Source organism: Eumetopias jubatus, unplaced genomic scaffold (genome assembly GCF_037043125.1).
Source record: "Eumetopias jubatus isolate StellerSeaLion01/CBP00866 unplaced genomic scaffold, mEumJub1_p1.0 scaffold_6, whole genome shotgun sequence".
Taxonomy (NCBI): Eukaryota; Metazoa; Chordata; class Mammalia; order Carnivora; family Otariidae; genus Eumetopias; species Eumetopias jubatus.
In genome coordinates, this window is record NW_028274812.1 from 120,609,634 (window position 1) to 120,679,680 (window position 70,047).

The 70,047-nt window shown below is 49.3% G+C and overlaps 3 protein-coding genes and 2 pseudogenes across 3 annotated transcripts; 2 read left to right on the top strand and 3 right to left on the bottom strand.

Annotated features, from left to right (window-relative positions):
* Positions 1–4,132: 4,132 nt before the first annotated feature.
* On the bottom strand, positions 4,133–7,592 carry LOC148164146 (class I histocompatibility antigen, Gogo-B*0101 alpha chain-like). The gene is made up of 8 exons (XM_088024082.1): positions 7,476–7,592; positions 6,922–7,191; positions 6,443–6,718; positions 5,564–5,839; positions 5,334–5,444; positions 4,871–4,903; positions 4,686–4,733; positions 4,133–4,555 (listed from the first exon to the last, which is right to left on the bottom strand). Exons 1-8 carry the CDS (start codon positions 7,546–7,548, stop codon positions 4,551–4,553), a joined length of 1,092 nt encoding a protein of 363 aa, XP_087880208.1. The 5' UTR covers positions 7,549–7,592; the 3' UTR covers positions 4,133–4,550.
* Positions 7,593–16,933: 9,341 nt separating this feature from the next.
* On the top strand, positions 16,934–18,131 carry LOC148164147 (G/T mismatch-specific thymine DNA glycosylase pseudogene; annotated as a pseudogene).
* Positions 18,132–33,766: 15,635 nt separating this feature from the next.
* On the top strand, positions 33,767–45,739 carry LOC148164148 (mamu class I histocompatibility antigen, alpha chain F-like). Its single transcript, XM_088023772.1, has 5 exons — positions 33,767–33,815; positions 43,768–44,043; positions 44,156–44,266; positions 44,894–44,948; positions 45,664–45,739. The coding sequence occupies exons 1-5, from the start codon at positions 33,767–33,769 to the stop codon at positions 45,737–45,739; spliced, it is 567 nt and encodes a 188-aa protein (XP_087879898.1).
* A 6,800-nt stretch (positions 45,740–52,539) lies between these two features.
* On the bottom strand, positions 52,540–53,518 carry LOC148164149 (twinfilin-1 pseudogene; annotated as a pseudogene).
* An 8,668-nt stretch (positions 53,519–62,186) lies between these two features.
* On the bottom strand, positions 62,187–65,660 carry LOC148164150 (class I histocompatibility antigen, Gogo-B*0201 alpha chain-like). Its single transcript, XM_088024083.1, has 8 exons — positions 65,542–65,660; positions 64,988–65,257; positions 64,509–64,784; positions 63,625–63,900; positions 63,395–63,505; positions 62,928–62,960; positions 62,743–62,790; positions 62,187–62,611 (listed from the first exon to the last, which is right to left on the bottom strand). The coding sequence occupies exons 1-8, from the start codon at positions 65,612–65,614 to the stop codon at positions 62,607–62,609; spliced, it is 1,092 nt and encodes a 363-aa protein (XP_087880209.1). The 5' UTR covers positions 65,615–65,660; the 3' UTR covers positions 62,187–62,606.
* Between the last annotated feature and the right edge of the window lie 4,387 nt (positions 65,661–70,047).

Consider the following 70,047-nt stretch of genomic DNA (forward strand, 5'->3'; position numbering starts at 1 on the left):
TGAAGTGATACAGATCTGGGTTTTAATCCCAGGAAGAGACCAAGGCCGGGAGAAGACAAGTTGAGCAATCACTGCATCACCCAACAATGCCTCTCCACTGATGTGTGAGTAGGAACTGGAGTAAACGCTGGGCCCACAACAACCATCAAGGGAATAAGTTGAAAGATGCCCTTTATGAGTCACTCCATCCGAGGAGACTTGAGAGCCTACAGTGTCCAGATCAAGTTCTAGTCTCAAATCACGGCTCCAAATGCTGAAATCTGTCATTCTTTTCCATTCCTGGTCCCCAACGTCCGTTCCCAGAACTCATACCTCTCTGCCCACATAAAGGAATTCCACACTTAAAGAATCTTGTTGGGGACAGAGACCACCTCCATCCATACAGAGGAGAACGCACTTTGCCAGTCTTGCAGTTGGACGTGACATGAAGCGTCAACAGTCACGTGACCCCCTGCCAGACTGCGACTCAGGGCACGTGACAGACACGCTGGGACAGCGTCCACGCACTGGGCACAGGGGGTCCGAGCAGTGTCACCACGGGGTCATGCAGCGGTCAGGGCAGCAGCGAGAGCAGTCCCAGCCTCAGGGCCCAGTGTCCTCCCTCAGGGGAGTCAGTGGTGTGGACAGTGCCATCGACGCCCAGTAGCAGGGGGCTGGCTGTATGTGGACCTCCACCGAGGGTCCAGTGTGGATTCTGCTCCCGGCTGGGTAGCCTCAGGCTGCTCAGTGGCTTTCTTTGAAATAAAACAAGGTCTCAGACATTCTCTGGCGTCCCTAAGTCTCTCTGTAACTGTACGTACGTATCCCAAGGAGTCAGAAACCCACGGAGGGAAGAGATTCCAAGAGCAAGATTTCAGACATTTTTTACCAGCTTTGTAGAGATATGACTGACATTCACCATTGCGTGAGTTTAGGGGTACAACCAGCTGACTGACACTTTCCTGTACTGATAACAATTACAACCATAGCATGGCTAACATGTGCATCATGTCACATAGTTACCATTTCCTTTTGTGTGGTGCAGACATTTCAGATCCACACTCTCAGTAACTCTGAGATTTTATATTGACCTTAAAACTACTTACTCAATCTGCCACCTGGCTGTGCCCCACAAGAGAGAAAATATGTTTCTCTGAGTATGTCTTACATTTTTTTCCTACAAAAAAAATTTAAAGATTTTATTTATTTATTTATTTGAGAGAGAAGGAGAAAGTGTGTGCATGACAAAGAGGAGAGGGGTAGAGGAAGAGGGAGAACATTTCAAGCAGACTGTGCACTGGGTGCAGAGCCTGATGTGGGCAAGTTCTCCTGACCTGAGCTGAAACCAAGTGTCAGATGTCACTCTGGTGCCCCCCCAAAACCATTTAAATGTGTATGTAAAACCCCTTTCCATGATGAGGGCTCTCATCAATGACTTCAGTGCTTCTATATCTGGGGGAGCCCCAGGATTGCTGGTGGATTCGTTACAAAATACTCAGGCCTCTCCCCAGACCTAACACTTTAGAATGTTGGGCGTGGGCGCAGGAATCACTTATTTAGTAAGCCCTACAGGAGAGGCTGATGCACGGCCATGTGGGGATCCTGCTTCATGTGCTTGCTACTCAGTGTGGGATCTGAAGACCAGCAGCAGCAGCACCAACCTTGTTATCAACCCAGAATCTCATGCTCTACTCCAGACTGTCAGTTCCTGTGCACACTCAAGGGTGGGCCTCCCTGGTGTATGTGCCTTCTAGACGCAGAACCAGACTGTGCAGTCCACTCTGGGTGTGCACTCTGATCAGCCTGCTTAGCCCTGAGGAGTGCAGGGTTTGGTCCTGTTCCTTTCTCTTCTATGGCCCTCACCTCCTTGGTGACCTCATCTCTGCTGAAGCTTTAAACATCATTTGGTGGCATCACCCCACAAATCTATCTCTCCGACGTAGGTATTTCTCCTACCCTGCACTCTGGATCCAACTGCCAACTTCACTTGGGTTTCTAATAGACATCCCAGATTCCACATTCCTAAACTGGATGCATGTGATGCTGCTTCCCCAAATTATCCTACTTCCAGAGTCTTTCCCGTTTCCAAGAAAGCATCCCACATTCCTACCTGCAATCTGAAACGCCGGATGCCCTCCTTGATTCCTCCTTCTCACCACCCAGAATGAATCCATTAGAAAATGCTGCAAAGTCCATCTGTGAATATCTCCGGCATTCAATCACTTCTCAGTATCTTCCCTCCTCACACCCCATACGTACAGCCCACATCCCCCTCCTGGGACACAGCACTGGTTTTCTACAGGTTTCCTACTGGTCGCTCGCCCTGCACCTCCCGATTCTGCAGAGCAGCAAATAGATGCTGCTCGAGAAAATCATTCCCATCGATCTGTTCATTCCTGTAAGTCCACGCCTCACTCAGAGAAAACTCAAACCCTTCTAATAACCTCAGGCCTCCGTGACGAGGCTGACATCCGACCTCAAGTCACCTGCTCTCTGCTCCAGCCCCAGTGGCCTCCTCGCCCTTCCATGAACACAGGACGCGCTCCTGCCCTAGTGCGTGTGCACTGGGGGTTCCCTGCCCGGAAAGAGCCCCCCCCCCAGACCTCGTCTTATGCAATTCCTTCATGACCTTCAAACCTCTCAAAGGCACCTTGGTGAGGCTCCCTCTGATCGCTGTAGTGAAGTAGCCATCGTCCCCATGCCAGCTCGGTGCTCTGGGTCACCTTCCTCCAAGCTCCTGCCCACTTCCATGTAAACACTTCCCTTCTTACTGCGCTTACACAATACACAGTTCACCTCTGAATGACACTGGTTTGCACGGGGCGTGTGCACCTGCATGCGGACTTTTCTACAGTAAGTACTGGCCACGCACTTTCTCTTCCTTATGATTTCTACTATTTTCTCTACCTTCATTCATTGTAAGAACACAGTATATAGTACATGTAACATGCAAATGTGTGAAGCGACAGTTCATGTTATCAGTAAGGCTTCCAGTCACCAGAAGGCTATGAGTTCTTATGTTTTGAGGAATCAAAAGCTGTACTTGGATTTCTGACGGCACGAGGGGGTCACTGCCCCAATCCCCGCATTGCCCGAGGGTCAAGTGCCGTGTGCCCCTTACACTAGAACTAGTCTCCGCAAGAGCAGCAAGTTTTCCCTCTTCTTAGTCTCACTGAGCTGTCCCAGATGTAAACATAGCGTGTCCTGTATGTGGCACGCGACAATTGTCAGGTGAATGAATAAGCAGCTAGAGGACCTCCCTCTTCTAGATGCGCCTCAGGCTCAGCTGATCCCTCGCAGCTCCCACCCCCCGTGCGCCCCCCGTGCGCCCACCTCGCCATCCGGGCTGCCTCTAGCTTCTCACAGGGCTGCCCTCCCCTCCCTCTCTCTGCTCAGCCCCTCCTCCCCCACACCATGTCTCCTGCACGCACAGCACACAGAGTCCTCTCTTCAGAAACACTGTACTTAGGCTTTTTGGGGCCTTTTCTCCAACCACACAGAAAACTAGTTAGACTCTGCTTTATAAATCCAAGAACTTGGGATCGGAGCCGGCACTAGGATCAATGAACTAAGGGTGGGGAGAGAGGACAGAGCAGTAGGGAAGGTAACTGAAATTAATAAGGATGAGAAACTCCGATTCGTCCTCTCTCTACCTCCAGAATCTAAAGAATTATCTAGGAAACAGCTCTAGAGGGAGGGGAAGATGAATGAATCTGAAAGTTCATCCCTCCATACCACAGAACTCGTGTGTGACTCGTGGGGTCACCCAGGGCAGAATGGATAAGAACTCGTGCACAAGAGCAAGAACAGGCCTGATGCTCCAGAGAAACATTGAAAAAAAAAAAACACCCCAAAATGGGGGCTATGGCATGATCCAGGCCTGTGCTTAGCCTGACCCAGTCACAGTAAGCTCTTGCTGCACAAGGTCCTGGTGACAGGTGACATCCACATCCCTGTGATCACAGGTCCTGGGGAGACACGGTTCCACAGAAGAGGCAAGGACACCGAGCAGAGAGATGACCCAGCTGAGGGGTGAGCACGGCACAGCCGTGATGCACTGAGCACCAACTGGGCACAGGCCCTGTCCCCACTCGGCTCCTCACAGCCTTCTCCTGCCCCCACCTGTAATACACTCAGCACAGTAACACAGGGGTTCTGGAAGGTTCTCAGTGCTTCATTTATTTGCTGTCTCAACTTTACAAATTTTCTCTTTTATTACCTCATCAGCCCCACATGCCAAGAATTAGGAAAGAAAACTTATATCTGGATTCTAATTTTCGTAGGGAAATAAGTCATTAGTACTCAGCACAACGTGAAATAAAGACAGGGATGGAGATGGTCCAGCCCCGCCTCTGCTGGAACAGGAAAGCACATCAGAGAAGAGAATGCAAATCAGCATAGGGAGGGGTCGTGGTGGGTAGGTGGGCAAATCTCATGTCCTCACATTATGCTCATAGGAACACAGACACATCTGACACCTTTTGCGGAAAGAGAAGTCAGGGGTTTTTGATGTCACCAAGTGGGGGTGTGAACACATCTTGCATCACTCAGTCCCCGCAAGGCAGCTGGTCTCACACTGAAAAAAAATCATGCACCCATTTAGGTCAGTCACATTAAGTGCGGACATTCTGGACAGCACCCCCCACCATGCTCACACTGTCCCTAGTGCCCTAACCCTCCCGCACTCGGGGTCTCCAGGGTCTCACCTTGAGGAGCCGTGAGAGACACATCAGAGCCCTGGGCACTGTCATCACCTGGGGGAGAACAAACAGGCCGCGGTCAGAGCCCACTGGAGAGGAGACTAAAGGAGGAGCTACGGGGTGGGCGGGCTCCCCGTCGGGCTCTGTCTACACTATCTCAGGGTCTCAGGGATCACTCCCTCCACACTTACCTGCAGCATGAGAGTAGCCTGGTCCTTTCCCTCCTGTGGGAAGAAAATATCATGTCAGAGGCCAGAACAGGGCTGGGCCATGAGATCCTAGAGGAAGCTCCTAGTCCTGGTCCTAAATGAAGTTTGCAGAGTTGTGACTGAAGACCCAGGACACGATCAAGAAACATGAAGATAGAGGGGTGGGGTCACTGGACCACCTGACTGGCTGGAGGTCTGACCTCAGCAGGGCCCTTTCTCTGTCCTGTGACTGCTCGGAATCAGGTCCCTATCACCAGAGATCAGATGAAAATGTGTCCTTCATTTTCACAAGTGTTGCTACAGAGTGAGCGTTAGTGGTCAGCTCCAGCGTGGGCAAGTCCATGTGTGTGGATGGGACTTCCCAGTAACAAGGCAGGATAGTCTCCTGTGTAGGAAACCCCCCAGAGGGACAAGAAAACTCAGATCCCCCCACTCCATTCCCTACCTGAGCGCTTCTTCTTCCAGATCACAGCTCCAATCAGGGCCACAGTGACCGCAAGGAGAACCACACCAGCAATGATCCAGGTGATGGGGATGGTGGCCTGAGGCGGCGGCTCTGGAAAGGGAAGGGAAGGTGAGGGGCCCGGAACACTGCAGGAGTCCTGACCCTGCTGAAATTCTCCAGAAGGCCTTCTGCTTTCCCTGAGTAGAGGCTGTACCCCAAACCCTCCTTACGCCATCTCAAGGTGAGGGGCTCGGACAGCCCCTCATGCTGCACATGGCACGTGTATCTCTGCTCCCGTCCAGAAGGCACCACCACGGCCGCCCACTTCTGGAAGGTCCCGTCTCCTGCAGGCCGGGTCTCCACAAGCTCTGTGTCCTGGGTCAGGTCCTCCCCATCCCGCTGCCAGGTCAGAGTGATCTCCGCAGGGTAGAAGCCCAGGGCCCAACACCTCAGGGTGACTCTTTGGTCAGAGATGGGGTGGTGCGTCACATCTGTTTTGGGGGGTTCTGAGGAAAAAGAATCAGGAAATCCACAGAGGTTTACCTTTATGGGCCCCTGAAACGTCCACGACCATCCTGAGGTGGGCCCAGCAATTGGTTTGGATGGAAGAAGCACAACGCCCAGGTACCAACCTAGCCTTTGGGATCTCCTAACCCTGGAAAGTTCTAGATTCAGGGTGAGAGTCCAGGGTAGGAGGCAGCAGGTCTAAGTGAGTGAGCACACTAACGGTCCTGACTGTGGTGGAGGGTGAATCAGTCAGAAAACCCGGGGTCAGACCTACAAAGTTGTTGTCATTGGAGAACAAGGCCTTGAGAGGGAAAGTCATGGTTCCCAAGGTGGCTGCCAGGGTTAAAGGGAACCGCTGATGGGTTATTTCAGGCACGGTCTCCACCTGCCCCCTGGGAGAGACTGGGTTCCTCCACTGCCCTTTAGCGAGAAGCGGCCCTCTGGGTGAGGCCCTCTCTAGTAGGGACATGAACACGCGGGCGGATCTCCGTCTCCCCACCCGTGGGAGGGCCGCTGTTCTGACACTGAGTCCATTCTCCCTTCCTGGTGGGAAGCCAGCCCCAGTGGAGGGGAGATCGGGGAGGCCCCGCGGCCCCTGGTACCTGCGCGCTGCAGCGTCTCCTTCCCGTGCTCCAGGTACCTGCCGAGCCACTCCACGCAGGTGCCCTCCAGGTAGTTCCTGTCCTGCTCCGCCGCACCGGCCGCCTCCCACTTGCGGCGGGTGATCTGCGCCGCCGTGTCCGCCGCGGTCCAGGAGCGCAGGTCCTCGTTCAGGGCGATGTAATCCCTGCCGTCGTAGGCGTCCTGACTGTACCCGCGGAGGAGCTTCCCGTCGGGGCCCACGTCACAGCCGTACATCCGCTGGATGGTGTGAGAGCCTGGCCCCGCCCGACAGGCAGGGGATTAAGTCCAAACAGAAAGTAAAACCGCCTGAAAGTTCCCGCGGGTTCGTCGGGGTCAGGGGTCGGGGCCGGGGGTTCCCTCAGACTCGGGGTGGCGCTCGGCCCCGGACACTCGGGGCGACCCCGGCCCGTCCGTGGGGATGGGGGTCGTGAGCGGGACCCGGGCCCGCGTCGCTCACCGGCCTCGCTCTGGTTGTAGTAGCCGCGCAGGGTGTTCAGGCTCACTCGGGAACTCTGTGCGTTGTCCTTGGCGGTCCGCGTCTCCCGGTCCCAGTACTCCGGCCCCTCCCGCTCGATCCACGGCGCCCGCGGCTCCATCCTCGGGCTGACAGGGTCGCTGTCGAACCGCACGAACTGCGTGTCGTCCACGTAGCCGACGATGATGAAGCGGGGCTCCCCGCGGCCGGGCCGGGACACGGCGGTGTCGAAATACCTCAGGGAGTGGGAGCCTGCGGGCGCGGAGGGGCTGAGACCCCGCGCGACCCTCCTCGCGGCGCGGGGCCGGCGCCCAGGGAGAGGCGGCCGGGAGGGCGGGGGAGGGGCACCGAGGGCGGGGGAGCAGGGCGGAGGCGGGGAGGGGCGGGGGAGCACAGGCCGTGGCGGGGCCGGGGGCGGCTGGGGGGCTGGGGCGGCGGCGGCGGAGAGGCGCCTTCCCCGGGGGTCCCGCGTCCCCGCCCCGCGGTCCCCTCGCTCCCGCCCCGCAGAGGCCCTTTCCTCCCGCCGCCGCACTCACCCGCCCAGGTCTCGGTCACGGCCAGGGCCCCCGACAGCAGCAGGACGAGGGTTCGGGGCATCACGACCTGCATGTTCGCGGTCTGGGGACACTGTGAGTCGCAGCTGGGCTCGGGGTGCGGAGACTTTATAAGCCGGAACCGCGGTGCCGCTGATTGGCTTTTCCAGAAACCCGACACCCAATGGGAATGCGAACCGGCGCCTTGTCAGGAGTCCCCAGGCAGGAGGACCTGACACAGGTTGTGAGACGGGGAAGTGAAACCGGGGAGATGGGGACTCCCCGGCCCTGGCCTTCCCCACCCCAGACACCGCCCTGGGGCCTGAGACCCTGAGAGGCAGGCCCAGGGACCTGGGACTTTGCCCCGACCCCTCACCTACTGCACGACGCCCTCTTTGTCACAGTCTCCCCGAGTCGTGGCCCAGGAGCTGTGTGAGTCAGTGATTCTCAAACATCGTGTTCTCAGGATGTCTATACAGTCTCACAGATTACTGAGGATCCCAAGGATATTTTGGGTCTGTGGGTTTATATCTCTCGGTATTTACCAGAGTAGGAATAAAACAGCGTTTAAAAATTCATTAATTTCATTTAGAATCATATTAATAGCCCATGGCATGAAAACAGAAATATTGTTTTTATGAAAAATAAGTATTTCTTAAATAAACAGCATAGTGAGAAGAGTGATGTCGTTGCATTTCACATTTTTGCAAGTCTCTTTCTTGTCTGTCCCCTTAGAAGACCCCTGGATGTTCAGATTTGCTTCTGCATTTATTGCGTTGTTCTGGTTGATGTGTATGAAATAATTTACAACCTTGCACAAATACTGGAGAATAGTACGTTTCATAACCTTCTCAAAGAATTATAGATATTTATCCTAGGTACTATTTGAAAAATACACAAGTTGTACTTTCTCTGAGGTTATGGGCAAAGGGGAACCTGAAACAGTAGCATTGACTCTGTCCTTCTCTGTTACATTAAAATCCACAGGCCCAGCTTGCACACTGAATGGATCTTGTTTTAATGCAGGACATTTTTTTTAAAGTAATGTGTTGTGTAATTATGTTATATAGGGGTTCTCTATATAATCCCTGGAATTGAATTATCAAAAAGTCATATTTGTTTTACTATTACCACAGATCGCAACAGAAAAGTTTGTCAGGAATGAGAAGCTGTCAAGTTTCTCGGTGGATCACAAGTTTTCCAAAATTCTGATTTTCTCTTGAGAGCTTACATGTGATCAAGGCAACACGTACTCTCAGCTGTCATATGTGAGTTGATGTTCATGAAAGGGTAGGTTCCTGTTCATTTTCCAGAAACTGTCTGCCAAATCACTTAGTCTAAATATTCCAAGTTTCTGTGTCATTCATGTCTTCAGGAAAAAGGGATTCTGTGGGGCGCCTGGGTGACTCAGTTGGTTAAGTGGCTGCCTTCGGCTCAGGTCATGATCCCAGGGTTCTGGGATCGAGCCCCACATTGGGCTCCTGTCTGAGCCGGGAGCCGGTTTCTCCCTCTCCCTCTGCCTGCCACTTGCCTACCTGTGTTCTCTCTCTATCTCTCTGTCAATTAAAAAATAAAATCTTTTAAAAAGTGGATTCTGTAAAAAAAAGAAAAAAGAGGCCAGTTAATTCCACACAAATTATTTTCCTTGGGGCTTCTGCAAGTAGTGCAAGTGTGGGACAACCCATGTCATCATATATGATATGTTTAAATGTGGATTTGAGAATAATTAATAAAGATAATTTTAATGCTTCGATCGGGATGTTTTAATGTAATATTAGCTTATTTTTATTTTTGTTTTTGTTGAGGCATTTTATTTGCATGCATATATTACATCCTTAGAAAAAGACTCCCAGAAAAAAAAAGAACAAAAAGAAAAAGACTCCCAGGATTTTCCCTCCTGTGTGTTTTCATCTTGCTTCTCCATGGTCCACGAGGCCAGCTGAGGTTGTCAGGACAATGAAACCAAACTAGAGGGATGGGAGCAGATTCTTCTGCCATTTTTCTAGATCTTTCGCTTGTACATCAAACCTGGGGCTGCTCACTTCACACGTGATTAACCTGCCCCGGGGGTTCCCAACAATGCTCCCAGCTCTGTGATCAGCAATGATTTCAAATTCAACCATGTAACCGAGCTTCGTCCTCACAGTTAGAAACGGGACGATGACTTTGGAGCACGGCTGATACGACCTGCCTTTCGCTTCTCTCTCAGGCATTGTTACCGCTCTTGAGAGCATCCGCCAAGATATTCATGTGACCATATGGCGGCACGGAAAGATGGCGGAAAGAGTGTTTCTGGTTTTTTATGGGAGTAAGTAGTGGTGAAGAATGGCAACTATTGCAGTTTGCATCCATCACCTCCGTTCTTGCTAAGTTTTACCTCAGTGTGAACGTCAACATGGCGAAAAGGCAAATAATGTCTAAGTAATGTTAGGAAAATAGATTTAACCTCATGGACTCCGTGAAAGGGCCTCAGTGATGTCAGGTGTTCCCCAGACCACACTTTGAGAACGGCTCTTCTGATAACCCTGGGAGAGTCTCCCTGCTGGTCCTGCCCTGGCCTCTCCTCACTCAGCAGAATCCCTTTCCCTGAGCTTCACTTCCTGCCTCTGAAAACTCAGCTCTGACTTTAGCCCCCCAGTGCAACTAGAAGAGAACCCACCTCCTGGAAATGTGATGGTGGAGAGGGTCCCCCGTCTGGGAAGGGAGGTGGGGGGGACAGGGGTTTCCCTTTTGTAATTGAGAACAGTTTGCAACTGAAGGCACCAGACCCACGCATATGCGACTTTGATTTTGTGACCCACCAGCTTCATATGTATTCACATCCCAGATGGAATCTGATGTCGTCTGTAAGAGAAATCATGTTGGTCTTTTCACTTTCCCTGTGTCTGATGCATCTCACTCGCGGCTCGCAAAGCACGCAGAGCAGTACCGTCCAATACGATATTCTGTGTGGAAGGAATTGTTCTATATCTGTGCTGTCCGGTATGGTGGCCACGAGATGCATGTGGTTCTAGAGATTCAGGTGGCACTTGAAATGAGGCCGTTGTGCTGAGCCGTTGCATTTTGAACTGTTTTATTTATTTTTTTTAAGATTTTATTTATTTATTTGACAGAGAGAGAGAGACAGCGAGAGAGGGAACACAAGCAGGGGGAGTGGGAGAGGGAGAAGCAAGCTTCCCGCAGAGCAGGGAGCTCAATGGGGGCTAGATCCCAGGACCCTGGGATCATGAACTGAGCCGAAGGCTGATGCTTAATGACTGAGCCACCCAGGCGTCCCTGAATTATTTTAAATGGATATGAACTTAAGCACCCATAGGTGGCTCGTAGCTATTATTCAGACAGTATATATCTAGAATGTTGTTAGTTTTCTAGATCCTCCTCAAAGAAGATACTGTATGACTCGTAGGTATATGTATATTAAATTTACCTTCAGATGGGAAGTCATGGATATGTCTATGTCAGTCTGAGACATATCCTTAAAATACAGCATGAAAGTCTAATTATCATGCGTTATAACAGCTGAAGTGTACCGACATTGGCCAAAATATGGTGTATCACATCTAGGTCATAAGTGTTCAAAAATGCCCATCCCTGGAGCTCATTGTTATCTCTATTACTTTGGATGTCTTGGTCTTGTTTGCATTCACCTGGTAAACAGAAGCAGCCTCATAAGTCTTCACCGAGCCCAAGTGAGAGGATATATTGAATACAGCGTGTACCTTGTAGGCTCTGTACATACTTGTAAACGTCATAAATCAGAAGATGTACATCTTAGATTCCATGAGCTTATTATCTTTTACCTCTTCCTTCTCTCCATACATTTCCCAAATTCAGACAATTCTCTGTGTTTCCTGTCACCCTTGAAACCTGTGCTTTTCATTTCTACCCAGGGGAAAATATACGTGAAATGTTACAATTGGGGGATGAAGAATTCTCTAAGCATGGCCTAATGATGAAAAGCCATAAAGAAAAACATGAAATATCTGCATGTCAACCACACTCACAAAGATAGAAACACATGTCCATGATCAAATTAAAGACACACAGAAAAATTTTTCACAGACAGAAGGGTAAGGTACTTCAATGTTCTTCAGCCAAGACCATGAGGAGCACCTGTGGGTATTCAAGTTGGATCTATTACTTGTTGCAGTGAGAGAGAAGACACCCCTTTGGGGGCCATGGGGCATCCTAATATGAAGGTGTTGGAACCTATAAGGACATGGCCTTTGGATGAGTGTTTTGGAGAGGATCTGTGGAAGCTGGGGCCCACTCCCGACTGCATGTTGTTAGGACGTGTGGGCGATTCCATGGTTGAGCATCTCAGTGAATCCCCTCTCTAGGCAGGCCAGACCAGAGCGAGGATAGAGCAGTCATGGTAAAGGAGCCCCGATTGCTCACACTGGCTGACACAGGGAGATGTGTGTTATTCTGTGGGTTGTGCAGTGCCTTGTTTTTGTCTGTAATGACACAGAGTGATGTCATGGTTTCAGAGTGTCCTTGTCGGATGCTGATGTTCTGTGAGGTGACTGGCTTATGTCCCACAGGAGAAGAATATGGCCAAGGGCTGGACATTAGCCAGCTTCTGACCACACTGAGCCCAGCTGTCAGTGTCAGACCAGCTCCCAATATTGGGACTGATGTTTCTTCCCTGTTAAAGTCCATATTTTAAGAGAGCTGCAACCCATTCAAAATACAACCACAGAATTGGTGTTGCCATCTTCTTTGGGTAAATACCCAAGAGTAGAACTGTTGGTTTATATGGCTAATCATTACGTTGTAGACCTGAAAGGAATGGAACATTGTATGTCAAATGCACGCAAATATTAAAAAAAGAAAAAGAAAGAAACAAGAATTGGAAATCTTAAAAAACAATTTTGGAAGGAGGAAATGAAATGTCAAATAATTACGTAAAAAAATAAAAAATGTATTTGTAATAAGTAAATAAATATGAGAATGTGGAATAAGTAACAGGAATAAAACTGAGAATTGATGAACTTGGCAAAGATGAAAGTAAGGCAAGAGAGTGTCCATCAGAGGGTCGTGAAAACACTGTCATAAAGGTTGATGGGAGTGAACACTGGGATACAATTTTTAATGGGTGCTTTAGAAAAATGTCTCCACGGGGCACCTGAGTGTCTCAGTCGTTAAGCTTCTGCCTTCGGCTCAGGGCATGATCCCAGGGTCCTAGGATCGAGCCCCGCATCGGGTTCCCTGCTCAGCGGAGAGCCTGCTTCTCCCTTTCCCACTCCCTCTGCTTGTGGTCCCTCTCTAGCTGTCTCTCTCTGTGTCAAATAAATAAATAAAATATTTTTAAAAAAAAGAAAAATGTCTCCACAAATGAAATGTGCTTATATTGTGACACAGACATTTTCTTTGAAGAGTTTATCCTAGGTAGATAATCACACATGTTCTCAAGGATGTTTCTTGAATTGTGCTTTATAAAAACAAAGAACAGGGGCGCCTGGGTGGCTCAGTTGGTTAAGCGCCTTCCTTCGGCTCAGGTCATGATCCCAGGGTCCTGGGATCGAGCCACCATGGGCTCCATGCTCAGCAGGGAGCCTGCTTTTCCCTCTCCCTCTGTCTACCTGCCTGCCTGCCTGTCTGCCTACTTGTGATCTCTCTCTCTCTTAAAAATAAATAAAATCTTAAAAAATATAAAAAATAAAAACAAAGAACAGAAATTCCGTGAGGACTATAATCAATATGACGATGGTAACTATAAATAGTGGAACACTTAACATGTGTCAGGGATTATCACCATGTGATTTACACAGAGAGTCACAGTTAATCATGAAAGCAAACCCAGGAGGCACCCCATAGGGGATCCCTTTGTACAGACAGGGAAAGGGAGACTCGGAGAAGGGGGTGGTGGAGCCAGGGTTCAACCCAGAAGGTTTGTTCTCAGCGGCCTGGTTGACTTGTCGTTCATTGTTCCCTGTCCATTAGGGGGTGGGTATGATGTGCACTCCATGCAAGTGAATTGTTGCAGTGTTCCAGAATGTTCTGCAATGGGAGGCTGTGAGGCTCAGAGCCTAGGAGGACATTAAGGGGCAATGTGACTCACCTGCTCAAATCACACTAAAGTCCATCATCCAGTGGCCATCTGGAGGCCTCCAGGATCAGCTGGACTCCGGAGCTACAACACGGAGCAAGGGTGACACCCTGGTAATGAGACACTGGTAGTGTCATATGAGAGATGGGCATGGAGCAGAAATGACAGAGGGAAATGTAAGTCGCTCCTGAGCTGAGTGCTGCATGGAGAAAGGTCATGATATCACGAAAGCAGAAACCAGGAGAGACAGCAGGTCCCCTACCGCTAGGATCAGTCATACCTACAGGATGCAACAGCCATATGGATATGAAACAAAAACACAACTACACACAGTGCTGTGCAATCACAGACAGGAAACAGCTCTGGGAAATGAACAATATGACCATAGAAATGAATAATTGAGTGGACACACTGGATGATTAAAGTTGTCCCTCCCTGAAGTGGTACAATCGGGAGGGTGATGGCAACAGGAGAGAAGACCTATTTGTTTCTCAGTCAAGTGATTCCAACAAGTTAATAACGATTGTTTTAAAAAGAATGTCGAGTAGGAAATGATGAAAACAATTTCAAGAATATTTCTCTGAGTTCACAGGGACAAACACACATATTGAAAGACCCACCCAAATTCTGACCTAGAGCAGATGAGAGGAGACCCACACCAGGACACATCACAATGAAATGTCCGAAGGAGAGCAGAAGGGCAGACACCCTGAAAACTCCAAGAGGCAACAACACAGGACTGGGGACCGGAAGACATGAGGCGAAGCCCCCAAATCCCGAGGACAACTCTGTCCAGCACGGAGTCTCTGTCTCGTCACCGTGTGACTCAGGGCGAGGGCAGCCTGAGGGCTCCTCAGATGTGAGAGTTTCTGTTCTACTTTCCATGTTTCCTTCCCCAGGACACCAGTAGACAAAGTGGGAAAATGATGGAGAAAACCGACCAGGGGGAGCTCATGGGATCCCAGCCACAGGGAGCCAGCAGGAGAGAGGCCAAGGGCCCCCAGGAGGAGCTGCAGGGGGTCGGACGTCAGCCCTGCCCCAGGGGTGCAGGCATCCCATCCCTATGGACCAAGACGGAGGGCTGCAGGTCAGGCGGCTGCACGGGCAAGAAGAAGGGAGAAGAGGGATGGGCTTGAATGTGCTCATGAAGACTTAACCAGGGGGAGCAGGGAAGGATTAAACTGAGCTCAACAGAAACTAAGAAATGAAGGGAAAAGATAGTTATTTACTCCGGGGAAAATAAAAAGTTGATTCAGGGGGGGCACATAATCATAGTCTGCTGAATGCTCAGTTGTGACTAGCATTTCACGGTCATAATAATGCAAACACTGCACATTGAGCTTGTCAAAATTATCAAATAATTATAAGGGGAAGATGGGAGTGTGTGAAAGAAGAGCCAGTTCATTCAAGTTGATGCGTAAACCTGAAGACCAGAGAACGGGTGTGAGAAGCAGGTTACTTAGAGACACAGAAGCAATAATCAGGGAATCAGCTAGAAGAACGAATGCAGGTGGTCTCAGAGATTTAGGAAATGAGGGAATGGAAGCTTGGGGACATCTGTCTTGATATCAAGTACTGTGGAAGGATTTGACTTGTGCAACTCTGTGCCTCTATCCATTGGCTGCAAGGACGACATGGTGGGTGACATGGGTCAGGAAGAGTTCTGCACGGAGGCCACAGAGATGGGGCAGGAGTTGCAGGAGTCCTGGGAGCAAGCACTGGGTTTTTATAGGATGATTTTGTTTGGGTTTATTTAGTTTTGCTTCATGTTGTTGAACGGGAGTCATGGCAGCATGTTTGTAGGAGGGATGGCTGAGCCAGGAGACAGGGGGAAGTGCAGGCTGCAGGTGAGTGAGGGGCCATGTGTGCCAGTGGAGGGGCAGCCTGAGACAGGAGGGCTCTCCCCCAACACTGCTTAGAAGCTGAGGACACAGGTGCAGACCTGGGGTTGGGCATGGGGGGTGCACAGTTCTCCCCTGAGTCCTTCTTTTCTGAGTGAGGAACACATGAGCTCATCACCTCAGAGAGGGGAGCAGGGGGGGAGTGCAGGAGGCTGAGCAGGGGGGAGGAAGTCAGAGGCAGGCCTCTCAGGAGGGGGACAGGGAGCTGACTGGGGAAATGGCATCTGGAGAGAGCAGGGCTGGAGCCCCTGGGTCTGTGCTCATCACCTTAGAGAGAGAGACTTCCAGCAGCAGGAGGGTATAGAAGAGACTAGAAGCAAATGCAACAAAACAGCTCAGGGGTGAGGATTACATCCTTTTTACTTTGTCATGTATCACTTTTCCCATTTTATAATTTTTCTTCAGTGAATAGACATGACATCATATATATTGTTCATCTCACGTACACATCAGAATCAGAAGGTAAATGCTTTATTTATACTTTAAAAAAGAAGGAGATGGTGGGGAAGTCAGCAGCTCAGGGCTGGAAGGGCTGGGCCGCCCGGCTGCACTCTGAGCAGGGGACTCACAGAGCCTTTGCTCTGTGTCTCAGGACCCTGCTTTCTGCGGGGCAAGGCAGGGTCTTTCCCTTTGTTTTGGGGGGGTGCTCATTGTTTCATTTAGTACTATCATGTCAGGTTTAATGCTCTCAAGCTGATGGTTTTTCTACATTTCAAGCTATTTCAGTGGGAGAATTTGTCCCTCCGGCCCACCTGTTTCACAAATAGAAATTCAAAGGCCAAATAGTTCAGTGAAAAGATAATTGGCCCTAAAGTAGAAGTTCAGAACCTGAGTCTTCATTCATGGTCTGAGGATGATCTGTCAGGGGTTAGGGATTTTAAAGTACTGTATTTTTTGAAAACTTTATTCATGCACATACAAGAGAATTCAATAGATACTCACAAATATACAAAAATAAAGAAGTCGCATGGTAACCCCTCATTCCCCCAGTCACCCAAGTTCTCTACCCCAAATCCAGCACAGCCATGTGTCTTATCAGAAAAATACATCTGTGCCCTAATGTCTATTATTGCATCAAGAAACACACTCAGGACACAGACTGGGAGAAAATACTTGCAAATCACATATCTGATAAAGGACTTGCTGTAGAATACTCATAAAACCCTTAAAAAAGGACCAATAAGAAAAGAACTCATTTTTTCTTTTTTTATTATGTTCAGGTAGCCACTGTATAGTACATCATTAGTTTTTGATGTAGTGTTCAACGATTCATTAGTTACATATAAAAGAACTCATTAAAAAAATGAGCAAAAATGGGGGTCGGGGCTGGGAGGTGTGGGGGATGGGACTAGAAACTCGGGGGAGGAGCTTGAGCGCCAGCCCCTAGCTGGGTTCTGCCAACATTCCTGTCTGGGCTCTGGGCTCTCGTTATTGTGGTGTGGGGTGGGGGGCGGTTCCCGGGCGAACCCGGAGACCAGCACTCGCTTGCCCTGGAGCCGCACTGGGGGATGGAAGCGGAGAATGCGGGCAGCCCTTCCCTTCAGCGAGCTCGAGCTTCCCCATGCCCATGAATGATGGCTGGGGCTCCTGATGGGGCAGTGGTGAGGGAAGAGCAAATGCGGCACAAGTTCCAGACCCCGTTCCTGCTCGCGAACCTGCACACGAGACCCCCAAAAGGAAGGAAAAAGAAAACCCAGGGCAACAGAACCAAAACATCCAGTAGAACCCCAAAAGCCTGCTGAGGCCAAAAAATCTGACAAGTCCACAAAATCAAAAGAAAAGCAAGAAAAAAAATTACAGACACATTTAAAGTGAAAAGAAAGGTAGACCGTCTTAACGGTGTTTCCGAAGCTGAACCTCTAAGACCCTCCCGGACATTTTGGCCTTCAATCTGAACATTGTGATTCTTGGCATAAACCCAGGACTAATGGCAGCTTACAAAGGGCATCATTACCCTGGACCTGGAAACCATTTCTGGAAGTGTCTGTTTATGTCAGGCCATAGTGAGGTGCAGCTGAACCCAGTGGATGATCACGCTCTACCGGGAAAGTATGGTATTGGATTTACCAATGTGGTGGGAAGGACACCAGGCAGCAAAGCTCTTTCCAGTAAAGAATGTTGTGAAGGAGAACGTCTTCCCGTGCAGAAATCACAGCAATATCAGCCACGGATAGCAGTGTTTAATGGAAAAGGTCTTTATGAAATTTTTAGTAAAGAAGTTTTTGGAGTTAAGGTTAAAAACTTCGAACTTGGACTTCGGCCCCATAAGATCGCAGGCACAGAAACTCCCTGCCCTGCTATGCCCTCATCCAGTGCGAGATGTGCTCAGTTTCCTGGAGTCCAGCACAAAGCACATTAAGCTGAGAGACTTGAGAGATCAGTTGAAAGGCGTTGAACCAAACACAGACGTTCAAGAAGTGAATGCACGTTTGATCTACAGCTAGCCCAAGAGGATGCAAAGAAGATGGCTCTTAAGGAAGAGAAATATGACCCAGGTTATGAAGCAGCGTATGGCAGTGCTTATGCAGAAAATCCATGCAACGGCGACCCTTGCAGCTTCCCTTCCACGGGGCTAACTCACAGCGGAGAATGAACTTTTGGGGACATTCCAAATGGGCAGTGGATGACCCAGTCCTTTACAGACCAGATTCCTTCCTTTAATGATCATTGTGGGACACAAAACAGGAAGAAGGAAACCACGCTTAAGAGTGGTGATTCTCAGCTCTACCTAAATGCTGCAGTTTTAATGCAGTTGTCAAGAAGTGGCCCTCAGTTTGTTAACTGAGGCATTTTGTTAGTATTTTACTCTGTGATAGAACGATAGTACATTTGTGTGGTAGAATCAACTGGATGAACCTAAGCAAGTTGGGAAGGGAAAAGGAGGACTTTTTGTGTATGAGTTTTTGTATTTGAATTAACCATCATTCCAGCTTTTTATAAACTATATTTCCTTTATGAAGAAATTGATCTTCTTTTGGGAGTCACTTTTAATCTGTAATTTTAAAATGAAACAGTCTGAATATTTATACTTGATTATGAACTGTGCATAAACCCAGATACACCATTATTCCTTTTATGCCTAAGAACGGCATGCTAATCATAATTACCACTGGAAAAGGGGCCAATGTGTTTGTTTTCATATATGAAGTTAATCCACAGTGCAGCCTATTTTGGTGTTGTTAGTGGGGTTTGATGGGCTCCCTGAGTCGTTTTCACACTCACACCTCTTTGCCTCACCAATGGGGAGATTTGTGAGAGGTGCAGCGGAAATGTAAAGTGTGGCCTTCCAGCAGTAAGGCTAGCCTGGCCTTCTCTGATGGGGCACCAAGGCCTGGCTTTGGCCTCCTCACCCCAGGCATTAATCCTCTAGTAGAGGCACAAATTGTTCTGGGATGGAAAGCTCCAGAGAACGCAGTAGACCTTCTTAAGTTTGTTGCTTCCTCTGTGTTTTACTTGAGAGATAGACATTTGATAGGGAAGGAATTGAATTTTTCTTACACTAGCTCTCACCATTCTATTTTTATCTTCCTTGGCTTTCGGGGTATAAGGGGCAAAGTGGTGAGAAATGAACTCTAGGGCTGAGCAACAATATGCTGGAGGTGTTTGATAATCTTCCTGAAACTGGTGCTTGATATACACGAGATGGATTAACATAACAGATTTTTTCTTGCCAGGTATATCTAATCAATAATTGACAAAACCTTCTCTGCATCATTGCTGTCCTTAGTTGCGAACTAAGTGAGCCTTGTGTCAGGGTGAGTTTGCAGTCACGTAACTTTGTGATTTTCTAATGCCTTTTCCATGGTGCTACAAAGGGTCCAGACCTCTAGGCCTGGGGGATAGTTAAGCTGGGTGTCCAGATATGCCATTTGCTATTCCTGCTGGTCACTTCTGAATATGCTGATTTCATTCAAACGCAGGGAGCATGCCGCTTTTCAATATGAAAATATTTATGAGGTTTTCTTTTTTTCTTTCTTTTTTGAGGTTTTCTTTTTTCCTAAGGGATCATACACCCTGTTCTTCTCTATATAATGAGAGAAACAAATTCTTGTGAATCTTAACATACTTTATAGCTGTGGCTATGATGGATTTTATGTTTCCCTTAGTCTAGGTCAAACCGTGTAAAAATTATTCAGCTCATGTTATCTCACTCACGTACTGCACTGCTGTTTACACCGACGTTTTATTTGGGGGCTTTGAAATGCCTTGCATCAGGGTTTAGGAACAATGAGTTCTTTTTTCATGGGACTATGTAAAACATGTAAGTGGGAATTGCTTTGCCATATAATGATTGTAGCCTTGTAACAAAAGATTTTTTTTATTTGAGTGGAGAAAATACTCTTTAAATTATGATGCATACTCACTAGAGAATGGGTTTGAGGATTTTCCAAGCATATAATAATGGTGTTTTTCATGACATATGAAAGATGAAGAGTAAATGTTGATATATGACAATATGAGAATTTTTCATTAAAATATTGAAAAAGGTTTTTAATTCGTTTGAAAGACTGATGGGTTTCACAATAAAAATATTAAGAATGATTATTAAAAATGTGCAAAAATTTGGAGAGCTGAAGAAGATACACTCATGGGTAACAAGCATATGAAAAGATGTTCAACAAAAAGTGTCACCACGGAAATGCAAAAGACAGCAACAGTGATCTGCCATCACACACCTGTTAGATGGCGGGATTCCAAGCGCTGATAGCGTCACCTGCTGCCCAGGACAGGGAGCCACAGAAAGCCTCAGTCCCTAAGGGCAGGAATACAAAATAGCACAGCCGCTGTGGGAGACGGTCAGCAGTTTCTTATAGAGTCAAACATGGACTAAGCATACAAGCTGCTGATCCCCCTGTAAGGTATTTACCCAACTCATTTGAGAACTCCCGTTTGCACAACAACCTGCACGCAAATTGTCACCGCGGGACAGCCCTCACCTGTGGGCTGCACGTCCTGACTGCCTTCCAAAGACTACTTTATGGAAAGGAACAAAGCAAGAGAAGGAACTTCACAGGGAGCATCTGGGTAAGACGACCTTAGCCAGGGGGTGAGGGTGAACTTCATCCGTGACAAGCAGGGGATCGCTGTATGTTTTTGCTATGGCATGTGGAGAACGGCCCAGCCAGGTGTGGTCTTCCCAAACCCCACAGCCTCACTCAGCCTGATTCACGGTGAGAGACAGTCTACAATGTCCCCGAAACATCTCCTCAAACACTTCAGGGCCGTGAAAAATGAGGACATTCTGAGACACGGTCACAGCTAGGGGAGCCTGAAGGAGACATGATGGGACTCAATGCGGTAACTTGGATGGGGTCTTGGGAGAGAAAACAAAACCATGACAGCAAATCTTGTGTGGAGATCCGTAGTAACGTATGAATGTGGGGTCGTTAGCTGTGACAAATGCATGACGGTGAGATTGGTGTTAACGACAGGACAACTGAGTGTGGGGTACACACGGACTCTGCACTACCTCTGTCACTTCTCTGTGAATCTCCAACGGTTCTAAGATAAAGGAGTGTCTTTTGTAAAATAGCCCTCAGGGAGGGAATCAGTCCAGGAGGAACACGGATCTACTCTTCAATTTTCCTGGGCTTGTCATCCAGGGGCTGGAGAGGGCTTGTGGGGAGGACAGATGGAAACTCAAACACGGGACAGGGCTCCAGAGCGCTCCTCTCCTCAGATCCCCTCCCCACCCCTGCACCTGCCCCCAGGGCTGCTCAGAAGGCCCCTTCCTCTGCCCCGCCCCGCCCCGCCCAGCCCATGCCCAGCGTGCAGGTCAGCCCTCTGGGCCTGACTCAGCTCAGCCCAGTGCTCCCCCTGGCGGTGTGGGACCGGAGCGCCGCAGCGCCCCCGTGTGGCCACAGGGCTGAGGGCAGGAGACCTGAGAGCCCTTTGGACTTCTCCGCAGGGACCTCCCCAGGGTCTCCCTGGGTTCACAGCAGGGGCACAGGGCTGTGCACACAGGGGAAGCCCCCATCCGGTGTCAAGTCCTCAGTCTGAATCGTCTCCAAAACTACATGCTGACATAGGTGGTTTCTCCCCGTTGAAGGACCATGGAGTCTGGCCTCAGGGAGGAACAGACTTCAGGCCATCACGGCTGGTTCCCAGGTCCGCCGTGGACCCCACACACATTCTGGGTGCCCTCAGTCTCCTAATGAGACCTTGACCCTGGAGTCGCTGTCCCTTGTTCCTGCTGCTGCTTCAGGGCGAACGGGTCCTCCTCCAGGGAACCAGCTCTGGATTCTCAGTTCCTAAGGTCAGGTAGAAGGAGGGGAGGAGGGGGGAGGGGCTCCGCTGGGGGATGGCCTGGAACCTGGGGCGGCTCCTGGAGGAGTGAGCAGAGGGAGGAAGTAGTGACATTAGGGGGTGGGGGCCGACAAGAGTGCAGGTGGAGGAAGCCGGGACGAGAGTCAGGGGAAGGGGTCATCTTAGGGACCGTTGTGGGGGAGGATGGGTTCTGTCTGGAAGAGGAGCAGGGACTTCTGGCTGGGGCCCTGGTGGAGGTCTCTGGTTGTCACCTGATGGTCATCACACAGGGGTGAGCTCTGTCATCGGTCAGGAAACTGTACTTAAGTTCAGGCATTTTCCACACTGACACTATGAATAGTTCAAACATTCCGGAAAGAAGGGAAAAACAGAGAGGGGGAGGTGGTTAAGGGGCTTCCCCTCCTCCAGAGCAAGACCCCCTCATGCTGGGGAGGCAGGGGCATCAAGGAACTGAGAGGAAGGGGAGCAAGTCCCGTGTACCCTGAAGGGCCAGCCCTGCTTTCTGATTCTGGAGTTTTCAGATTCCCACTCCCTGGGCTACGGTTTCTCAGCCACTTGCCGTCCACCCCGGTTTCACACCCTCTGCCACCTAGAAACCATCTCTACCTGTGAAGTCAGTGGAACCCCTGCTCCGCGAAGAGCAGCCGCAGGGCCTCTAACAGGGGGGGTCCCAGCAGCTGGAGCCATGGAGATGCCATCCTGGAGCTTGGAGGCTGGACACCGCAGTGGTACAATGACATCAAACAGGACTCAGGGCCCAGGCTTCTGCCTCACATTTCCTCCTGGACCCGCATATGTCCCCTCCCCTATCCCCAGGCCTGCAGAACCCGAGCGTCTGAACACCATGCCCCAGATGACCAAGGGGGGAAGCTCCTGTGCAGGGGTCAGACCCCACCTTTTGGAACCTGGAGGGTGGTTCTCCTCCCCTGCCTGGAGAGCCCAGGACCCTGGCCTGCTGCCTCTTCCCTCCCTTGGTGCAGAGAAGGAACACCTCTGTGTTTCTTTGTTGGCAAGCTGAGAGGGACGAACCTAGAAAGGGCTAAAACTAGAGCTTGTACGGGTGATTGGTCTGAAAAATGATCCAGTACAGAGAAAAGAGGAAATAAGAGATGGGGAGGTTTTAGCTGCATTCCACACCCTGGTTCCAGTCACACGAGGACAGTGGCATCCTTGCTAGTTTTGTTTGTTCACTAAGACAACAACCCCCCCCCCCATTCTGACAGCCTGCGTTGCATTTCTGCCACTTTCAGCCAAAGCATATCTGTGGAATGTATAAGGAGTCTCTTCTCCTTTATAAGTCTAAAGTCAGTAATAGCATAAGCCACGAAAGCTCTGTCCCAAATTTAGACAAGACGGCATACGATTCCCTGCCTCCTAAGACCTGGCCTCTTCCTCCTTCTGCGGCACCGAGTGGCCTTTTGCTCTATGAGATGCTGCAAACCACACACAGGAATGCGGTCCTCCCGGCAATAGCAAAAGGCCCTTTCCTTGTGCTGCGCACAGAAGCTCACTGAAACCACGCTCCAGAGCATTCCTGAGGTTGGAACTAGCAGGCAATGTAAAGCTGGCTTTTCAGAGAACTGCTTCTCCCCGGTGAGCTATTGTTTCTTTGCAGACCCCACTCACACATACACCGGCTGTCCCTGCAGAAGCCTGGGCTCCAGGTCCATTGATAGGTTCCAGCCTATGCACAAGCCAGGTCCTGCATTCCTCATGGGGACAAGGAGCCCAAGACCCCATCTCGTTTATACCTGCTCTCGGAGCTCAGAGCCCCTTCTCCTTGTCCGAAGAGCATCTTGGGAGATCAGGGGCTACATTTTGCCTCCTTCTGAGGTTATCTCCACCGCAAAGTGAACTCCGGAGGCACGTTACACACATTTGTTCAATGTGCACGTTCGATGTGTGGGGCGGGAAGCTCGCTGGGCATGAGCGACGGGAGGATGGACCTCAGATGTCTGATGTCTTGACAGAGAGCCCCCACCGAGGAGCACTCCCTTCCAGCTATCTGGCCGTCAGTTTGTGGTTACAGCATCCCCCAGCAGAGAAAGTCAAGTTTGTTGTGCCTGCAGAATGCAGGGCCTTGTCCTTGTCGACCTCTGTCCCTAGAACGGAAGCAATGTTGTGGTTTGCGACCCCTGCAGGCATGTCGATGCATCTTGGGAAAGGACATGGTTGTTGGCTAATTATTATACAATCCAGGCCTGTCACTCCAATGCTGCGACCCCAGGTTGCACCCAAAAGAAGACATTGGTATGAGCCAAAACCTTGGAGTTACCGGGGCCTTAGTGTCTGTTGACGCCCTTGCTTCCCCTGGAGCGACTTTAATAAAACCCTGCTCTGCTCTGCTCTCCTTTCCTGTCCTGTGATTCTACCGTGGCAGCAAAAAGAACTGCGGCTTCTTTCCTTCTCCGGGTAACTCTCTCCAACACACCTGTCCTCATGAAGACTCCTAAGTGAGCTCAGTATTTCTTGTCATCTCAGGTTGACCTGTGACGGGAGGACGATGTGGTGAGGAGTGTGAAAAGAACTGGAGATGGCAGAGGGGTCGTTCAGGAGGGAGAGGGCGGACAGAGGCCACAAGTGCAGCACCCCTGCCGGGGCCTCCTGACCCGTCCCCGCACGGACTCTCCTCCGGTCCCGTCTCCTGTCCACACGGCGCCCCAGCGGCCTCCTCCACATGGACGCCCACGCCAGGCCACCTGCTCCTCTCCCTCCCACCTATTTCCTTCCAGCCACGAGAGGAAGCAGTGGTCCAGCCGCAGCCCCGTGCCCGGCACCGTTCTGAGCACGTCACAGGGGTCAGCTCATCCCTGCAGCATCGGCCACGGGTCAGGGGAGGAGGCTGAGGCGTCCATGGATAAGGAGTGTGTTTGGTCCCGCAGCTCAGGGGGTGATGGAGAACATTCTGGAATCCGGTTGGTCCGGGCCCAGGCCTGCCCGCTTCAGCTCCATGCTGCCGCTGCCGCCGCTGCCGGCCACTTCCCTGCACCCGGTCCATCCTGAGAACCGGCCCCACTGTCCCGGAGCCAGGACTTCTCCCCAGCTGCTGGCCTCCACCCACCATCCCTCCTCTGTCAGCTACCTGTCCGTCCTGGGGGCTCGGGTCACGTGGCCCCTGCTCAGGGAGGATGTCCTGAGCTGCTCCCAGGATGGGGTCCTTGCTCTAGATTCCAGATGCCTGTCTCCTCAGGCCGAACGTTGCATAGATTAACACACCAAGCCTGTTTTACCCGCTTGCGGCTGCATCCCCACTGCCTGGCGGATAGCAGGTCCCAAATGCAGATCATCAGAGTCAGTAAATTACTCGGCCTCATCAGAAAGGCCTCCCGGAGAACCTCACGCTTCGGGTGACGCTGGGCCGGATTAATCACATCAACATTGTACTGAAAACAGCCATCTTGTGTTTGCTTTTAGCCTGATGCAATCACCTCGCTCACGACAAGAGTTCAGATGTTTGAAGGGTGCTGTGTGAAGACTTGTACTTATTGTTTGACTCTAAGGGATCAGAAACGGGTCATTTCCCTAGAAGCTTCAGGGAGACAGAATGGGGCATCATCAGAAGGTTCGTGTGTTTGGGGTTTAGTTTTTTTTCTTTTCATTTTCAAATTAGACTTCTCACAGGAGTGACCCTCCTTCTCAGGTGGTGAGTCCTCCATCACTGAGAGATTCCACTCCGTGGGGTTGATGCTGCCCAGGGAACTGTGGTGTCATGAGGGACCCACCGCACGCCCTCTGACCCCCGCTCCTCCCTGGAGTTGCTGCAGGAGATGGGGCGCTGGGGCGGGGGGTCACACGCTTGGGCTCCACTAGCTGTGTCATCAGGCACTTCTGGTCGCCTTCCTCACACGGGACAGTTACGCTGTGAGAGGAAGAGCGGGCTGACGTCACAGAGTCAAACGTGGCTTAAACTCCGTCTCACATGGGAATTCTTGTTTGTTTCTTATTTTCTTTTCATGTCTCTTTGCCTTATGAGAACCTATGTCAATTCTTTCCTTCTCCCATTTCCCATTTATTTTTTTTTAAGATTTTAGTTATTTTGAGAGACAAAGAAAGAGAGAGCACGTGCAAGCCGGGGACGGGCAGAAGGTGAGAGAGAATCTCAAGTGGACTCGGAGCCCGAGGCAGGGCTAGATCCTAGGACAGAAGCAGAAAACAAAAGTCAGGTGCTCAACGGACTGAGCCACCTAGGTGCCCCGCCCATTTCCCATTTCTGATTGCACCATATTGTGTAGCAGCACAGGGAAGAATTTTAAAATGGAAAAAACCAAAACCTCCCCTGCAATCCCTCTACCTAATGGTGTTCTAGGTTAATTGGACACTTAGGTAGTCAGGGCCAGGGTCCCCAACAAGAAAACGGGGAGCACGACAGCTACGACAAACCCGCCCTAGCATCCTGTTTTACACCTTCAACGGGACCACGATAGCATCCTGTCTAGCAGCCTCTACAGAGGGATCTTTGCAAAACATCCTGACACGAAACAATTAATCATAAAATATTGGTCACTGGGGCGCCTGGCTGGCTCAGTCGTTAAGCGTCTGCCTTCGGCTCAGCTCATGATCCCAGGGTCCTGGGATGGAGCCCCGCGTCGGGCTCCCTGCTCCGCGGGAAGCCTGCCTCTCCCTCTCCCACTCCCACTGCTAGTGTTCGCTCTCATGCTGTGTCTCTCTCTGTCAAATAAATAAATAAAATCTTGGAAAAAAATAAACTATTGGTCACTATCACAACTTGGGGCAGTTAGTCTCCAGACGTCAGCCCAAAAGACCAGCAACCCGTGAAAAATAACCCCATAGTTAGACAGGTGCGTGATCAAAGCCCTGACTGGCACACCCTAGCAGCCAATCCACAGGGGCCGGCGCTCAGGATGTTGAAGATAGTTCCTCGAAAGAGCTTATAAAAACCCCTACATTTAAACGCCAAAACAGCAACACTCTTGGGTCCCCTCCCACTCTGGGAGCTTTATGCTATCACTCAATGAACTTTGCTTTGCTCCCCACCACTCTTCCTCTGCTCTTCCTCTTCATTCTTCGCAGAGGCATGACCAGGAACCACAGACACTAAGCGAACAAAAATCCTGTAACAACAGAAGAGTAGCATTTTCTCGGCTGCAGTGCGGTGTGAGCCAGGATGGAAGGATGGCTCTGGCTCTAACTAGAACCATCGAGAGAAGAGGGCACGGAGGCCCGGTGGCCCCTGAGCCCCTCCCTGCCCCACCCCAGCTCCATGTGCTAGAACATTAAAGCTGCTGGTGCTCCGGAGGGCTGCAGGGGAACCCGAAGTGCGGGTGTACTGGGGTGAGAGACGATGAATGCACATGTTTCTTCTCCTTTCTCAAGCCCACAGAGCAAGATTAATTGTCGCCTCCCCTCTGCCCTGCTGCTATGTGTGGCTATGCGATGAGTTCCAGCCAGTGCTGCCTGCGCTTCTCCCTGCAAACATCCATACCAGGAGAATTCATCCTCAGCAGGCACAGGGTGAGGATGGAAGGGAGGGGGAGGGGCGGAGGACAAGCCTGGGTTTTGCCTGTGACCCTCCCCCTGCCGCAGCAGGAGCGCTTAGCCTGGGAGAGAGGGGAGAAACCCGCATCGGCCCTTCCCTCCACTGGGAGCTGCTGGGGACTGAGATGTTCCTGACCTCTGCCCACAGGGCCGCAGCCCTGCAGCCCAGCGAGCGCTGGCCCCCGAGGAACAAGGCCCGGGCTTCCTGAGCGCACAGACCGAGAGAAGCCCAGCTCTGCTGCGCTCCTGGGGTCAGACGGAGATGCGCCCCTGCCCGAGTCCGCAGCCTCCCACGCGCGGGGACGGGAGCAGGAGAAGCCCCAGCAGGGGCTTATGTGTTTATTTTATTTAAATAAACTGTGTTCCTCCCGCCGCGGGGTGTTCTTCCTGGTTCTAGACGTCTCCGCCAACAGCGTCCGTCCGCACTGCAAGCTCTGAGGCTCCCTGACCGCTTGCCTCTGACGCGTCCCGGTGTCCCCCTGGTCCTCTGCAGGTTTCTGTCACGTCAGCCATTCCGTCAGTCAGCGACTCCTGCAGGCAAACCGCGTGCAGATGAGGATAGTGTTAACATTTGACCGTCAAGACAATAATACAGTGTGTAAATAAGGTTATATATGTATAACATATATATACATTATATATATACACATATATAATACAATGTATAAATAAAGGTTATATATATGTATATAAAAGTTACAGCCTTTCTGTGTTCTTTTTTTTTTAAAAGATTCATTTATTTATTTTGAGAGAGTGAGAATGAGAGAGAGAGAGAGAGAGTACATGAGAGGGGGGAGGGTTAGAGGGAGAAGCAGGCCCCTCCCCGAGTGGGGAGCCCGATGCGGGACTCGATCCCGGGAGTCCAGGATCATGACCTGAGCCGAAGGCAGTCGCTTAACCGACTGAGCCACCCAGGTGTCCCTTGGCAGCCTTTCTGTGTTCTAACTAAACCGTGTGTTAGAAAACTGCTTCCAAATGATGTAAGTTGTAGCACATTTCACTTTTACTTAAGGCGTTATACAAATGTCTCAGCTAGTTGTTAAGATTCAAAACTATTTTGTGATTCTTTTTGTATAGTTGTCATTAGTACAGTGAAAGGCCAGTGTGAACAAGGGGGCCCCATAAAAAGTTTTCAGTGGGTTCATCATTAAATTGTCTTTTATGTATGTGAACTAAATTGTTCATGATCCTAGATCTCCTCTCACTTTAACAACTGCATTTAGAATATTCCCCCAGTAATATTGTCCGAAATTCTTATGTATAATATCTCTGTAGTTCACTCAGTCCAATAAATCATTTATTATAATGTATTTGATCCATGTGATTGATTTTATTATTAAATCCATATAGTTTTGTAAATGATCAGGGTTAATTAAATTAAAACTGAAAACTTCTTTATGTGTTTATTTTATGTAAGTTATAATCCAATCACATAATTTATTAAATAATCTAATTGTTTTTCTCTCTTGATATAGGCATTTTTCTATAAAATGCTATGTCATGGGGCAAGTGGGTGGCTCAGTCGGTTAAGCCGCCACTCTTGATTTTGGCTCAGGTCATGATCTCAGGGTTCTGGGATGGAGCCGCATATCATGCTCCAGGCTCAGCGGGAGTCTGCTTTAGCATTCTCTCTCCCTCTCCCTCTCTGCCCCTCCCTGGCTTGTGCACACCCAAGAGTGCTGTCTCTCTGAAATAAAGAAATCTTAAAAATAGAATAGAATAAAATAAAATGCTATGTCATATTAATTTTTGAAAAAAGTATCATCTGCCTTTTCCTCTTTGATTCCTTTATTCCTATGTATGCTAATTAATTCTTCTTTTCTCAAATTAATCCCGATTGTGTAATGAGTAATATACCACTCTGTTAAAGCTAAAGACAGTATTGGCATCTCCATTCATAGACAAGTCATTAAAGCCAACTCTCTGAAAAAAAGTTTATTTCCCAAACATTTTTCTACTCTGATTGCACGATTACTTATAAAGTGACTCCGACGGGTGTGAGTGACATCACGTTCAGCTGCTTTTGCCACCTTAGCGCTGTGGGAAGGCCAGACCTGCCCAGTGTCATGCTTTCCATTCAAATATTCAGATACAGCATTGAATCTTCTCGGATGTTTATTTATTTCTATTTTTAATTTTTTTTACCACAGACCCATGTAAGGTAAATGCCATCATTATACATTTTATTTATCAATTCTCATTCCCAAGATTAGAATTTGCTATGTAAATTCACTTAAAGTAAAATGCAACTCAAGTTGTGATAGGATTATTTTAAAAAATATTTGAATTTCGAGTATAGTTGACACAATGTTCCCTTAGTTTCAGGTGTACAAGGTAATGATGTGACAAGGTCGCACATCATGCTCTATTCATCACAGGTGTAGCTCCCAGCTGCCCAGTGCAGCCCCCTTACAGTATCATTCACTGTGTTCCTCGTGCTGTGACTGGTGGTATTCCTGTCACTTACTCATCCCGGAACTGGAAGCCTGTGTCCCCATTGCCCCTTCCCCATGTTCCCAGCCCCATCCCCGTCCCTCTGACAACCGGCTCAGATGATCATTTACTGGATGCGTAATACCTGTGAACAGATAACCCTGTGAATACAAAATGTACTGAAGTAAATATTTAAAGTGATTTATTTGAGTTAACATTTTGCTGTATCATCCTGAAATCACTGACCACAGTGACTCCTGCAGGACCAAATGAGAACATCCAGAGATTCCTCTAGAACTTTGTCTGAGACCGGAACTTTGTGGCAACACGGACACGGTCTGTCCCACCTTGTAGCGGTTTCCCAGCTTGTTTGAGCCCCGATGACAACACCCGATGCAGTGAATTCCTCGCATCAACAAAACCCTCATTCTTACAAGTCTTCAATCGAGCATTTAAGTAAGTGACTAGAACACAATCTTGAAAGCACATGGATATGGATTCATTGCCAGACTGATAACTTTCTTTTTAAAGATTTTATTTATTTATTTGACAGAGAGAGACAGTGAGAGAGGGAACACAAGCAGGTGGAGTGGAGAGGGAGAAGCAGGCTTCCCGCTGAGCAGGAAGCCCGACGCGGGGCTCGATCCCAGGACCCTGGGATCATGACCTGAGCCGAAGGCAGACGCTTAACGACTGAGCCACCCAGGCGCCCCACCAGACTGATAACTTTTCCCACACATGTCTTACTCTGGTAGACGCAGGGCGGCCGCCTGCAGAAGCAGGGACAGAGCCCGTGGGGACAGGCATGGCTCCCAGTCTGGTCACAGCCTCGGTCACCGCGGACGACGCTCGGCTTCACCGCTCAGAGGACAGTGCGACCTTCTGATGACACCGTTTGCATGTTTGCTGCTCCTATCACCCCGTCACTATTAGTATAGAAAGTTCTACCGTTCCCAAGACGTTCCCGTGTGAAGCTCACTTATAATGTTCTTCAACTCTTCTTTTTGATGTGGCTAACGATTTCCGGTGCGTTCTGAGCGCTGACACCATGTGCTTAGCACGCTGAGCTCTCACACAGCTTGGCGGCGTGACTGCATGTCATGTTCACGCGGCTAGCGAGAGCACGACACCAGTGAGTTGGGACAAGGTAGAAGGGAAATTTTTAAATTGTAGAAATGCCAAATAGTGCTTCCTTTGCAGTCAATCATACACAATCTCTGCATTCGATGGGTGCACCATGGGTGGTGGGATTGGAATATGACTTTCACCAGGGGCAGGGGCAGGGCGCGTAGATGTATAATTGTCTTCCCATCGCGTTACGTTGCGTGCCCTGACTCTCCTGTCACACACGCACGTGTGCGCGCACACAGACATACCCGTGCATTCCCCACATGTGCATCACTCAGTAAATCCTGGAGCCGCCTCTGAATCCCCTGCTTGCTCCCTCAGGACGGCGCTCTCTGCAGCATTTCCCCTCAGCAGGGACGGGTCCCTGCATTTCCTGCCTTGGGTTCTGCTCCTGTAGGAGGGCTCCTGGAGCAGCCATGCATGGGATCCAGAAAGTACCAGAATTTCTGGAGAGTGGGTCCCTTATCCGGTGGGACACAAATTCTCAGGTCCTTCTCCCTCATGATCCAAATTTTTTAAAAGATGAAATGGGAGTATCTCAGACCCCAGTTGAATTTGCAAATGTGAAGGGAGTGTGTTATGTTCATGTGTGTGTCTGTCTGGGGGGGCTCACCATCCTGTAGAAGTGTGTATGGGTATCTGTGTGTGGAGGCTTGTATATACATGTGTGAGTGAGCATGTTCAAGCATGTCTTGGGTGTTTGTATAGATGCGCGCTCGCGCGCGCGCACACACACATATGTGTGTGTGTGTGTGTGTGTGTGTGTGTGTGTGTGTGTGTGTGTACGCACACGGGCTGCTCTGAGGATTCCTCATCCTTGCCTCCAGCCTGGCCAGTTCAAGCTTGCCCCACCCCCACCCCAGCGGTTATAAGGGACAGAGCAGCTCTCCGTCAGCAGCAGGTGAGAGGGGCTCGGGGTGATGAGTGATGGGGACAACTGGCATCTTCAGAGTAGGAAGAAGAAAACAGGAGCTGCTGTTGGTGGGACTCTCTTCCTCCCCAGGGTTCTGCCTGATAAAAGTGTCAGACACTGTTTGAAGGATGTACATGAATCATTTAAAGTTTCATAATAGCCGTATGAGATGGGGAAAACTATCACCCCCGGCTTATAGTCAAGGAAACCAAGGTCACTCAGAGGTTAAGGGACTCAACTGGCTGAGCCATGATTCTAATAAAACAATCAGGTGCTGCGCCCAAGTGCCCACCATTTCTTTTGACTCCTGTATACTGTTCACCCGCCTCATTAAGGGTCACCTCCTTCTGAGGCTCTGGCAGCTTCTCCTTCTCCAGCAGTGAGTCTGGTCAGGAGTAGCCATTCCTCACTGTCCCTCTAGGTGAATCCATGGGGTTTGAAGTGACAGGAGAGCTGCTTGTACATTGGCTGCAGGAGTGTGTTTGCTGGAGGTGGCAGGAAGGGAGGTCACATCTGGGCTGTAGGCAATCAGTGGTGTCTGCATCTGGGCTGTGAGGTGGGCTGTGCAGAATGCGGAAAGGGGGAGACCAGCAGCGGTGGGCAGGGTTCATTCCTCACTGTTCTATTCACAGTTTGCAAGCACATCCTGTGTGGGCCTGAGAGACACTGGGGTGACCACTCATGTCCTTCCAACCCTGCTGTCCCTGATTTGCCTTCTTCCGACTGACTTCCTGGTGACGCCTGCTCTCCAAGGTGAGAGGGGAGGCGAAGTCTAGCCTCACCCCTGCTCAGGACACTCCTCCCACCCTGCCTATAGCTCCCTCCTCGGCCTCGCAGCTGGAGTGAGAGGAAGGGAAGTAGGATGGTAGGAACTTGACATTCATGTTGTAAAGAGAAAGCAGGATTTCTGTCTTCACGATTTCATGTGGGCACATGGTCACTCAGATTAAAAATAGATTCATTCACCAGCCTCCCCTGAGGTTTCCTTCTCTGTGTGACTACATTCCAGCCGTTATGGTGATGCAGAAAGAGGTAGTAGGTGTTGCCCTTAGAGGTGGGAAGCTTCCTCTTTTTCTGCTCTCCCTGCCCTGTTCACGGACCACGGACATAGTCTTAGGTGCCCTGGGTCATGCTAATAAGGGAACTTTCCCGGGCATCGGCACCAGCCCTGTGGTGCAGAGCGGCCCTACAGCCCCGAACGGCTCGCCTCACACATGGGACACGCACACACAAGCTGCTGTCCCGCTTACACCACTGTTAGCTGGGTTTCTGCTGCACACCCTGAACTAATGCCTATGGAGAGGAGAGGACTTCCAGGACGGGGTGGCCATGGTGGTCTGTCCTGGAGATGAGCAGAGATAGACACCAGGGGGCAGCACCGTGGGCTCCCTGGACACTCTCTGTGTTGGAGGAAGGGACAGCTGGGCCCCAGGGGCAGCCCAGAGAGACTGGAGACTGTTCTCTCATCTTTGTAGCCACGGGGGTGCCTGGAGGCATGGGGTGGCTCACCAGCTGTTATATTTGGGGACCTGTGTTTCTTCCCTTCCCTTCCCGTCCTTTTCCCAGAATTCCTCTGTTCACTGCAGCCAGGATGAGAATCCCTGCTGGTGACCTTTCCTCCTCCTCCTCCTGGCTGAGGGTGGTGGCTGTGGAGGTCGAGATCCTGAGAAGAATCCCCTCAGATGGAGAAGGAACGCAGGGTCACTTGTCGTGGGGTTCCGGCAGAAATCCGCTCTTAGATTTCTGTACGTCCGAGGCTGCCTTGGACGGCGCACCTTGAGACAGTTGACTCCAGGTCCCTCATACCTTGTCCCCTGGCGATCCCAAATACTCACTGCATGACTTCACCCTATTCTATGTGTCACCAGCGAGTCACTATGTCCAGCTTCTGTTCCCAAAGTGGGTATTACACAAGGGCATGAATACTGGAGGATCGGAACACTGGAGCCCTCTTGGAGTCTGCCTACAACAGGGGTGACTTTGGGAACCACCTGAATGCGTGGCCTTTCGCAGGCCTGTGGCTAGAAATGCAGAGACCAGACTGAATGAAGAGGTCAAGTCCAAGGGTGTTGGTCACTCCCCAGGAATCCAGATCAGAGTCGGGATGTCACACTTTGTTGCAGGTGGACAGGGCCTGAGGCTCCACCAGTCAGGTGAGCACAAGCCAGACTCTGACCCAGGATGTGGTGACAGGGAAACTGGGACAGTGCTGCATGCATTTGGCACAGGTGGCGTGAGTGGCTGTCGTGTCATCCAGCTGCCAGGAGCGGCAGCGACAGCAGTCCTGGCCTCAAGGTGCAGTGATGTGAACAGCGGGATCTGTGCCCAGCACCGGGGGCAGTGATTGCTATTTGGGCCTTGACCTAGGGTGGGGTGGTGGATTCTGTTCCTGGCTCTGCAGCCTCGGGCATCTTGTGTGGCTTTCCGGGAAATAAAATGACGCCCAATATTCTAACTATATATACACATGCTACATATAGTTCCCTACAAATGTATATTTGTAATGTAGAAATATAATTTATATTTTATATTTCATATCATTTTATCTAAAATATTTTAAATATTTATTAAATATAAGTGTATGTTATATTACATATTCTATTTGAAATTTATATGTATGCATATCTTCCTAGGTATATATATTTCCCTATAAATATATAGAGTTTCAATTAAAGCAACTTGGACTTTGTTGTTGAAACAAGGAGTGAGAAATCCATGAGGGAATACATTTAGAGAGGACAGATTTACAAATTTTTTCCAGTTTTATTAAGATATAATTGACACATAATATTTGATGAGTTAAATGTTTGATGAGCAAAACCGTTTGATCTGATAAATGGCAAAATGATCATCACCATAGAGTTAGCTAACACCTGCATCGTGTCACAGTTACCTGGGTGTGTGTGTGTGTGTGTGTGTGAACATTCAAGGTTTACTCTTTTAGCAATCAGTTTTTCTTTATGTTGAGCTCCTCCTTCTGCCACCTGCCTGTGCCCCATAGGAGAGAAAATATATTTCTCCCGGCATGCCTTGCATTTTTCTTCCTACAAAAAAACCGAATAAGTGTGGCTGTAAGCCCCCTTCCCACAATGAGTGCTCTCATCAATGACTCATGCTTCCCTGTCCAGAGGACCCCCAGGATTGCCTGCGGCCTTGTTACAAAATACTCAGGCCTCTCCCCGGACTTAAAATCTTAGAATGTTGGGCGTGGGCCCAGGAATCACTTACTTAATAAGCCCTACAGGAGAGGCTGATGCACGGCCATGTGGGGATCCTGCTTCATGTGCTTGCTACTCGGTGTGGGATCTGAAGACCAGCAGCAGCAGCACCAACCTTGTTATCAACCCAGAATCTCATGCTCTACTCCAGACTGTCTAGATCTTCATAGTCCAGGAGATTCCTGTGCACACTCAAGGGTGGGCCTCCCTGGTCTATGTGCCTTCTAGATGCAGACCGGACTGTGCAGTCCACTCTGGGTGTGCGCACTCTGATCAGCTTGCTTAGCTTTGAGGAGTGCAGGGTTTGGTCCTGTTCCTTTCTCTTCTATGGCCCTCACCTCCTTGGTAACCTCATCGCTGGTGAAGGCTCTAATCATCATTTACATGGTGTCACCTCCCTAATCTATGTCTCCAACCTAGATATTTCTCCTACCCTGCACTCTGTATCGAACTGCCAATGTCACTTACATTTCTGATAGACATCCCAGATTCCACATTCCTAAACTTGATGCCTGTGATGCTGCTTCCCCAAATGTTTTTACTTCCAGAGTCTTCCCCATTTCCACAGAAGGCATTCCACATTTCTACTTGAAGTCTCAAATATTGGACGTCCTCCTTGGTTCCTCATTCTCTCACCCTAGAATTAACCCATTAGGAAATGCTGCAAAGTCCATCTTTAAATATCTCCAGCACCCGATCACTTCCTACTAACTTCCTTCCTCAACCCCAGACGTACAGCCCATATGCGCATATCTCCCTCCTGGGACACTGCGTGGGTTTCCTAGGGTTCCCTACCGGTCCCTCGCCCTGCACCTCCCGATTCTGCACAGCAGCAAACAGATGCCTCTAAGAGAAGTCCTACAGGTAGATCATCTGTTCAAAACCTTCTTGTAAATCCACACCTCACTCAGATAAACTCAAAAGTCTCCTAATTTTTTTTGAGAGAGAGAGAGAGCATGCCGTGCACGAGAGAGTGGGGGGGAGACACAGAGGGAGAGGGAGAGAGAATCCTCAGGCAGACTCGCCAGCTGAGTGTGGAGCCCAAAGCTGGACGGATCCCAGGAACCCAAGATCATGACCTGAGCTGAAATCAAGAGTTGGATGCTTAAGTCCACAATAGCCAAACTGTGGAAAGAGCCAAGATGTCCATCGACAGATGAATGGATAAAGAAGATGTGGTATATATACACAATGGAATATTATGCAGCCATCAAAAGGAATGAGATCTTGCCATTTGCAACGACGTGGATGGAACTGGAGGGTGTTATGCTGAGTGAAATAAGTCAATCAGAGAAAGACATGTATCATATGACCTCACTGATATGAGGAATTCTTAATCTCAGGAACAAACTGAGGGTTGCTGGAGTGGTCGGGGGTGGGAGGGATGGGGTGGCTGGGTGATAGACATTGGGGAGGGTATGTGCTACGGTGAGCGCTGTGAATTGTGCAAGACTGTTGAATCACAGATCTGTACTTCTGAAACAAATAACGCAACATATTTTAAGAAAAAAGAAAAAGAAGAAGATAGCAGGAGAGGAAGAATGAAGGGGAGTAAGTCGGAGGGGGAGATGAACCAGGAGAGATGATGGCCTCTGAAAGGCAAACTGAGGTTTCTAGAGGGAAGGAGAGTAGGGGGATGGGTTAGCCTGGTGATGGGTATTAAGGAGGGCACATTCTGAATGGAGCACTGGGTGTTATGAACAAAGAATGAATCATGGAACACTACACCAAAACAAATGATGTAATATATGGTGATTAACATAACAATAAAAATTTAAAAAAAAAGAGTTGGATGCTTAAAAGAATAAGCCCCCCAAGGATATTAGAATTAAACCCTTCTAAGATCCTAAGGCTTGGACATCTGATGTCATTTCAGCTGCTCTCTGCTCCAGCCCCAGTGGCCTCCTCGCCCTTCCGTGAACACAGGACACGCTCCTGCCCTAGTGCGTGTGCACTGGGTCTTCCCCGGTTGGAAAGAGCTCCCCCCAGACCTCCTAGTTACTAGCACACAGCCTGCCCCTCACTCCAGAACATATGCCCCACCAGGGGGGGCCCATTTTGTCTGCTTTGACTTCACTAAGGTGTCCTAGAGGCTACGGTAGAGTTCCTGTGTCCGACACTCAGTTATCACTTGGAGATACGATCCGCCTAGAGCACCCCTCTCTTCTAGATGAGCCTCAGGCCACAGCTGTTCGTGGCAGCTACCACCCTCCTCTCCAGTGGCGGTCTGCTCCACGTCCCCACGTCCTCCTTCCCACACCATCCCTCCTGCACAGCACAGGAAACGCTGAGAGTTCTCCCCTCAGAAAAGTTCTATCTAGGCTTATGGGTCATGTATTCCAGACAAATGTGAATTCAGATTAGACCCTGCTTTATCACTCTATGAATCAGGAGCAGAACCAGAACAAGGATCACTAGAGCCAAGGGCAGGGGGACAGGCAGGTGAGCAGAGAAGATAGGAACTAACTGAAATTTAATAAGGATGAGAAACTCTCAGACCCTATCTCTAACTCCAGAATCTGCTTTGATAAAAGATGGGGAAAAGATGGAAAGAGACATCCCTAGAAGCAGGAGAAGAGATGGATGGGTCTGAAAATTCATCTTTCAATTGCACAGATACTCCTGTGTGAGGGGCTCCCTGCCTTGTGGGGACAGTAAGAAGCCAAAGGACCCATGTGATTGCTCCAGACCGGGAGATACCGGAGAAACGTGAGACCAGAACTCGTACCCAAGAAGAACAGGCCTCATTCTTCATAGAAACAAACAAACAAACAAAAAAAGACATGCAAAACTGGGGGGCTGAGTCCTGCCCCAGGCCTGAGCCTAGGCTGCCCTGGTCACAGGAAGCTCTTGCTGCACAGGGTCCTGGAACAGGAGAGATCTGAGTCCCTGTGACCCCAGGGCCTGGTGAGACAAGGTTTCACTGAAGGGACAGGGACAAAGGAGCAGCAATCATGACCCAGCAGAGGAGTGACCATGTCAAAGCCCAGGATGCACTGAACATGGGCTGGGCACAGTCCCCTCCATGCTGGCTCTTCATGGCCTCTCCTGTCCCTACCCCCAGAAGAAGCACAGCAAACATGCAGACCCTGGAAGGTTCTCAGCGCTTCCCTTTATTTCCTCTCTCAAACTTTAGGAATCCTCTTTTTATCTTTTGATTTTAATTCTTTTCAACATTTTAAAATTTAAATTCAATTAATTAACATATAATATATTATTGGTTTCAGAGGTACAGGCCTGTGATTCATCAGTCTTATATAATACCCAGTGCTCATTACATCACATGCCCTCCTTGATGTCCGTCACCTAGTTACCCCGTTCCCCCCTCCAGTATCCTCCAGCAACCCTCAGTTTATTTCCTATGGTTAAGAGTCTCTTATGGTTTGTCACCCTCTCCGATTTCATCTTGTTTCATTTTTCCTCTCTTCTTCTGTGATCCTCTGTTTCGTTTCCCAAATTCCACGTATCAGTGAGATCATATGATAATTGTCTTTCTCTGGTTGACTTATTTCGCTTAGCATAATACCCTCCAGTTCCATCCATGTTGTTGCAAATGGCAAAATTTCATTTTGTTGATGGCTAATATTCCATTGAATGTATATACCACATCTACTTTATCCATTCTTCTGTCGATGGATATCGGGGCTCTTTCCATAGTTTCGCTATTGTGGACATTGCTGCTCTGAACATTGGGGTGCATGTGCCCCTTCATTTCACTACATGTGTATCTTTGGGGTAAACACCCAGTAGTGCAATTCCTGGGTCGTAGGGTAGCTCTATTTTCAACTTTTTGAAGAACCTCCATACTGTTTTCCAGAGTGGCCGCACCAGCTTGCATTCCCACCAACACTGTAGGAGGGGTTCCCGTTTCTCCGCATCCTCGCCAACATCTGTCGTTTCCTGACTTGTTAATTTTAGCCATTCTGACTGGTGTGAGGTGGTATCTCATTGAGGTTTTGATTTGTATTTCCCTGATGACAAGTGATGTTGAGCATTTTTTTCATGTGTCTGTTGTCCATTTGGATGTCTTCTTTGGAAACATGTCTGTTCATGTCTTCTGCCCATTTCCTGACTGGATTATTTGTTTTTTGGGTGTTGAGTTTGGTAAGTTCTTTATAGGTTTTGGATCCTAGCCCCTTATCCGATGTCATTTGCAAATATCTTCTCCCATTCTGTCGGTTGTCTTTTGGTTTTGTTGACTGTTTACTTTGTGTACAAATGCTTTTTATCTTGATGAAGTCCCAATAGTTCATTTTTCCCTTTGGTTCCCTTGCCTTTGGAGATGTGTCTAGCAACACGTTGCTGCGGCTGAGGTCACAGTGGTTGCTGCCTGTGTTCTCCTCAAGGATTTTGATGGATTCCTGTCTCACATTTAGGTCTTTCATCCATTTTGAGTCTATTTTTGTGTATGGTAGAAGAGAAGGGTCCAGTTTCATTCTTCTGCATGGGGCTGTCCAGTTTTCCCATTACCGTTTGTTGAAGAGACTTTTTTCCCCTGGATATTCTTTCCTGATTTGTTGAAGATTAGTTGACCAGAGTTGAGGGCCCATTTCTGGGTTTTCCATTCTGTTCCATTTGATCTATGTCTCTGTTTTTCTGCCACTACCATACTGTCTTGATGATTACAGCTTTGTAATAGAGCTTGACGTCTGGAATTGTGATGCCACAGTTTTGGTTTTCCTTTTCAACATTCCTTTGGCTATGTGGGGTCTTTTCTGGAACCATTCCATCTGGTTCCACAGATTTTGGATTATTTGTTCCAGTTCTGTGAAAGAAGTTGATGATATTTTGATAGGCATTGCATTGAAAGTGTAGGTTGTTCTAGGTAGCATAGATATTTTAACGATTTTGTTCTCCCAATCTATGATCATGGAACATTTTTCCATTTCTTTGTGTCTTCCTCAATTTCTTTCATGAGTGCTCTAGTTCTCAGAGTACAGATCCTTTTCCTCTTTGGTTAGATTTATTCCTAGGTATCTTATGGTTTTGGGTGTAATTGTAAATGGGATCCATTCCTTGATTTCTCTTTCTTCTGCCTCATTGTTACTGTATAGAAATGCAACTGATTTCTGTGCATTGATTTTATCTTCTGTCACTTTGCTGAATTCTTGGCTGAGTTCTGGCAATTTCTGGTGGAGTCTTTTGGGTTTTCCACATAGAGTATCATGTCATCTGCAAGGAGTGAGAGTTTGACTTCTATGCCAATTTGGATGCCTTTTATTTCTTTTTGTTGGCTAATTGCTGAGGCTAGGACTCACAGTACTATGTTGAACAACAGTGGTGATAGCGGACATCCTTGTTGTGTTGCTGACCTTAGGGAAAAACTCAGTTTTTCCCCGTTGAAGATGATATTCACTGTGGGTCTTTCATGTATGGTTTTTATGATATTGAGGTATATTCCCTCGATCCCTACATGGTGGAGAGTTTCCATCAAGAAAGGACATTGTATCTTGTCAAATGCATTTTTTTGCATCTATTGAGAGGATCCTGTGGTTCTTGTCCTTTCTTTTATTTATGTAGTATATCACACTGATTGATTTGTGCATGTTGAACCTCCCTGAACAAATCCCACTTGGTTGTGGTGAATAATCCTTTAAATGTACAATTGGATCCTATTAGCTAGCATCTTGGTGAGAATTTTTGCATCCATGTTCATCAGGCATATTGGTCTGTAATTCTCCTTTTTAGTGGGGTTTTGTCTGGAGATATGTATCTGGAATATATATAACTGGAATATATATATTATTCACAGAATATATCTGTGAAGTGCAGTGTGTTATCCAAAGCCCTTGTTTCCTTGTTGATTTTCTGCCTAGATGATCTGTCCATTGCTGTGAGTGGGGTGTTAAAGTCCCCTAGTATTATTGCATTATTATCAGTGAGTTTCTTTAATTGTGACACTAATTGGTTTATATACTTGGCTGCTCCCAAGGTAGGGGCATAAATATTTACAATTGTTAGATCTTCTTGTTGGATAGACACTTTTATATAGTGTCCTTCTTCATCTCTCATTAGTTTTTGGTTTCAAATCTGGTTTGTTTGCTATAAGGATGGCTATTCCAGCTTTCTTTTGATGTCCATTGCCATGATAAATGGTTTTCTACCCGCTCACTTTCAATCTGGAGGGGTCTTTGGGTCGAGAATGAGTCTCTTTTAAGAAACATATGGATGGGTCTTCTTTTGTTATCCAATCTGATACCTTATGTCTTTTGATTGTAGCATTTAGACCATTTACATTCAGAGTAATTAGTGAAAGATATGAATTTAGTGCCACTGTATTCCCTGTAAAGTCGCTGTTCCTGTAGATTGCTCCTCTGTGGTCTTTGTTGCTTTTGGGCTCTCTCTCCACTCCAAGGATCTCCTTTAATATTTCTTGCATGGCGGGTTTAGTGTTCACAAATTCCTCTAGTTTTTGTCTTTCCTGGACACTCTTTTTTTTAATTTTTAAAAAAGATTTTATTTATTTATTTGAGAGAGAGAGAGAATGAGAGACAGACAGCATGAGAGGGAGGAGAGTCAGAGGGAGAAGCAGACTCCCTGCTGAGCAGGGAGCCCGATGTGGGACTCGATCCCGGGACTCCAGGATCATGACCCGAGCCGAAGGCAGTCGCTTAACCAACTGAGCCACCCAGGCGCCCTCCTGGACACTCTGTATCTCTCCTTCTGTTCTGAGTGACAGCCTTGCTGGATAAAGTATTCTTGGCTGCATATTTTCCTCATTTAGCACCATGAGTCTATCATGCAGTCTTTTCTGGCTTCCCAGGTCTCTGTGGACAGGTCTGCTGCCAGCGTTACATGTCTAACCTTGTAGGTTAAGGACCTCTTGTCCTGAGGTTCTTTTAGGATTTTCTCTTTATCTTTGAAATTTGCAAGCTTCACTATTATATGTCTAGGTGTTGACCTATTTTTATTGATTTCGAGCGGGTTCTCTGTGTCTTCTGGACTTGAAAGCCTGTTTCCTTCTCCAGATTAGGGAAGTTCTCAGTTATAATTTGTTCAAATACATCTTCTGCTCCTTTCTTCCACTCCTCATCTTCTGGGACTCTTATATTATGGATATTATTTCACTTTATGGAATCTCTGTGTTTTGTAAGTCTCCCTTCATGATATAATTGTTTCTTTTGTCTCTTCTTTTCAGCTTCCTTATTTTCCAACATTTTGTCTTCTGTGTCAGTGACTCACTCTTCTGTCCTGTTCAGTCTCGTTTTTATTGCTTCCATTTGGGACTGCTTCTCAGTAATAACATTTTTAATACCTGATTAGATTTTAGTTCTTTTATTTCTACAATAAGGGATTCTCAGTGTCTTCTATGCTTTTTTGAAGCCCACCTAGTATCTTTATAATCGTTTTCAATTCTAGTTCAAACATCTTCCTTATATCCGTATTGATTAACTACCTGGCAGTGAGTACTGCCTCCTGTTCCTTCTTTTGGGGTGAATTTCTCCATCTCATCGTTTTGTCCAAAAAGAATAGAAGAATTAGAGAAAAAACAACAATAACAACGACAACAGAAAAAAAAACAAACCAGAAAAAAACAAAAACAAAACAAAACAAAAACTAAACAAAAAACAAAACAAAACAGAAAACTAGATCCTTGGTGTGTTTTGGTCTGCTTATTAAAAGAAACTAGATCCCAGAATAAGAAAGACAAACATATATATACGAAAATAAAATAAAATTCAATGGAAGGAAACAAAAATTTAAAAAATATATGATGTAAATATAAACTTTAAAAAGAATAAAAAAGAAATAAAAAATAAGAAAATAACAAAAAATAATACTGAAGGACTAGAGAATAAAAAAAACCCATGATGCTATATACTGGCCTCCCCGAGAACTGAAGCTATGCAGCCCCTATAACCAGTTGTCCCTGCCGGTCTTCTGGGGAAGGGGCGTATTTCGCGGATTGTCAGGGAGCTTTGCCCTGGTGGAATTGCTCCTCCCTGGCAGAGGCCGGGCGCAGTGTAAGCAGCTCTGGGCTCCACCGGGTGGCGCTGCTTCGCCCCCCAAAGGCTTCCAGCTCCGACGCCCAGGATCAATATGGCTGTGCCCTGCTCTCTAGCCCCGAGCTGAAAATTCACCCCCCGCCCCCCCTTCAGTGAGCCCACACCGAGAAGCAGTCAATCACTGTGGTCTCCCTGCTTTCCCTCGGAACTCTGTGTTCACCCAGCGTGTGACCAAGCGATTTTATGTCAGGCATGTGACCGAGTTTCAAAACTCCAAACTGGACGGACTCTCGCAGCGTGACCCCCTGCGGTTCCTCCTGGGGGTGGTGGGGGAGTCTCCTGTGCTTCTCCCGCTTGCTGGGCCCCTACTCGGAGAGTGGTTTGCCGACTGTGCAGCGGTTCCCAGGTTACGGCAACATCGACACCCAGCAGAAAGCCGGCGCCTAGACCCGCTGACTGCAGCCGGCTCCCCGCTCCGACGCCTGGGAGCTCCGCCGCTCTAGGCACCCTTGTTCTTCCTGCGAGCCCAGGATTCGGAGACCACACTGTCCCACCTGGATTCCGCCCCCACTCCTCCACCTGAGCACCTCTGAGCCGGGACATCCCTCACTGGAGCCGACTTCTAGAAGTTCTGATTTTGCGCTCTGCTGCTTAGAACACTGTGCGGTGGCCTCCTTAAGCAAGCTGTATCCGCTCTGCCATAGCCTCCGATAGTCACCCCGGATTCACGTCTCCGCACCTCCTACCGCCCAAACTGTGGTCGCTTTTCTGCTTGTAGACTTGCAGGCTTTCTTGTGTCAGATCTCCCATTGATTTATTGGGTGTCAGAATTATTTGATAACCGTCTAGCTGATTCCAGGGACCAGATGATCTGAGTCTCCTATTCCTCCGCCATCTTAACTCCTCCCTAAGTTCCTAAATGTTCTGACCCTTCTCTTCAGATCCCCTGAAGACACATGTCTCCCACCATCCCATCACTGACCCTGAGGTCACCCTGAGGTGCTGGGCCCTGGACTTCTACCCTGCGGAGATCACCCTGACCTGGCAGCGGGATGGGGAGGACCTGACCCAGGACACAGAGCTTGTGGAGACCAGGCCTGCAGGAGACGGGACCTTCCAGAAGTGGGCGGCCGTGGTGGTGCCTCCTGGACGGGAGCAGAGATACACGTGCCATTTGCAGCAGGAGGGGCTGTACGAGCCCCTCACCTTGAGACGGCGTAAGGAGGGAAACGGGCTTGGAGGCTCCTGGAGGAGCCAGTGTGGAGAATGTTAGTAGGGTCAGGGCTGAGAGCGGGGGGGCAGGGCCCTCTCCTTAGCCTCTCTTCCCAGAGTCCCCTCCTCGGCCCCCCATTCCTGTCGTGGTCATCGTGGCTGGTCTGGCTGTCGTGGTCACCGGCGCTAGGGTGGTTGGAGCTGTCACGTGGACGAAGGAGAGCTCAGGTGGGGAAAGGGGGTGCTCCGCGTTTTCTTGTCCTTCTGCAGTGTTTCAAGCCCAGGTGGAAGTGTGTCCTGCTTGTTTGTGGGCAGAGCCGTCCCCACACATGTGCTCGCGCACGTGCGGCTCGTGGCTACAGTCACTGTAGTAAAGCACAGGTGAGAGTGAAGGACAGATTAATCACCCCAGTGAATGTGGTGATGGACCCGATTCCCAGCAGTCACAGGTCAGAGGGCGAGGTCCTTGCTGAGGACAGACTCCACCAGGACGGTTGGTCTCGCCCTGCCATCTCTTCTCTTCCTGTCCCTGATCCTGCCTTAGGCCTGCAGTGACAGTTCAGGAAACTTCCCTGTGGTCCAGGCTATCCGTATCGTCTAGGATCTCGGGCCCTGCCTCCTCCATGGCATCTCATGGGATGTTTTCTTTCCCAGGTGGAAGAGGAAGGAGTTGAGCTGAGGCTGCACGTGAGTATGGAGGGGGTGATCCCTGAGACCCTGAGACGGTGTAGACGGGACCCCTCGGGAGCTCACCCACCCCACAGCTCCTTCTTTGGTTTCATCTTCTGTGAGTCTGACCACAGTCTGTCCTGCCCCAGGCAGTGACAGTCCCCAGGGCTCTCTCTGCTCCTATAGGTGAGACCCTGGAGGGCGTGACGGGAGGAGGGGAGGGGGAAGGGGCCATGGCTGGGTAGCGGGGCTTCTTTGAGGAGGATGCTCTGAGCATGTGGTGGGCTGTTGAGAAAGTCCACATGTATATGACTGACCTGAGTCTGTTCACGATTCTTTTCTTTCACCATGTGAGCCAGCTGCCTTGTGGGGGACAAGCGACGCAAGATGCGTTCACTTTCCCACCTTGTGACATCAACACCCCCGATTTCTCTTTCTGTAAAGGGCGTCTGAATGTGTCCGTGTTCCTGTTAACGTAATGTGAAGAGGTGGGGAGACTGCCCCCCTCCGCACACGACTGCGCCCCTCTGCCCGCCACGACCGACCTGTGTTCTCTTTCCTCATCCGCTTTCGTGTTCCAGCCGAGGGCGAGTGGGCCATCTCCTTCCCTGTCTTTACTTCCTGTTACACTGAGCTACAGCTTCTTACTTCCTTGTTGAAGATAGGACTCTGGAGGCGAATTGGGTTTTTTCCATTTCTTGTCACGAGGAGTGGATCAGTTAGTGAAAGGAGAGGCTTCCTAACGTTTGAGAGAAGAAATAAATGGAAGCACTGAGAAGCTTCCAGAATCTGCACGTTTGGGGTGCTGGGTCTGCTCTAGGTGGGGACAGGCAAAGGCTGCGAGGAGCCTCGTGTGGAGGAGCCTCGTGCGCAGTTGGTGCTCAGTTCAACGTGGGTGTGACATGGTCCCTGCTCAGGTGCGGAGTCTCTCTGCTCCTTTGTCCTTGTCCCTCCAGGAGGACCTGTCCTTCCAGGACCTGGGATGACAGACACTCGGACATCGCCCAGACCTTGTCCTGCCTGCAGGACTGACCGTGGGCAGCAACGTTGCGTGGCCGGGTCAGCCTCGGCTCAGGCCTGGGTTGGGCCCTCGGCCCATCTTTGGGTGTTTCTTTGTTGTTCCTTTGTTTCTGTAGAGGATTAGGCCTATTTTCATGTTCGTGTAGGAGTCTGGTCTCATTGAGCTTCGGGTGTCTCCTGTCTGACAGCGGCAGGAGGTGGTTGGCCCAGCGCTGTCTACCCAAGGCCCAGTGCAGCCCCCGTGCCGGGAATCTGTAGCATCCAGAGGTTATTTTCACACTCATTCAGGACTTGCCTTCCTTCTGGGGTTGGGCTGTTCTTTCCATGTTTTCCCCAGTCTTCTCAGACAAACAGATTCTGGATTAGGAGACAGGGGGCATGCCGGACCTCGCATTTTCAATTAGTTGCTGTTATGTCCCAGCCCGGGCTCTGCCCTACTGACCCTGTGTGGGCTCCAGCCCCAAGTCAAGGAGTTGCTGACGCAGCAGAGTCTCTTTCGATTTCTGTTCGGTTGGGAAAGAGCACCTGTGAGGAGGATGGCTGTTTGTTGACAATGGGAATGCACTTGGTGTGCAGGGGAGGTGCTGTGAGAGCAGGGAGGGAGGGAGGGAGGGCAGGGCCCTGCGGAGGGAGGAGGGACAGCCGCAGCGTAAAGGTAGTGCCTCTGGACTGGGGAGGTGCTCCACACTGGTCGCTCCGTGACTCCCACTCCCGCAGGTCGTGCGCCACAGACGGGACATGTGCGCTTCGCGTCTGGGGAAGACCTTGAACTTTCTGCTGGTCTTCCCAGCACACTTTGAGCAGCAGGAACGAAGATTAGGGTTCCCCCGTGGCTGTGCCTCAGCCTTGCTTTGGGGCTTGTTAAATAGGGGATTCCTTGACCTTGTGCCTAATCCTCGGAGCCTGTGGGTCTGGGGAGAGGCCCCCCGAGTGGGCCTGGTGCTCAGTCGGATGGGGAGCGGCTGAGGTCGTGGGGAGAGCAGGCCAGGGTGGGAGGGGCATTAAAACCGCATTTACGTCTGTTCCCCGCCCCGTAAAGAGAAGGGAGGGCGTTTGCTGTCGTGTGCGGTGTGATGTGGGAGATGCACGTCCTTGTTTCATCGCGGGTGTCGTCGGGGGAGCGTCAGCGAGTGGGGCACAGTTGGGACGGCGCGCACGTCCGGACGCTTGCTCCCTGCAGCCCTTCCTCTGAGCTGACGCTGCGGTCCCGCGCCGCTCGACCTGAGACGACAGGTAGCGCGCACACACACGCGTCCGCGCGGGCATCTTCTGCGTAGGTGCCGTGTAGCTGGCGGACCAGCACCAAACAGGTTAGCCGCGCGGGCCGGGGCCGGAGCCGCCGTCGGGCGACAGGCTGCGTCTGCCACCGCAGGCCCGGCCTCTGCCACGGGCACAGATGTCCCCGCGCGCGCGGCAGTCCGCCGAGGCGGGCCACTGGCCGCCGCAGCCGCCCGTGGGCCTGGGGTTGCACTGCCACTCACGTCACCTGTCACACGCCTCGTGTGCAGTGGCAGCCTCTGTCAGCGGGTCGTGAGTCGGGTCCCGCGTGTGGCCCCCTGTCTGGCGGAGCCTCGGTCTGGGTCCCATTGGAAGGCTGTGGGGAAAACAGGTCCTCCTCTTCTGCGGAGGGAGGAGGGAGGCGGGCTCCTCCGAAGGCCCTGACCGGGCAGTTCTCCTGTGGGAAGGCCGCTCGGGTGCTGGGGGCGGGGGAGGGAGAAAGAGCGACTCATCGCCGGTCCTGGAGCACAGATGTGAGGCTGCCGCTCGATCTGGCGCTTTGTAGGCGCTCAGGCTCGGCCCAAAGACCACCGGGCTAATAAATGGCAATTCTCCTCTCGTTCCCCGGATGCCACCTGGTGAGACCCAGCTGTTGTCCACTGCAGTTTGGCCCAGGTGGGCTGGTGGCCCGATGACTCAGGGCGTGTGTGCCCAGCCGTCGCTCTGGCAAGGACGAGAACGCCCGGGTCTGTAAGTCGTGAGCGGGTCTGTGTGCGCGCCCACGTGTGGGTGAATCTTTCTGTCTCGCTGTGCAGGGGCTCCTCTGGGGAGAGAGTCTCTAGCATCTGTCAGCTTTTACGTGACGGTGGCCACGCATGAAAAACCAACAGTGAAGGAGCCCAGAGCACCGGCCTAGTAGCTGGAGTGTCCCACAAAGTCGGGACTGTTCACGCACAACAGGCCAACCGGGAACATGGAAGGTGGGTTTCCTCAGCAGTTCCTGGCTAGGGCAGCCCCCAGCTAGCACATAGCAAGGAGCCTCTTCCAGTAGCAGAAAGGAAAGGATTGTCAAGGCAGAGGGGAGGGGAAAACAGGAGACGATGAGTAAACCAGGCCTTGTTGTGAGCCAGGGGGCCCTGCTTAAGGGGAAGGGAGGCGGTCTCCCGGGGGTGTCCCTTCAGCGCTGAGCAGGACATGCCGGTGGCCGATTGCAGGTCGCATTTCTGAGAGAAGCTGAAGCTGCAGTAGGTTAAGTGTGACGTTGTCCGTGGTGCGTAGCATCAGTGACTCCATTCTGGGCCCGCTGTCTCCTTTTGTAACAGGACCGTGAACAGCTGGTCGCAGACAGACAGACGTGATAGCCATGCTTCCGCTCTGCTTATCCTTTGCTCCTGGACGAGATGAGGTACAGGGTTAACTTGCTTGCTTTTACTCTGAATTTCTCTTTGTGGAGCGGGGAGGGTTTCTTCCCCCACCTGACCAGCTGTCTGATTCCCTGTCACCACCTGGGTGTCCTCCAATTCATTCATTTCGCGTCTGACGCTGTCCACCTGGAGTGAGCATGCGACGCACAGGCGGAAGGACTCATCCTGCAAGGTTGCCCTCAGCTCCCGGGCAAGTCTCCACTCTCAGGTTCCCATGTCCCCTGCACTGTTGTTCACGTTGGCTACAGTGTTGGGGGTACCCTGGACGTTCAGTCCTTTGCTAGCACGACTCCTAGACCTCAGGAGAATTCCATGCTGACCGTGATGGTTTATTATAAGGATCCACACGAGCAGCCGGATGAAGAGGCGCAGGAGTGTGGGAGCGTGCAGGTCCCTGTGCAGGAGCCTCTGTCACTGTGGACTTGGAATGTACCACCCTCAGAGCACGTGGACGTGTTTGCCATTTCAGAAGCTCTGTGAACCCCATTGTTGAGAAGACGTCATAGAAGCTTCATGACATAGGCATGCTTGCTTCAGTCACTGGCTGTCAGGGATGGAGGTCAGCCACCAGCACCTCTCCCCGGAGGTCGGGGATCGAGGCTGATGGCTCTCGCTCTCTAACATGGCTTGGTCCTCCTGGTCACCAGTCCCCAACCTGAAGCTATCTAGGACCCTCAGCCAAGTCATCTCATTAGCATACTAGAGAAGCTCCTATCACTCAGGAGATCCCAAGGGCTTGGGGAGCTCGGTGCCAGGAACCGGGCACAAAGACCAAATAGTTTTTTTTGACTTTTATTTTTTTAATTTTTATTGTTATGTTAATCACCATACATTACATCATTAGTTCTTGATGTAGTGTTCCATGATTCATTGTTTGTGCATAACACCCAGTGCTCCACGCAGAATGTGCCCTCTTTAATACCCATCACCAGGCTAACCCATCCCCCACCCTCCTCCCCTCTAGAACCCTCAGTTTGTTTTTCAGAGTCCATCGTCTCTCATGGTTCGTCTCCCCCTCCGACTTACTCCCCTTCATTCTGCCCCTCCTGCTATCTTCTTCTTTTTCTTTTTTCCTAACATATGTTGCATCACTTGTTTCAGAAGTACAGCTCTCTGATTCAACAACAAAGACCAAATATTTTTATTATCCCACAGGCCACGCCATGCTCTTTGACCGCAGATCCTTTGTAGCGATAGGACCGGAACTGCAGAGATGCTGCCATGGTAGCCGCGTCCCACTGACAATTTACGCACCATCCTGCTGGAGGACAGGGTCTCCCAGGTTCACTCTTGTCGGCTGGGTCCATTCAGTGTTGTCATGTTCCAGAAGCAGGAATTTTCTCACAGCGTACGGCTTTCTCTCTCAGGCATCTGGGAGAATTGAGCTAAGAGACAGTGTCATCTCCTGCTCACACTTCTTCGGAGGGGTTAATGTAATATTGGATTTCCCTCATTACATAGAGAATTTATCCATTCTTTTCCCCTCAGCTACTATTTCTACTTCTCTGCATTTATGCCCAACTCTCTGCCTTTGAAGAGACATTATGTGTGGCTGCTGTGCTGGTCTACACTGCGGGCAGCAACACTAGTCTGGGAAGCACCCCCCCCCGCCCCCCCCGCCCAGTCCACTCTCGGTCACAGTGGGGAGGGTCACACCGGGACAGAACTGGCGGGTAAGGGGCCACCAGGTGGCGTAGCAGTGCTCACCGTCAGCCCCAACTTTGCTGGATGGAGTGAAGGCACAGCCCTCCCCTCTCAGGCCCTTCGGATTTCCACGTCAGGGTTTAACGAAGTAGTTCCAGTGTCTTGCTTCGGAACGCGTCCGTTTCTGGCACGCGCGCCTGCATCCCTGCCCTGAGACTCAGCATCGGGTAGGATGAGCGAGTGTGGAGGTGAAGCACGGTCGTACAGATTGATGTCCTCTCCCTTGGGAAGGACTGTAGAGTCACACTGGCACCCGTCCCCTACCCCTCCTCCTCAGATCCCCCAGGAAAAACTGTGTAGTGGGGACCGTCCTGTAGCCCCTCTCACGCTGGGTGGGAGCACACGCTTGTGAAGGTGTGGAAACCAGCACTTCATGCCTGCATGGCCCCAACACCCTGTTTTCACAGGGTGTCCGTTGCCTGTTCCCATTGTCCATGAAGCTGTTACTCTGTCAACCTGTCTCTATGCCCTTTGTGGGACATTATGGTTTGTCACTTTTTTTTTGGTGTGAGGAAATGTCACCGAGCATTCCAAACTCGTGCAGTATCTTTTTTTTTCACATGTGCACCAACAGGCATGTATGAGAATGTTCTCAGGAGCACTATGTATGATTGCCCCAAATGGGAAACGACTTAAATGCATATGACAGGAAAACAGATACATAAATTGTAGCACGTCCATACAATGGCATACCATGCAGCCCCGAAAAAGGCTGGCCTGTGGCTACGCCCTACAGCGTGGGTGAATCTCACGGACAGGGCATCGAGTGAAAGAAGCCACACACGCAAGAGTATGACTCTTTGTATGTGAAGTTGAAGATCAGGACTAATTTATAATGTCAGAAGTCAGAGAGTGGTTACCTTTTGTGGTGACGTATTGACTGGGAATCTCTGCGAAGCTCAGCGTGCTCGGCATCTTGCTCTGGGGGGTGGTACATGGAGGTGTGCACATGTAAAATTTCACTGAGCTGTCCACACAGGACAGTCCTCTCTGCATGTTTTATTTTTTTTTAATTTTTAAGTGAAGTCTAGCTGTGTTGTGTTTTCTTTTTGATTTTTTCTTTTCTTTCTTTCTTTTTTTTGTTTTAATAGCACTCTGACCAATTGCATCTACCACTGGGTGAGCAAAACCCAATCCAGAATACGAGTTCCTGTCAAGGCCCATTTGTAGCCCCTCGGGGTTACCGGTTCCACTCTGACTTGCCAGCTACGGTCAAGGCTTTCCTACAGGGGACCGGCCTCCTAGCTCTCTGTAGAGTTTGGTTGGCAGCCAGAACAGTTCTTTTTGGTATTTTGGGCCACAGAGGATGCAAGTGGACTCTAGAGTTCCAGGCCTTCTCTGCATTGCCACAGCCCCCACTGTCCCCTTATTTCACTGACCTACGTGGTTACCTCGAGAGAGGACGACACCAGGATACCCACTCATCCATTTCAATCGACTTCCAAACTCAGAAGGTGGTTCTTGTGATGAGCATCAACATGTCCTCCTTTAATGCACCCCTCAAATTCCTGTAGTGTTCGAGGGTCCAGCCCCCATGTGGTTATCCCTTTAATAGACCTTGTTTCCGTTGTCCTGCTGCCTGACCATGTGGCCTGGCTGTTGGCCACTGCCCATGAGTTGGTAAATTCCAAACACAGGAGTTTTTCTCATTGTTCCATTTTTTTCCCTACTGTGTATCAACATAAACATTAAAACTACCCTATGACTGAAGTAAAAAATAATCCTGAGACTGACAGCCATGTAATCTTGGATAATGTTGGAAAAACACTCTAAAGGAGAGGACAGTGCCCAGAAAAATTCCATTAAGGGGTGCCTGGGTGGCTCAGTCGCTAAGCGGCTGCCTTCGGCTCAGGTCATGATCCCAGGGTCCTGGGATCGAGCCCCGCATCGGGCTCCCTGCCCAGCGGGAAGACTACTTCTCCCTCTCCAGCTCCCCCTGCTTGTGTTCCCTCTCTTGCTGTGAGAGAGAGCTCTGTCAAATAAATAAATAAAAGCTTAAAAAAAAAGTATGACAAAATTAATCATAGCACATCGTATATAATCTTCTGTAACCTGATTTTTAAAAAACACAGAAGTGAAAAGCTCGGTGAGTTGACCCGCGTGCAGCGATATAACAGTTCCTCTGTACTAAAAGCTGGACTTTTAAAAAACTAGTATTGTAATGCTTAATATAATGATTTTAATCAGCAGTGGCTTCACTTTCAACTGGACCCCTAATACGTTTTCAAATTCCTCTTTTTCCTGCAGGACCTTTAGGTTTGCATGCTGCTTTGCGTGTACTTCTTCATGAAGGAAGCCTGCTGTCAACTCATCCCCATTGTCTCTCGATCTTTCCTTCTTTTTTTTTTAAGATGTTATTTATTTGAGAGAGAGAAAGGGAGAGAGAGAGCGAGAGAGCATGCACAAGTGGAGGGGAGGGGCAGGGAGAGAGGGAGAAGCAGGCTCTCTGCCAAGCAGGGAGCCAGTTGTGGGGCTGGATCCCAGGACCCTGAGATCATGACCTGAGCTGAAGGCAGAGGCTTAACCGATTGAGCCACACAGACTCCCCTATCTCGATCTTTCTAATGACATATATTTGTAGTCGCCTTTTTACAATTTTTAGCAGAGGGCTCTTGCAGCTAGAATACAGCATCCACTATCCAGGCTTTGAATCAATAAAAACTATGTATCCAAATAGTCTCCTTCATGGGAATGTTTATACAGGAAGAAGTGGTAGCGTGCTGAATCCTTGGGAATTCTCTTTGGCAAATCTTTCAGTTCTGTATTTGTTGTGTTGGCTAAAATTATAATTTCATTTTTTATATCTATTTCCAGTTGTACATAGTTGAGCTGTTACTTCATTTTTCTGAAGCCTGAAAAGCTTCTCGAGAAATAGGAAATGCTACTCCTTGTAGTGTTGATCTTCGTGTCCACAGCCACGTCAGTTTGTACCTCATTAATATTAATCTGCCCTAATTCTTCCTCAGCTGCAGTCAGTGGGGCAGGAGAAGATTGTGCCCGCACGTGTTGTCTTATATCCATGTAATGACGCATCTTCCTTTACTGTTCCAAACACTTCGTCTTTAACATGACCACCTCCAGACTCCTTTTTCAGAGTAGCTCTCGTCGCCGCACACAACGTTTTCTTGACGATCACGAGAATGTTCTGGAGACCAGACAATGAGTATCCATTCATATCCCTGGCATTCTGAGAGTCTAACCTGAATACTATATAGCACGGTTGTTTGTCCTCCAGGAGGGGTGAAACAAAGGAATCATAGTCCTTCCCCCAGGATTCTGAAGGCTGACTACATGATCCAATCATGATTGTCTCATTTTCAATAGATATTTTTAGAAGTCGGTATTTTCCATTTCTCACTCTTGCAAAGGTGCCTCTAACATCTTCACTTGCTTCGAGGTGGTTCCGATGTGATGTGGCGGTGGCCGCAGGCTCCCGGCTCCGGCGCTAAGTCTGCGCAGAGACATTTTGGCAGGAGTGGCCTGAGTGTCATCCGGATGCCAGGAGCAGCAGAGACAGCAGATCCGACCAAGGGTCAGGTGTCCTGCATCAGAGGGGTCAGTGACATCTGCACCCTCAGCTGAAAACTTCCCCAGTTTGTTGTTCCAGGAGACACTGCTTTGGGAAATATCCCTGGTGTTCTTTACTTGTCAGTAAAACCCTTCCTTTCCCTATTCTTCGGCTTGATGGAGTCTTTGGTCTTGAACCCACCCAGAGGCGAGCCCAGTTTTGAGTACCACAACTGCCAACCTGAGAACCTCACCTGGCATTTCCTTTTTTTAGAAAATATTTTATGTATTCATTTATTTGAGAGAGAGAGCACAAGCCAGGGGAGCGGCAGGCGGAGGGAGAGGGAGAAGCCGACTCCTCGCGGGGCAGGGAGCTGGATGCAGGCTCCACCCCAGGGCCCTGGGATCACGATCCTGGGATCATGACGTGAGCTGAAGGCAGACGCTTAACTGACTGAGCCACCCAGGCGTCCCCTCCAGCACAATGTGTAATAGAAGTGGTGAGAGTGGACATCCTTTTCGAGGTGTTGATCTCCGGAGGAAAACAACCAGTCTTTCACCATTAGGTAAGATGTTAGCTTAAGGGTTTTCATGAGTGCCTTTAATCAGATTGAGGAAATTCCCTCTGTTAGTAGCTGAGGTTTTATCATGAGAGGGTGTCCGATTTTGTCAAATGCTCCTTGTCCGTCTGTTAAGGTAAGCATGTGGCTTTGTTTTCTAGTATATTAATATGGTGTTTTACATTGATTGATATGGACATTTAACCTATCTTGCATTCTCGGAGTAAATTTCATTAGGCTTGTATTTAACTATATGTTGCTAGATTTGATTTGCTACGTTTTGCTGAAATATGTGTGTGTGTGTGTGTGTGTGTGTGTGTGTGTCTACATTCATAAGAGATATCGGTCTGTAGTTTTCTTGTCTTAGGATATCTTTGTCTGCTTCTGGTATCTGAATAATCCTAGCTTCGTAGAATGAGTTGGGTTCCTGCCTCTCCTTTTTGGAAGGGTTTGTAAAGATTTGTTATTAATTCTCTCAGCATTTGGTGTAAATCACAAGTGAAGCCGTTTGGAACTGGGCTTTTCTGTGGCATAGTTTTTGACAATTGACTCTCTCTTCTACCTTGATATAGGTATATTCAGATGGTCTATTTCTTATTCAGTCAACTTTAGTTGTTTGTGTCTTTCTATGTTTTTGTCTATTTTATCCAAGTAAGTTAATTTTTTGGCATAGAATTGTTCATCATCATCTCAAAATTCTCTTTATTTCTGTGTGGTCAGTCTTATATCTCCTCTTTCATTGCTGATTCCAGTAATTTGGGTCATTTCTCTCTCTCTCTCTCTCTCTCTTTTTTAGTGAGTCTAGTTGAAGATTTGTCAGTTTGGTTGATCTTTCAAAGGATCACATTTGATTTAGTTTCCTATATTGTTATTTTATTCACTTTTCTCTATTTCATTAATTTCTACTCTAATCTTTATTTTTTCCTTCCTTTTGCCTGGTTTTGGTTTAGTTTGCTCCTCTTTCTTCTTTGACTTAATATGGAAGTTTAGGTAATTGATTGGAGATGTTTCTTTTTCATATAGACACTTATACCTATATATTTCCCTCTCAGCACTGCTTTAGTAGGACCCTCTAGGTTTCGGTGAGCTCTGTAGTCATTTCTATTAATCTGAAAGTATTTTCTGATTTCTATTTTTATATCTTTGACCCTTTGATTATGTAGAAGTGTGTTGTTTAATTCTGCATAGCTGTGAGTTTCCCAAATCTATCCCAGTTATTGATTTCTGGTGTCATGCCACTGTGATAAGAGAACGTATTTGTATTATTTTTACCCCTTTAAATTCACTGAGTTGGTTTTTTTTTTTATGGCCTAGCATATGGCGTATCCTCAAGAAAGCTCTATGTGCATTTGAAATGAATGTATATTCTGTTCATGGCTGGACTGTTCTATAAATGTCAGAGTTACACTGTTGTTTTATAGTATGGTTCAAGTGTTCTTTATCTTTATTGATCTCTGCAGAGTTTTCTATCCATTATTGAAAGTGATATATTGAAGTTTAACTATTATTGTCATATTGTCTATTTCTCTCTCAGTTTCTGTCGGTTTGCTTACATGTATTTGGATGTTGAGTTATTAGGTGAATATATATTTAGAATTGTTTCATCTTTCTGATGACTTCACCATTTTATCAGTATAAAGTCATCCTGTTTATCTTACTAGCATTTTTAAAGTCCCTTTTGGCTGATGAGTGTATCCACTCCAGCTTTCTTATGGTTGTTTGCCTGAGATGCCTTTTTCCATCCCTTTGATTTTAATCTATTTGTAACTGAGATCAAGTGTGTCTACTGTAGACAGCATAGGTGGATCTTGTTTTGTGTTCATTCTAACAACCTGCACTTTGTTTGCCTTATTTAAGCCACTTACTTGTAATGTTAATAGTTACACTATTGGATTTATGGTGCCATTTTAACTTTTGCCTTTTGTTTTCCATGCCTCACTCATTTCTCTCTTTCTCTTTTTTACTTTTATGTTTTTGAAGATTTTATTTATTTATTTGACAGAGAGAGACACAGTGAGAGAGGGCACACAAGCAGGGGGAGTGGGAGAGGGAGAAGCAGGCCTCCTGCTGAGCAGGGAGCCCGATGCAGGGCTCGATCCCAGGACCCTGAGACCATGATCCGAGGCAAAGGCAGACGCCTAATGACTGGACCACCCAGGCACCCCTCTCTTTCTCTTTTTTAAAAGGTTTCATTTATTTAAGAGAGAAGGAGAGAGAGAGCGCAGAAGTAGGGGAGCAGCAGAGGGAAAGGGGGAAAGAGAAGCAGGCTCCCTGCTGAACAGGGAGCCAGATGCTGAGCCCAATTCTAGGACCCTGGGATCATGACCTGAGCCTAAGGCAGGTGCTTAACCAGCTGAGCCACCCAGGTGCCCCTCAACTCATTCCTCCTTTACTGATACCTTCGTATTCGGTGAATAAACTGTAATATTTTCATTAATCATTAATCACTCTATTTTGTAGTTATTTTCTTAAGAGGTGCTTTTGCTTTTGCCATATTTTCTACATTTTAAATTTTGTGATTTTTTCTTTATATCATATCCATAATATATATTCTAATAATATGTTTATATATTTATATCATATTCTGGTCATGTTATATTGTATCTTATGATTCCAATATTGAAGTTTCATGAGCTTTTTACTACTCACTCTTTCTAAAGTTACATAATCCAGTCTTTCTTCCATTTGGACTTTACATTTCTTGCTATGAGTTGCTTTTTTTTTCTCTGTACAAGTATCTGTGGGTGTAAATTTTTTTACATGTAGGTTAAATAGAGATTTCTCTAGAGAAATTAGTTTGTTTCTTAAATTTTTGGGTCATCACCAATCCAGGACAATTGTAAACTATACTAATGACATGAAATTATTTTGGCCCAATGGTAAAGCAAATATGGATGACAAATCACAGATGGCTTAGGCCGTGTCTGCAAATTTTTGAAATAGTTGTTTGCTCACTTTTTCCTGACTCCAAGGCAATGTTCCTAGAATGTTCGTTACTTGAAGATAGAACAGATTTGATTTGTGTCACCTTGTTCTGAGGATATGAATCTTTGTTACCCAGATTTTGAGGGAGGGATGTATCTCCTGCTCCTTACATGAAGAAACTCTGGGCATGATTTCCTCTCGAGGACTCATGAGCCTGAGAAGCCAAGCTAAGATTTTCTAGATTTGAAAAATGACCAAAGAATCAGAACTGTTCTCTCTGGTATGGCCCATATTTAAATTTTGGGCTAATTGATTATTCTCTTGATAGTTCTACTGCACTTTTGGATGATTTTATGGTTTTTTTTCTATCATTTAGTTGTTTTAGGAGAAGAGGCAGCCTTATTTAAACATTTTTTTCTTTAAATTCATTTAGCCAACATATAGTACATCATTAGTTTCATATGTAGACTTCAATAATTCATCAGTTGCATATAACACCCAGTGCTCATCACCTCACGTGCACAGGAGGCAGCCTTAAACCTTAGTCTACGGTGTTCCTGGAAATGGAATCCTCATTAATTATTTTCATTTCTGCTATTTCTTAGGCACCAGAGTAGGTGCTAGAGTATAAGTCACCTAAACCAACGATGATTTGTGTCTTCCGTGAGCCAGCACTGGTCTTTGAACTGTTAATCAGCCCTTAAAAAGATACATAGAGAAATTGAAAGAGTGTAAGCAAGAAAGCTCTACCTTCTCCTGTCTGAGACTGGACATCGCCAAGCAAACCTGAGCATGTATATCACGTCATTGGATCTGCTAAAACACTGTGATAATTAGCTGTTTGTGGACCAGAGATGAAGTAGAATAGTGTCTAAACTGGAATGGGTTTTCATACTTTTGTGGAGGCCACATAAAACCAAATAAAATTATGCACACTCTCCCCAGAAATATGTGCATGTAGGAAGAAACATGAAATGTCAGTATATATGTGCGGATCATCTGAAGTGATACAGATCTGGGTTTTAATCCCAGGAAGAGACCAAGGCCGGGAGAAGACAAGTTGAGCAATCACTTCACCCAACAATGCTACTCCACTTATGTGTGAGTAGGAACTGGAGTAAACGCTGGGCCCACAACAACCATCAAGGGAATAAGTTGAAAGATGCCCTTTATGAGTCACTCCATCCAAGGAGACTTGAGAGCCTACAGCGTCCAGATCAAGTTCTAGTCTCAAATCACGGCTCCAAATGCTGAAATCTGTCATTCTTTTCCATTCCTGGTCCCCAACGTCCATTCCCAGAACTCGTACCTCTCTGCCCACATGAAGGAATTCCACACTTAAAGAATCTTGTTGGGGACAGAGACCACCTCCATCCATAGAGAGGAGAACGCACTTTGCCAGTCTTGCAGTTGGACGTGACATGAAGCGTCAACAGTCACGTGACCCCCTGTCAGACTGCGACTCAGGGCACGTGACAGACACGCTGGGACAGCGTCCACGCACTGGGCACAGGGGGTCCGAGCAGCGTCACCGCGGGGTCATGCAGCGGTCAGGGCTGCAGCGAGAGCAGTCCCAGCCTCAGGGCCCAGTGTCCTCCCTCAGGGGAGTCAGTGGTGTGGACAGTGCCATCGACGCCCAGTAGCAGGGGGCTGGCTGTATGTGGGCCTCCACCGAGGATCCAGTGTGGATTCTGCTCCCGGCTGGGTAGCCTCAGGCTGCTCAGTGGCTTTCTTTGAAATAAAACAAGGCCTCAGACACTCTCTCGCGTCCCTAAGTCTCTCTGTAACTGTACGTACGTATCCCAAGGAGTCAGAAACCCACGGAGGGAAGAGATTCCAAGAGCAAGATTTCAGACATTTTTTACCAGCTTTGTGGAGATATGACTGACATTCACCATTGCGTGAGTTTAGGGATACAACCAGCTGACATACTTTCCTGTACTGATAACGATTACAACCATAGCATGGCTAACATGTGCATCATGTCACATAGTTACCATTTCCTTTTGTGTGGTGCAGACATTTCTGATCCACGCTCTCAGTAATGCGGAGATTTCATATTGAGCTAAAAACTACTTACTCAGTCTGCCACCTGGCTGTGCCCCACAAGAGAGAGAATACGTTTCCCTCAGTATGTCTTACATTTCTTTCCTACAAAAAAAAATTTAAAGATTTTATTTATTTATTTATTTGAGAGAGAGAGGGAAAGTGTGTGCATGACAAAGAGGAGAGGGGTAGAGGGAGAGGGAGAACATTTCAAGCCGACTGTGCACTGGGTGCAGAGCCTGACGTGGGCTACTTCTCATGACCTGAGCTGAAACAAAGTGTCAGATGTTACTCAGGTGCCTCCGCAAAACCATTTAAATGTGTCTGTAAAACCCCTTCCCATGATGAGGGCTCTCATCAATGACTTCAGTGCTTCTATATCTGGGGGAGCCCCAGGATTGCTGGTGGATTCGTTAGAAAATACTCAGGCCTCTCCCCAGACCTCACATTTTAGAATGTTGGGCGTGGGCGCAGGAATCACTTATTTAATAAGCCCTACAGGAGAGGCTGATGCACGGCCATGTGGGGATCCTGCTTCATGTGCTTGCTCCTCGGTGTGGGATCTGAAGACCAGCAGCAGCAGCACCAACCTTGTTATCAACCCAGAATCTCATGCTCTACTCCAGACTGTCAGTTCCTGTGCACACTCAAGGGTGGGCCTCCCTGGTCTATGTGCCTTCTAGACGCAGAACCGGACTGTGCAGTCCACTCTGGGTGTGCACTCTGATCAGCCTGCTTAGCCCTGAGGAGTGCAGGGTTTGGTCCTGTTCCTTTCTCTTCTATGGCCCTCACCCCCTTAGGGACCTCATCTCTGCTGAAGCTTTAAACATCATTTAGTGGCATCACCCCACAAATCTATCTCTCTGACCTAGGTATTTCTCCTACCCTGCACTCTGGATCCAACTGCCAACTTCACTTGGGTTTCTAATAGACATCCCAGATTCCACATTCCTAAACTGGATGCATGTGATGCTGCTTCCCCAAATATCCTACTTCCAGAGTCTTCCCCGTTTCCAAGAAAGCATCCCACATTCCTACCTGCAATCTGAAACGCCGGATGCCCTCCTTGATTCCTCCTTCTCACCACCCAGAATGAATCCATTAGGAAATGCTGCAAAGTCCATCTGTGAATATCTCCAGCATTCAATCACTTCTCAGTATCTTCCCTCCTCACACCCCATACGTACGGCCCACTTCCCCCTCCTGGGACACAGTACTAGTTTCCTACAGGTGCCCTAATGGTCGCTCGCCCTGCACCCCCGATTCTGCAGAGCAGCAAATAGATGCTGCTCAAGAAGATCAATCCCATCGATCTGTTCATTCCTGTAAGTCCACGCCTCACTCAGAGAAAACTCAAAACCCTTCTAATAACCTCAGGCCTCCGTGATGATGCTGACATCCGACCTCATGTCACCTGCTCTCTGCTCCAGCCCCGGTGGCCTCCTTGCCCTTCTGTGAACACAGGACGCGCTCCTGCCCTAGTGCGTGTGCACTGAGGGTTCCCTGCCTGAAAAGAAACTCCCCACAGACCTCCTCTTATGCGATTCCTTCATGACCTTCAAACCTCTCAGAGGTCCCTTCTCACTGAGAATCGCTGATCCCTGGAGTAATGGAGCCATGGTCCCCGTCCCAGCACGGTGCTCTGGGTCACCTTCCTCAAAGCTCCTACCAACTTCCATGTAAACACTTCCCTTCTTACTGCGCTTACACAATACACAGTTCACCTCTGACTGACACTGGTTTTGCTCGGGGCATGTGCACCTGCATGCGGACTTTTCTACAGTAAGTACTGGCCACGCACTTTCTCTTCCTTATGATTTCTACTATTTTCTCTACCTTCATTCGTTGTAAGAACACAGTATATAGTACCTGTAACATGCAAATGTGTGAAGCGACAGTTCATGTTATCAGTAAGGCTTCCAGTCACCAGGAGGCTATAAGTTCTTATGTTTTGAGGAATCAAAAGCTGTACTTGGATTTCTGACGGCACGAGGGGGTCACTGCCCTAATCCCCGCATTGCCCGAGGGTCAAGTGCCGTGTGCCCCTTACACTAGAACTAGTCTCCGCAAGAGCAGCAAGTTTTCCCTCTTCTTAGTCTCACTGAGCTGTCCCAGAAGTAAACATAGCGTGTCCTGTATGTGCACGCGACAATTATCAGGTGAATGAATGAGCAGCTAGAGGACCTCCCTCTTCTAGATGCGCCTCAGGCTCAGCTGATCCGTCGCAGCTCCTGCCCCCCGTGCGACCACATCGCCATCCGGGCTGCCTCTAGCTGCTCACAGGGCTGCCCTCCCCTCCCTCTCTCTGCTCAGTCCCTCCCCTCCCCCACACCATGTCTCCTGCACGCACAGCACACAGAGTCCTCTCTTCAGAAACACCGTACTTAGGCTTTTGGGGGCCTTTTCTCCAACCACACAGAAATCTAGTTAGACTCTGCTTTATAAATCCAAGAACTTGGATCGGAGCCGGCACCAGGATCAATGAACTAAGGGTGGGGAGAGAGGACAGAGCAGCAGGGAAGACAAAAACTAACTGAAGCTTAATAAGGATGAGAAACTCTGATTCCTCCTCTCTCCACCCCCAGAATCTAAGGAATTATCTAGAAAGCAGCTCTAGAGGGAGGGGAAGATGGATGAACCAGAAAGTTCATCCCTCCATACCACAGAACTCGTGTGTGACTCGTGGGGTCACCCAGGGCAGAATGGATAAGAACTCGTGCACAAGAGCAAGAACAGGCCTGATGCTCCAGAGAAACATTGAAAAAACCACCCCAAAATGGGGGCTATGGCATGACCCAGGCCTGTGCTTAGCCTGACCCAGTCACAGTAAGCTCTTGCTGCACAAGGTCCTGGTGACAGGTGATGTGCAATTCCCTGTGATCACTGGTCCTGGGGAGACGCGGTTCCACAGAAGAGGCAAGGACACCGAGCAGAGAGATGACCCAGCTGAGGGGTGAGCACGGCACAGCCGTGATGCACTGAGCACCAACTGGGCACAGGCCCTGTCCCCACTCGGCTCCTCACAGCCTTCTCCTGCCCCCACCTGTAACACACTCAGCACAGTAACACAGGGGATCTGGAAGGTTCTCAGGGCTTCATTTATTTGCTGTCTCAACATTACAAATTTCCTCTTTTATTACCTCATCAGCCCCACATGTCAAGAATTAGGAAAGAAAACTTATATCTGGATTCTAATTTTCGTAGGGAAATAAGTCATTAGTACTCAGCCCAACGTGAAATAAAGTCAGGGATGGAGATGGTCCAGCCCCGCCTCTGCTGGAACAGGAAAGCACATCAGAGAAGAGAATGCAAATCAGCATAGGCAGGGGTCGTGGTTGTTAGGCGGGCAAATCTCCTCATGTCCCCACATTATGCTCATAGGAACACAGACACATCTGACACCTTTTGCGGAAAGAGAAGTCGGGGGTTGTTGATGTCACCAAGTGGGGGTGTGAACACATCTTGCATCACTCAGTCCCCGCAAGGCAGCTGGTCTCACACTGTGAAAAAAAATCATGCACCCATTCAGGTCAGTGACATAAGTGCGGACATTCTGGACAGCACCCCCCACCATGCTCACACTGTCCCTAGTGCCCTAACCCTCCCGCACTCGGGGTCTCCAGGGTCTCACCTTGAGGAGCCGTGAGAGACACATCAGAGCCCTGGGCACTGTCATCACCTGGGGGAGAACAAACAGGCCGCGGTCAGAGCCCACCGGAGAGGAGACTAAAGGAGGAGCTACGGGGTGGGCGGGCTCCCCGTCGGGCTCTGTCTACACTATCTCAGGGTGTCAGGGATCACTCCCTCCACACTTACCTGCAGCATGAGAGTAGCCTGGTCCTTTCCCTCCTGTGGGAAGAAAATATCATGTCAGAGGCCAGAACAGGGCTGGGCCATGAGATCCTAGAGGAAGCTCCTAGTCCTGGTCCTAAATGAAGTTTGCAGAGTTGTGATTGAAGACCCAGGACACGATCAAGAAACATGAAGATAGAGGGGTGGGGTCACTGGACCACCTGACTGGCTGGAGGTCTGACCTCAGCAGGGCCCTTTCTCTGTCCTGTGACTGCTGGGAATCAGGTCCCCATCACCAGAGTTACCCAGATGACAATCTGTCCTTCATTTTCACAAGTGTTTGCTACAGAGTGAGCGTTAGTGGTCAGCTCCAGCGTGGGCAAGTCCATGTGTGTGGATGGGACTTCCCAGTAACAAGGCAGGATAGTCTCCTGTGTAGGAAACCCCCCAGAGGGACAAGAAAACTCAGATCCCCCCACTCCATTCCCTACCTGAGCGCTTCTTCTTCCAGATCACAGCTCCAATCAGGGCCACAGTGACCGCAAGGAGAACCACACCAGCAATGATCCAGGTGATAGGGATGGTGGGCTGAGGCGGCGGCTCTGGAAAGGGAAGGGAAGGTGAGGGGCCCGGAACACTGCAGGAGTCCTGACCCTGCTGAAATTCTCCAGAAGGCCTTCTGCTTTCCCTGAGTAGAGGCTGTACCCCAAACCTTCCTTACGCCATCTCAAGGTGAGGGGCTCGGACAGCCCCTCATGCTGCACGTGGCACGTGTATCTCTGCTCCCGTCCAGAAGGCACCACCACGGCCGCCCACTTCTGGAAGGTCCCATCTCCTGCAGGCCGGGTCTCCACAAGCTCTGTGTCCTGGGTCAGGTCCTCCCCATCCCGCTGCCAGGTCAGAGTGATCTCCGCAGGGTAGAAGCCCAGGGCCCAACACCTCAGGGTGACTCTTTGGTCAGAGATGGGGTGGTGCGTCATGTATGTTTTGGGGGGTTCTGAGGAAAAAGAACAGAAAATCCACACTTGGGTTTACCTTTATGGGCACTGAAACGGCATTCCTGTGACCATCCTGAGGTGGGCCCAGCAATTGGTTTGGATGGAAGAAGCACAACGCCCAGTTACCAACCTAGCCTTTGGGATCTCCTAACCCTGGAAAGTTCTAGATTCAGGGTGAGAGTCCAGGGTAGGAGGCGGCAGGTCTAAGTGAGTGAGCACACTAAGGGTCCTGACTGTGGTGGAGGGTGAATCAGTCAGAAAACCCGGGGTCAGACCTACAAAGATGTTGTCATTGGAGAACAAGGCCTTGAGAGGGAAAGTCATGGTTCCCAAGGTGGCTGCCAGCGTTAAAGGGAACCGCTGATGGGTTATTTCAGGGACGGTCTCCACCTGCCTCCTGGGAGAGACTGGGTTCCTCCACTGCCCCTTAGCGAGAAGCGGCCCTCTGGGTGAGGCCCTCTCTAGTAGGGACATGAACACGCGGGCGGATCTCCGTCTCCCCACCCGTGGGAGGGCCGCTGTTCTGACACTGAGTCCATTCTCCCTTCCTGGTGGGAAGCCAGCCCCAGTGGAGGGGAGACCAGGGAGGCCCCGCGGCCCCTGGTACCTGCGCGCTGCAGCGTCTCCTTCCCGTGCTCCAGGTACCTGCCGAGCCACTCCACGCAGGTGCCCTCTAGGTAGTTCCTGTCCTGCTCCGCCGCACCGGCCGCCTCCCACTTGCGGCGGGTGATCTGCGCCGCCGTGTCCGCCGCGGTCCAGGAGCGCAGGTCCTCGTTCAGGGCGATGTAATCCCTGCCGTCGTAGGCGTCCTGACTGTACCCGCGGAGGAGCTTCCCGTCGGGGCCCACGTCACAGCCGTACATCCACTGGATGGTGTGAGAGCCTGGCCCCGCCCGACAGGCAGGGGATTAAGTCCAAACAGAAAGTAAAACCGCCTGAAAGTTCCCGCGGGTTCGTCGGGGTCAGGGGTCGGGGCCGGGGGTTCCCTCAGACTCGGGGTGGCGCTCGGCCCCGGACACTCGGGGCGACCCCGGCCCGTCCGTGGGGATGGGGGTCGTGAGCGGGACCCGGGCCCGCGTCGCTCACCGGCCTCGCTCTGGTTGTAGTAGCCGCGCAGGGTGTTCAGGCCCACTCGGGAACTCTGTGCGTTGCTCCTGGCGATCTGCGTCTGCCGGTCCCAGTACTCCGGCCCCTCCCGCTCGATCCACGGCGCCCGCGGCTCGTACCTCAGACTGACAGAGTCGCTGTCGAACCGCACGAACTGCGTGTCGTCCACGTAGCCGACGCTGACGAAGCGGGGCTCCCCGCGGCCGGGCCGGGACACGGCCGTGTGGAAATACCTCAGGGAGTGGGAGCCTGCGGGCGCGGAGGGGCTGAGACCCCGCGCGACCCTCCTCGCGGCGCGGGGCCGGCGCCCAGGGGGAGGCGGCCGGGAGGGCAGGGGGAGGGGCACCGAGGGCGGGGGAGCAGGGCGGAGGCGGGGAGGGGCGGGGAGCACAGGCCGTGGCGGGGCCGGGGGCGGCTGGGGGGCTGGGGCGGCGGCGGCGGAGAGGCGCCTTCCCTGGGGGTCCCGCGTCCCCGCCCCGCGGTCCCCTCGCTCCCGCCCCGCAGAGGCCCTTTCCTCCCGCCGCCGCACTCACCCGCCCAGGTCTCGGTCACGGCCAGGGCCCCCGACAGCAGCAGGACGAGGGTTCGGGGCATCACGACCTGCATGTTCGCGGTCTGGGGACACTGTGAGTCGCAGCTGGGCTCGGGGTGCGGAGACTTTATAAGCCGGAACCGCGGTGCCGCTGATTGGCTTTTCCAGAAACCCGACACCCAATGGGAATGCGAACCGGCGCCTTGTCAGGAGTCCCCAGGCAGGAGGACCTGACACAGGTTGTGAGACGGGGAAGTGAAACCGGGGAGATGGGGACTCCCCGGCCCTGGCCTTCCCCACCCCAGACACCGCCCTGGGGCCTGAGACCCTGAGAGGCAGGCCCAGGGACCTGGGACTTTGCCCCGACCCCTCACCTACTGCACGACGCCCTCTTTGTCACAGTCTCCCCGAGTCGTGGCCCAGGAGCTGTGTGAGTCAGTGATTCTCAAACATCGTGTTCTCAGGATGTCTATACAGTCTCACAGATTACTGAGGATCCCAAGGATATTTTGGGTCTGTGGGTTTATATCTCTCGGTATTTACCAGAGTAGGAATAAAACAGCGTTTAAAAATTCATTAATTTCATTTAGAATCATATTAATAGCCCATGGCATGAAAACAGAAATATTGTTTTTATGAAAAATAAGTATTTCTTAAATAAACAGCATAGTGAGAAGAGTGATGTCGTTGCATTTCACATTTTTGCAAGTCTCTTTCTTGTCTGTCCCCTTAGAAGACCCCTGGATGTTCAGATTTGCTTCTGCATTTATTGCGTTGTTCTGGTTGATGTGTATGAAATAATTTACAACCTTGCACAAATACTGGAGAATAGTACGTTTCATAACCTTCTCAAAGAATTATAGATATTTATCCTAGGTACTATTTGAAAAATACACAAGTTGTACTTTCTCTGAGGTTATGGGCAAAGGGGAACCTGAAACAGTAGCATTGACTCTGTCCTTCTCTGTTACATTAAAATCCACAGGCCCAGCTTGCACACTGAATGGATCTTGTTTTAATGCAGGACATTTTTTTTAAAGTAATGTGTTGTGTAATTATGTTATATAGGGGTTCTCTATATAATCCCTGGAATTGAATTATCAAAAAGTCATATTTGTTTTACTATTACCACAGATCGCAACAGAAAAGTTTGTCAGGAATGAGAAGCTGTCAAGTTTCTCGGTGGATCACAAGTTTTCCAAAATTCTGATTTTCTCTTGAGAGCTTACATGTGATCAAGGCAACACGTACTCTCAGCTGTCATATGTGAGTTGATGTTCATGAAAGGGTAGGTTCCTGTTCATTTTCCAGAAACTGTCTGCCAAATCACTTAGTCTAAATATTCCAAGTTTCTGTGTCATTCATGTCTTCAGGAAAAAGGGATTCTGTGGGGCGCCTGGGTGACTCAGTTGGTTAAGTGGCTGCCTTCGGCTCAGGTCATGATCCCAGGGTTCTGGGATCGAGCCCCACATTGGGCTCCTGTCTGAGCCGGGAGCCGGTTTCTCCCTCTCCCTCTGCCTGCCACTTGCCTACCTGTGTTCTCTCTCTATCTCTCTGTCAATTAAAAAATAAAATCTTTTAAAAAGTGGATTCTGTAAAAAAAAGAAAAAAGAGGCCAGTTAATTCCACACAAATTATTTTCCTTGGGGCTTCTGCAAGTAGTGCAAGTGTGGGACAACCCATGTCATCATATATGATATGTTTAAATGTGGATTTGAGAATAATTAATAAAGATAATTTTAATGCTTCGATCGGGATGTTTTAATGTAATATTAGCTTATTTTTATTTTTGTTTTTGTTGAGGCATTTTATTTGCATGCATATATTACATCCTTAGAAAAAGACTCCCAGAAAAAAAAAGAACAAAAAGAAAAAGACTCCCAGGATTTTCCCTCCTGTGTGTTTTCATCTTGCTTCTCCATGGTCCACGAGGCCAGCTGAGGTTGTCAGGACAATGAAACCAAACTAGAGGGATGGGAGCAGATTCTTCTGCCATTTTTCTAGATCTTTCGCTTGTACATCAAACCTAGGGCTGCTCACTTCACACGTGATTAACCTGCCCCGGGGGTTCCCAACAATGCTCCCAGCTCTGTGATCAGCAATGATTTCAAATTCAACCATGTAACCGAGCTTCGTCCTCACAGTTAGAAACGGGACGATGACTTTGGAGCACGGCTGATACGACCTGCCTTTCGCTTCTCTCTCAGGCATTGTTACCGCTCTTGAGAGCATCCGCCAAGATATTCATGTGACCATATGGCGGCACGGAAAGATGGCGGAAAGAGTGTTTCTGGTTTTTTATGGGAGTAAGTAGTGGTGAAGAATGGCAACTATTGCAGTTTGCATCCATCACCTCCGTTCTTGCTAAGTTTTACCTCAGTGTGAACGTCAACATGGCGAAAAGGCAAATAATGTCTAAGTAATGTTAGGAAAATAGATTTAACCTCATGGACTCCGTGAAAGGGCCTCAGTGATGTCAGGTGTTCCCCAGACCACACTTTGAGAACGGCTCTTCTGATAACCCTGGGAGAGTCTCCCTGCTGGTCCTGCCCTGGCCTCTCCTCACTCAGCAGAATCCCTTTCCCTGAGCTTCACTTCCTGCCTCTGAAAACTCAGCTCTGACTTTAGCCCCCCAGTGCAACTAGAAGAGAACCCACCTCCTGGAAATGTGATGGTGGAGAGGGTCCCCCGTCTGGGAAGGGAGGTGGGGGGGACAGGGGTTTCCCTTTTGTAATTGAGAACAGTTTGCAACTGAAGGCACCAGACCCACGCATATGCGACTTTGATTTTGTGACCCACCAGCTTCATATGTATTCACATCCCAGATGGAATCTGATGTCGTCTGTAAGAGAAATCATGTTGGTCTTTTCACTTTCCCTGTGTCTGATGCATCTCACTCGCGGCTCGCAAAGCACGCAGAGCAGTACCGTCCAATACGATATTCTGTGTGGAAGGAATTGTTCTATATCTGTGCTGTCCGGTATGGTGGCCACGAGATGCATGTGGTTCTAGAGATTCAGGTGGCACTTGAAATGAGGCCGTTGTGCTGAGCCGTTGCATTTTGAACTGTTTTATTTATTTTTTTTAAGATTTTATTTATTTATTTGACAGAGAGAGAGAGACAGCGAGAGAGGGAACACAAGCAGGGGGAGTGGGAGAGGGAGAAGCAAGCTTCCCGCAGAGCAGGGAGCTCAATGGGGGCTAGATCCCAGGACCCTGGGATCATGAACTGAGCCGAAGGCTGATGCTTAATGACTGAGCCACCCAGGCGTCCCTGAATTATTTTAAATGGATATGAACTTAAGCACCCATAGGTGGCTCGTAGCTATTATTCAGACAGTATATATCTAGAATGTTGTTAGTTTTCTAGATCCTCCTCAAAGAAGATACTGTATGACTCGTAGGTATATGTATATTAAATTTACCTTCAGATGGGAAGTCATGGATATGTCTATGTCAGTCTGAGACATATCCTTAAAATACAGCATGAAAGTCTAATTATCATGCGTTATAACAGCTGAAGTGTACCGACATTGGCCAAAATATGGTGTATCACATCTAGGTCATAAGTGTTCAAAAATGCCCATCCCTGGAGCTCATTGTTATCTCTATTACTTTGGATGTCTTGGTCTTGTTTGCATTCACCTGGTAAACAGAAGCAGCCTCATAAGTCTTCACCGAGCCCAAGTGAGAGGATATATTGAATACAGCGTGTACCTTGTAGGCTCTGTACATACTTGTAAACGTCATAAATCAGAAGATGTACATCTTAGATTCCATGAGCTTATTATCTTTTACCTCTTCCTTCTCTCCATACATTTCCCAAATTCAGACAATTCTCTGTGTTTCCTGTCACCCTTGAAACCTGTGCTTTTCATTTCTACCCAGGGGAAAATATACGTGAAATGTTACAATTGGGGGATGAAGAATTCTCTAAGCATGGCCTAATGATGAAAAGCCATAAAGAAAAACATGAAATATCTGCATGTCAACCACACTCACAAAGATAGAAACACATGTCCATGATCAAATTAAAGACACACAGAAAAATTTTTCACAGACAGAAGGGTAAGGTACTTCAATGTTCTTCAGCCAAGACCATGAGGAGCACCTGTGGGTATTCAAGTTGGATCTATTACTTGTTGCAGTGAGAGAGAAGACACCCCTTTGGGGGCCATGGGGCATCCTAATATGAAGGTGTTGGAACCTATAAGGACATGGCCTTTGGATGAGTGTTTTGGAGAGGATCTGTGGAAGCTGGGGCCCACTCCCGACTGCATGTTGTTAGGACGTGTGGGCGATTCCATGGTTGAGCATCTCAGTGAATCCCCTCTCTAGGCAGGCCAGACCAGAGCGAGGATAGAGCAGTCATGGTAAAGGAGCCCCGATTGCTCACACTGGCTGACACAGGGAGATGTGTGTTATTCTGTGGGTTGTGCAGTGCCTTGTTTTTGTCTGTAATGACACAGAGTGATGTCATGGTTTCAGAGTGTCCTTGTCGGATGCT

Coding starts and splice junctions, on each gene's coding strand:
- LOC148164146 (XM_088024082.1), bottom strand. CDS start 7,548: ATGCAGGTCGTGATGCCCCGAACCCTCGTCCTGCTGCTGTCGGGGGCC. Junction 5,445..5,563: donor GCCCCTCACCTTGAGATGGC/GTAAGGAGGGTT, acceptor TTCCCTTTCCAG/AGCCGCCGCCTCAGGCCACC. Junction 4,734..4,870: donor AGGCTACTCTCATGCTGCAG/GTAAGTGTGGAG, acceptor GTTCTCCCCCAG/GTGATGACAGTGCCCAGGGC.
- LOC148164148 (XM_088023772.1), top strand. CDS start 33,767: ATGTCACACTTTGTTGCAGGTGGACAGGGCCTGAGGCTCCACCAGTCA. Junction 33,816..43,767: donor CCTGAGGCTCCACCAGTCAG/GTGAGCACAAGC, acceptor CCTTCTCTTCAG/ATCCCCTGAAGACACATGTC. Junction 44,267..44,893: donor GTGGACGAAGGAGAGCTCAG/GTGGGGAAAGGG, acceptor CTGCTCCTATAG/GTGAGACCCTGGAGGGCGTG.
- LOC148164150 (XM_088024083.1), bottom strand. CDS start 65,614: ATGCAGGTCGTGATGCCCCGAACCCTCGTCCTGCTGCTGTCGGGGGCC. Junction 63,506..63,624: donor GCCCCTCACCTTGAGATGGC/GTAAGGAAGGTT, acceptor TTCCCTTTCCAG/AGCCGCCGCCTCAGCCCACC. Junction 62,791..62,927: donor AGGCTACTCTCATGCTGCAG/GTAAGTGTGGAG, acceptor GTTCTCCCCCAG/GTGATGACAGTGCCCAGGGC.